This window comes from Lactuca virosa, chromosome 4, assembly GCF_052849685.1.
Source record: "Lactuca virosa cultivar CGN04683 chromosome 4, Lactuca_virosa_CGN04683_v6, whole genome shotgun sequence".
NCBI classification, from domain to species: domain Eukaryota; kingdom Viridiplantae; phylum Streptophyta; class Magnoliopsida; order Asterales; family Asteraceae; genus Lactuca; species Lactuca virosa.
Window position 1 is genome coordinate 118,138,447 of NC_136429.1, and position 72,089 is coordinate 118,210,535.

General features: G+C 35.2%; 2 protein-coding genes and 1 non-coding gene across 3 annotated transcripts; 1 reads left to right on the forward strand and 2 right to left on the reverse strand.

Annotated features, from left to right (window-relative positions):
• Positions 1 to 25,568: 25,568 nt before the first annotated feature.
• LOC145110383 (small nucleolar RNA R71) lies at positions 25,569 to 25,675 on the reverse strand. Its single transcript, XR_013709762.1, has one exon. It is a non-coding gene; the product is annotated as a small nucleolar RNA R71 (small nucleolar RNA).
• A 14,394-nt stretch (positions 25,676 to 40,069) lies between these two features.
• Positions 40,070 to 42,469, forward strand: LOC145107267 (tobamovirus multiplication protein 1-like). The gene is made up of 10 exons (XM_079044119.1): positions 40,070 to 40,507; positions 40,736 to 40,826; positions 40,923 to 40,975; positions 41,059 to 41,151; positions 41,251 to 41,395; positions 41,490 to 41,535; positions 41,632 to 41,695; positions 41,858 to 41,911; positions 42,043 to 42,120; positions 42,209 to 42,469. Exons 1-10 carry the CDS (start codon positions 40,337 to 40,339, stop codon positions 42,299 to 42,301), a joined length of 888 nt encoding a protein of 295 aa, XP_078900245.1. The 5' UTR covers positions 40,070 to 40,336; the 3' UTR covers positions 42,302 to 42,469.
• Positions 42,470 to 61,134: 18,665 nt separating this feature from the next.
• LOC145107268 (derlin-2.2-like) lies at positions 61,135 to 62,790 on the reverse strand. Its single transcript, XM_079044120.1, has 6 exons — positions 62,520 to 62,790; positions 62,173 to 62,272; positions 61,867 to 62,081; positions 61,697 to 61,780; positions 61,556 to 61,609; positions 61,135 to 61,479 (listed from the first exon to the last, which is right to left on the reverse strand). The coding sequence occupies exons 1-6, from the start codon at positions 62,616 to 62,618 to the stop codon at positions 61,312 to 61,314; spliced, it is 720 nt and encodes a 239-aa protein (XP_078900246.1). The 5' UTR covers positions 62,619 to 62,790; the 3' UTR covers positions 61,135 to 61,311.
• Between the last annotated feature and the right edge of the window lie 9,299 nt (positions 62,791 to 72,089).

Consider the following 72,089-nt stretch of genomic DNA (forward strand, 5'->3'; position numbering starts at 1 on the left):
GAATACTAGCATACAAGACTTTCCTATGAATAAACTAATTCATAAGATAAGAAAACTAACCTTTAGATTGTTATTGTAAACAATCTTGTATCCTTCTTCTTCAAAACTTTGGTAGCTAGTACCACAAACGTCGTGCCTGTGATGGTTCACACCCAAGGCTAGAAACTAAGGATTATGAAGAGGAAGGAGTAGAATTTCGGCCATAAGTCTCTTAAGGTTAGGAGTGCCGAAATTGTGAAGGCCAAGGCTCCTTATATATGTGAGGTAGCTTAGAGCCAAAACTAAGGTTTAAGGGTGGAAACCCTAATCCCTTTGCTTGGTGACCAAGCAGCCCACATGCCTCCATCTAGGAGCCTTTGGATGAAAATTCTAGGCATTTCCTAGAGGATTTCGTCCAACCTTTTTCAAGGAGGTTCTAGAGCCTTTTCCTCAACTATTAATAAATTGCCAAACAGCCCCTACACTATAGATTAATCCAACTAATTCCAATTAATTTTTGATTAATTGTTAATCAAATATCATAATTTCTAATTGATATATTATTCTCATAATATATTAACAAATTATATATTTTAATTTATTAATCAAATAATAAATCATTTTCTCTCTCTCTCTCTCTCTCTCTCTCTCTCTCCAAAATAATCATGTCCAATTGCTAGCTTTGAGGACAACCCAAAAGGACTGTGCTACTATCAATTCAAGTTTATACCAATTATAGTTATGGGTTTAGACACGTAATCCAACACTTTTATCCCGCTCATGGTTGCATTTATTGACTTACATTGCTAAGTAATCCCCAAAGCAGTATAGTCTACTCGTTGCTTAATGTGATCCATCAGGTTAGATCTCAAGGGATCCTTGTTATAGGATCATCGTGTGAGAATCGACGAGCTGGGTAACTAAGGGTAACATGTATAGTGTCTTATAGATATCTATGTTGTGTGATATATCTATATTGTTTGGTAACAGTTGTTTTGTAAGGTTATTATTTATGAGTTATTATCATAATAATATTGTGGGATTGAAAACCCTATGTGTCTCACCAGATTCCTAAACCCGACCCACTCAAATTATATGCATCACAGGTAGCGGTGCTAAAAATGCTGGAACTTGATTAGGATGTCGAGTGAATAAGAGACAACTTGCACTAGTATTCAAGAATGATATATCTTTACGTTATAACTTATGTTGTGTATTGATTATGACATCCTTAGAGTTTTGCTATTTTGATATACTCAAAATGTTTTAATTAACTAGGATTTTCCACAAACAAAAATAACATGGTTTTGAAGACATAAAGAAAAGTGTTTTTTTCGGTTATGGAAAATAGGGGATGTCACATAATGTCCCGAACCAAGTATAGTTTACAAGTTGTAGTAAGCAGCACGTCGTATACACTATCATGCTAAAAAAATAAAAATTAGCATCATATACCATACAAGAACTTTGTGTTTCGAACAAGTTCTTCATATTCTGAATATGATGTTCACGTTCCAGATATGATCTTCTTATTCCAGACATGATTTTCTTGCTCTGGATTAGTTCTAATTGTTCATATTACAAATCTAACTGGAAAAAATACCTAAATAGTAACAACTACTTCAAGGAAATATTTTCATAAAAAAATATATAATACTTAGAACCTCTTCTATATGTTCCGGGATAAGATCTTTTTATTCCACACTAAACTTTAATGATAATATGCTCAAAATACTCTTTGTAAAGAAAATTTACCCACAATATTGCAAGTTCTTCATCACAAGAAGCCATATTATTCAAAAACTCAAAAGTCTCAAATGTCCAAAATCACCAAAATGCAACTATTTTAAGTTTGAAATGCCAATCTTTCAAAAAATAAATTCTCCAAAGTTATATATATATATATATATATATATATATATATATATATATATATATATATATATATATATATATATATATATATAGGCTTAGGTTATTATGTTCTAACTAATTATCGCATGAAGATAGGAATGATTGTGAGCCAATCATTTTAGTTATATTAAGAAAGTGATTAATAAATATTATTGAATCAAAAGTAATTGAAAAATATCATCTAATTTGATTGTTAATTTAGTCAATTAACATAAATTAAAAAAAGAAAAATTACGAATTTCAGGAAATAATTAATTCTCTCAACTTCAAAAATCTAATTTTTTTTATAAAAATTATATTAATTCGAACATTCTAAAAGAATGTGTTCATTATTATCTTGAAAAAAAAATTATATTCTGACAGAATCTATAAACATATATTATCAAGATTAATAATTTTTAATGAATACAAATTTTTATAGTTTAGAATAAGTAATTACATTCATTTTTAAAGAATACAACTATGAACATAAATTACATTAGTTCTAAAAGAATATGACTAAATTGGTACATTCTAAAAGAATATGTTGTTTATACATTCTAAAAGAATAAGACGATGAAAATTGTTTTCTTCTTGGAAGATCGGTAATCATTGTTCATCTTCATCTCACACATCATAATGCAGACATAAGGACATTGATTATCATGTTCCACTTTACACACCATTTATCTTTATTACCTCTATGCCCTTGATCATAACATTCTTCGAGAATAACTATAACTGCTGTGAGAATAACAAGATCTAGGCAAGAAAATGAAAAAAAGGGTTGACATAGTATAAAATATCTAAGTTCTATAAGTGGGAGTGCGTACAGAATGTCACTCATGACAACCGAAGATGATGGCATTCATACTAGGAAAAAATAGATGATTTTTCTGTTGTTATGCCAATTGTAATTAACTCTATGTATATGTCATATGTAATTGGTGAAACAAGCCAATTATAACTTATAGTTGTGAATCCATCCTATGTTTTTAAACTTTAGATTAGGATTAAGGAACACAAATGCTATGTTTCATAAAATTTCAGCCTTTGTAAGGGCTTAAATATTAATCTATTTTCTAGAAGATCCATTGGAAAACTAACGCATAAACAAATACAAATAAACCGACATCCAAAACAAATTAAAAGAAAAGGTAGGATAAATAATATGATTGTTACCAGTGGATGGGCACCAAAGTTTGAAAAATAAGTACCTTTTCCTCCATTCATTTGACCCACACCGCTCCTCCTCCATACAAAAATTGAAACTTCATATTCCACACAAACTATGATTGTTATTTTTTTGTTGTTTTGTTTAGATAGGCACCAAAGTTTGACCAAATTTATTATCTGCTTTGTTCCTGATCAAGTTGCGAGAAAAGAATGCCTAAATTGTATTTAACATAATGATACCTTTTGAGATTAGAATTAAAGCATAGTGATCTTGGTTTTTGCGCCCCTAAAACAAAGTTTCGTCAAATATTTTCTATCCAAGATTATTAAACTCTACAACCAACCATTAATTTATAGTAAATCTCCAATGACAATTTCTTCAACTTGATTCAAAGTCATAGAAATTTAATAATAAAAATGTATGTTATCGTATTGACAAAGATACACACATTACACAACTAAAGTACCTGCATCATGGCATTGTAATCATTTGCATTTTAAATTGCGCCGACATCTAATTAGTGAAATATGTTAGCATTCAAACCCCAATAAAACAACTGAATCGAAAGATGGAGCCGGCATCAGTTGGAGGATTTCGTGGACGAGAGCAAATACTATATCATGAGCAGCTACAATCTCAATAATCTTTACCTCTTCTTAATAAATGGCCAAACTGTAGGACAGGGGTCGATTTGTTGAGCCCTAAAATTTCATGATGGGTTGTTATGGACAGAGTCTTCATTGAAATTCTTCATCAATTATTTTAATTGAGGAAGGAGAAAGGGAATAATGATATAGAAGATGATGAGGTTGGGATGTTGAAGAAGGTGGCGGAACGGCCGGTGGAGGGCCGACATTTGAGGAATCTGCAGGAGGCATGAACGATGTCTCTGATTGAGTTTGTAGGGCTTCCTATGATTAAAAGATCATATATATATATATATATATATATATATATATATATATATAGGGAAGGTTCTTTGAAAACAAAAAAACCCTAAAAATCATAAAAATGCATAAAAAAATACCTAGACATTACAAGACTTTTTTTTGAATTTTTTTATCAAAAAATCACAGCCTTTTTGACAATTTCGCTGAAAAAAAAAATCAAATTTTTTTTTTTGTAAAATTTTTTTTTTTTTTCAAAAAAAATTTCAACGATTTTATGTTAAAAGCTGCGATTTTTTGATAAAAAAAATTCAAAAAAAAGTTTTGTGATCTCTAAGTATTTTTTTATGCATTTTTATGATTTTTAGGGTTTTTTTTGTTTTCCATAGAACCTCTATATATATATATATATATATATATATATATATATATATATATATATATATATATATATATATATATATATATATATATATATATATAACGAGTAAAAGTTGGATTTTTTTCATTTGAAATTAATATTGTTTTCATAAAAACTGAGATTATAATTAAGGATATTATTCTTGTACTAAATATACAAGATTAGTATTCTACCATTATCTATTAAATAAATTTAAAATTAACTAAATTTGAAATGGTTGGTCACAATGATACCTACAACCACACAATAATTAGTTAAATACTTGAACCTCTCTCTCTCTCTCTCTATATATATATATATATATATATATATATAGGGGTGAGATCGGTTGAGAACTCATAGTTTCCCGAGAACCCGAAAACTAAAAGTGGAGCGTTGGATCAAAAGTAATTCATTAAGGACATGATCGTCATCTTACCAATCTCATTTAATGTTTAACTTTTTTGTGTTATTTAATATATTAATATAAATGTCTAAAAATTGACATCATAAATCAAATTTTCAGATTTTTTTAAAATATAGTATTTTTCGTTTTTTTTAAAAGAAATTGCTGATTTTTTAATTTTTTATAGAAAACATGAATTTTTGAAAAAAAAAATTGAAAAAAATACTTTTTTAAAAAAACTGCAATTTTTTCTAGAAACTTCAAATTTTTTCAAAAAAACTGCAATTTTTTTTAAAGAAAACTACATTTTTTTAGAAAAAAACTGCAATTTTTTTAAAAAAAAACTACAATTTTTTCAAAAACACTGCAAGTTTTTTTAAAGAAAGTTACGTTTTTTTAAAAAAAAAACTGCATTAAAAAAAACGGCATTTAAAAAAACTGCAATTTTATTTACTAATCTATAAACACAATACAATAAGTATTTTATTCGATACAATACAAAATATAAAAAACAAAAAAAAAATCAAAACGTTTTCATGTCTTCGTGTCAATATTTCCATATTTTCTTCAATTTATAATTTTTCACATATTCAATATTCACCACAATTTCTTCCAAAATCTACAAGAAAATTAAAACGAAATTAATTGATGCAAAAACACTCACAAAAATACATATGTGATTTACATGTGAATCACATATAATTCATATGTGATTTACATGTGAATCACATGTAATTCGTATGTGATTTACATGTGAATCACATGTAATTCATATGTTAATTACATGGAATTTATATGTGATTTACATGTGAATCACATGTAATTCATATGTGAATCACATGTAATTCATATGTGAATTACATGTGAATCACATGTAATTCATATGTGAATTACACGTGAATAACATGTAATTCATATATGAATTACATGTGATTTATATGTAAATCACATGTGATTCATATGTGAATTACATGTGAATCACATGTAATTCATATGTTAATTACATGTGATTTACATGTGAATCACATGTAATTCATATGTGATTCACTTGTGAATTACATGTGATTTACATGTGAATCACATGTGTTTCACTTGAGATTTACATGTGAATATGTCATATTTTATTCATATATGTATATATCATGTTATATTCACATATGAATCTATCATGAAATATTCATATGTGAATATACCACATAACATTCACATATAAATATCTAACCATATAGAATTCCAGGGAATTGAGTAGTGAGGGAAATATTTTTTTATATGTGTGTAAACAATTGCATTTCACATGTGATTATATCATGTAAAATTCACATATGGTTATATCATCTGATATTTACATGTGGTTATACAGGAAAATTACAAATTTGGTCCTCATATTATACTTTTTTTCCAGTTTTTGTCCAAGGTCAAAATGGTCATTTTAAAAAAAATAACAGTTATGCTATTCTCTTAGATGAGAAGGGAGAAAAAACATTATGAGTTATGAACCAGTGAAACATGTCAAAAATATTCAAAAAAAAAAAGGAAAGAAAGTGAGTTCCTTTATAGCCTAGGTACACTTTTACCAAAATGTGTATTTCAAAGAATGTAACTTTTAACCTTGTGCAAAAAAAAAAAAAAAAAAAGAACTACTTACAGCCAATCAAGCATGCTACAGAGCCACTTCTCAGGAAGGCTGTTGGGATTTACACCAGGTGGAAGAAGTCTCCATTTCTCACATTTGTCACAACAAACCCAATCTTGATTCACTACAGGAGCTACCATAGGGACAACTGCATCAGAAACTAGCCCATTGCCCATTGCGGTCACATGTGAAGATGGTTTTTCACTTTTCTTTCCAATTAATCTCTCTCCAGATAAACTATCATTTTCCTAACACCATAAAAACTTATAATAGTAAATTAACCTGTGTGAATTCAAGTATACATAACTATTTACATACAATAAAGAGAATTCATTTACCCAATGATTAATAAATATTAACTACTGATACTTATAAGTTTTAATAATCAAAATACATGTTGATGATTCAATAACCAACTACTCATAGTTGCAATTTGATGATTCAATCACTAAGTACTAGTACCTATAAAATTTAAGAATCAGAATGCATATTGACCAAATGCACTTAGCAGAAATCAATGTGCATTTTTTTACGTAATTGACTTTGCTAATATAAATAAGAAACTAAGATAATTAGATTCACAAATTTATTTTCACTTTCACATTAACTTAACACATAAAACACACACGATATACTAGATCAGTATTCACAACAATTAAGTTAAAGTTTAGGTCATTGAAAAACAAACATACAAATTGAACTTAGAAATTGATACCTTAGGGCGGGGAGGCGAGATCGTCTTCGATAGATGAAAAATCTATAATTTCAAAATCTGAAGTCGTCAACAATTTAACAGAGCTCTGAATTCGTACTACACTGATTGTGTAGGTTTACAGGGAGTCGGTGGTGATGTGTACTATTAAGGGAAATCTGGTGAAAAAACAAGAATATTAAATTAATCACCAGGCTAATCCATGGAAACCAAGCTATTGTGATACATTCCGGTGATCAATTCCATATTTGGAATCGACAAATATGTGATAGATATATGTGAGAGAGACTCAGTGAAGAAGAGAATACGTTCACTACGACATTCGGCAATACAACCTTCGTGTTTAAGCGATCGTTCTTCAACAAGCTCTTAGTCCTCGATAACAGCTTCCTCCAGAAATTAGTTTTTGGATTTGGTGTGTTGTTGATAATCACAACCAAGAACAAAGTCTCGCCGATCTGGTTCACTATGTTAAATTGAAGATCAATTGATTCTTAGATTCGTATAAGATCCTCCCCAGATCGAAGTGATCCTTGGTCTGTGCGTCGATTCGAGCCTCAATGTGACGATATTTTTGGCGGAAATCGGAGGTGGAAATCGGAGGTGGAGAGATTCATCTGAAGGAGGCAGGTGATGGAGTGGGAATGCCGAAGAACTTGAGAAATGAGAGAGAAAGGGAGAAAAAAGACGTGTTTTTGTGTGTGTGTTGGTGTGTGTGAGTGTGGGTTTTTTTTAATTTGTAAAATTGATTATTATGAATGATTTATTTAATTCCTAATAAGCCCTTGTGATTATTTATAAAATGTCTAAGATACCATTGAAACAAGTGATAATTACAATTACGCCACGATTAATCCAAGCCATTAAAAATTTTGATCTAACGTTCTACTTTTAGTTCTCGGGTTCTCGGGAAACTATAGGTTCTCAAATGATCCTTCCTATATATAGGGTTGAGATCGGTTGATAACTCATAGTTTCCCGAGAACCCGAGAACTAAAAGTGGAGCGTTTGATCAAAAGTAATTCAATAAGGACATGATCGTCATCTTACCAATCTCATTTAATGTTTAATTTTTTTGTGTTATTTAACATATTAATATAAATGTCTAAAAATTTACATCATAAATCAAATTTTCATATTTTTTTAAAAATAGTATTTTTCGTTTTTCTTTTTTAAATGCAGTTTTTTTAATTTTTTATAGAAAACATGAATTTTTGAAAAAAAAATTGAAATTTTTTTTTTTAAAAAAAACTGCAATTTTTTTTAAAAAAAAACAGCATTTTTAAATATAAAAAACTATAAGTTTTTTTTAAAGAAAATTACATTTTTTTCAGAAAAAACTGTATTAAAAAAAACTGCATTTTTTTTTAAAAAAAAAGTAAATTTTTAGGTGCATATGTGCATATTTTTTCAAATGCACATATGCACATTTCTTATACTATAATATTCGTAAGTAAATCACAACAAATCTCATATTTATTAATTAATCTATAAACATAATAGTACAAGTATTTTATTCGATACAAAATAAAATATAAAAAAATAAAAAATGTTACAAATTTCAAAGCGTTTTCATGTCTTCGTGTCAATATTTCATTATTTTCTTTAATTTATCATTTTCACCTCTTCAATATTCACCAAAATTTCTTCCAAATCCACAAGAAAATTAAAAAAAAATTATTGATGCGAAAGCACTCACAAAAATACATATGTGATTTTCATGTGATTAACATATGAATCACATGCAATTCACATATAAATCACATTTACATATGACATCATATGTAAATCACATGTGATTTATTTGTGAATTACATGTGAATCAAATGTGATTCACATGTGAATCACATGTGATTTACATGTGAATCGCATGTAATTTATATGTGAATTACATGTGAATCACATGTAATTCATATGTGATTTACATGTGAATCGCATGTAATTCATATGTGATTTACATGTGAATCACATATAATTCATATGTGAATTATATATGATTTACATGTGAATCGAATGTAATTTATATGTGAATTACATATGAATCACATGTAATTCATATGTGATTTACATATGAATCACATTTAATTCATATGTGAATTATATGTGATTTACATGTGAATCGAATGTAATTCATATGTGAATTACATGTGAATCACATGTAATTCATATGTGATTTACATGTGAATCACATGTAATTACAACGTTGAACTTTATATAAATTTAGCTAAGTAAAAAAGAAACAACCATAGTTGTCCAGATTTAAGTGTTGAACTCATTAAGCCCATTAAGTAAAAAAAGAAAACTGTCCATGAGTTGTATTAAGAAAGAAAATAGAGACCAAAGATTCAAATCTACTTTCAAAGTTATAAACGAATTTTAAATAAGATAATAGAATCCAAGAGAATACAACATGACTCGCCATAAGTTGACTTTTAGTAGAAAGTCGTCCACTGCTACTCTCATCTAACAAAAGTAACCTGTATAGTGCTTTAGGATCCTGCATAATTTTCAACCAAACCAACAAGTGACTAACAAATTGGATTAAATATATAAATAACAAGAAACATGATAAAATTTATATTGAAACTATATAATGATTTAGCAAGTTAAAGTTTTGGAAATTAACGTGGCAGACTATGTAAAACAATTATGATGATTTAGAAAACTCTAAGGTTGAAGTTTACACATGAATTTTCTATTTGATAATTAATTTAAGTCTCTTACAACTTGATATAAAACGATAAATTTATAAAATAGTTTAATAAAAAATGTTGGATACAAAATAATTACTTGCTATAAAAAATACAGATGATATAAATATATAAGTACCAATATATGTGAAAAACTGTAAAGTTATAAAAGTAAAACATAGTGGTAAATAAATGTTATAAAAGTAAAACATAGTGGTGAAATAGTTATTACCAAAAATCCACGAAAAGCAGTTTAGATGCGAGTAGCAACCCTTTTTTCTCTCACACGTTGTTCCATTTCAGATGAATTTTGCACTTCAAGTGGAGACTCAGTATTATCTTGGATTGCACTGCTATAAGCTGCTTAATATCCCATCATTTTTCTTTATACTTATACAACAACTATAAGATTCTTAGGAGTAATGTAACAATACTAACACCATTTCAGTTTATTAACAAGCAAAATTTAATAAATTCAAACGCTGAAGTTGAATTAATGTCAAATATGCTTTATTTAGGAGGTTAATTTGATCACCAAACTATGCTTAAATCAGAAAACACATCATGAGCCCTAGAAAATGATATTCACAGAAAAAACAATGTCCCGATCCGATTCTCAGATTCAAAATAATGGTAAGCAGTCAATCCAACGTACGCATAAAACAGAGAGACATAGCAACACAAAGTGCTTAATGTATTAATTATTATCAAGATCTGATATGGAATTGTAAATTGTAAATTGCTCGATTAGAAAATCAAACAAAAGAGACAAATAATAATTGAAAACACAGTGCTTAATCCATATCTATTATTCTATATTGTACAGACGTAACTTCAATGTATAATTCCTAACAGTAATCAACGGAAAAACGAATTAACTTCATATAGTAAGGAATTTTTATGAAACTCGAAAGCAACCTAACCTATAATCAAAGGCAACACAAAATCTGGCCCGCTGCTAGAGCTTCGGATGCATCGGCATGAGGTTGATCGTCATCAAGGGTACTACCATAGTCACTCGTGATGTTTTAACAGTCAAACTTGCTTCGGAGGCGTAACACCTCAACTTCCACAACCATCGGAAGAGAACAGCGATTATAGAGCCGAAAACTCAGATCTGACTTAGGAAAGGCGAGTAGTTCCAACTTCAACTTCTCAGGGGGCAACTGAGGAGGCGGATCCGGTGATCGATTAATCAACGATGACAGTGAAGGATAGATTCCGGTGGTGTAGACTGAAGAATGAAAATGTATGTGTGTGTGTGTGAGAGAGAGAAAGAGAGAGAGAGAGAGAGAGAGAGAGAGAGAGAGAGAGAGAGAGAGAAATAAGGATGATGAGACGATTGATTCAGTGGAAATTGATTTGGTGGAAATATTGATTTCATTACCATAAATGCCCTTCGATTAATTTAATTACCATACCCCCGTGTTTATTTTTTCCAGTTATTTACAAAAATGCCACAAATCATCTTGACCTTCTATTATTTTGATCTAACGGCTTTTATTTGGTTCCCGGGTTCTCGGAAAACTATAGGTTCTCAAATGATCCTTATATATATATATATATATATATATATATATATATATATATATATATATATATATATATATATATATATATATATATATATATATATATATATTATACCTTAATATACATATTTGGTCAAAGGCTGAAAATTAAGAGGTACAAGCCTTTATTGCTTCATGTACAATTAATTTATGCATTAAAGAATAGTAAATCTTATTGGTCAACAGGTTATTGAATTAAGCACGTTTAGATAGGTCTCCGTTCTTATCTTCAAATTGACTGGTCAAATATGAACGAGTATTCCTCATGTTCTTCGGTCAAAGTGAGAATTCTCTATAAAGCCGCCTTCAAGGCTTCAACCTCCGGTCTTCAAGAAACCCTAAACTCAACCTCCACTACCACCATTCACCATTACGACGTCACTGTCACAAACTTCCGCAACCACCCCATGATTTACACCCCATTAATCACTATGTCTACCGTAATCACCACGCTAAAGTCGATGTCCTGAAATCCATCACCTTCTTCACCATGCTCCATAGATACCCTTTTATGTTGTAGGATTTTGACCCAGTCGACCTCTATCTCTTCCCCTTATATCGGCCATTTGATTGCTACATTCAATTTTGAATTCCAGCTTCCCAATCTCAACCGAAATGAAACTACATGTTAAATCAAAACAATCGGTCAGACTAATTCATATCGCCGCCTGTCTCCCCAATTTTTTGCGAAGACTCATTCAAATTCCTTTTTAAAAGCATAAAGAATCGGTCAATCATTCTCATATGCTGCAGCTAGCTTTTGATCTCATCTCTTCCCCATATATCGGCCCTTCTCCTATTTCTTATCAAAAATCGACTCCAGTGACCCTAACCTATCGCCTCTCTCTGAAATGTTAACTTAAGCTACGATTTTGCACAACCACAACCATAGACGACGTCGGCCTCTTTCTGCCTTAAACTAATAACAACTTGGGCTATTCCTCCTTCTCAACTGCCTACCTCTGCTTCTTCTTCTTCTTCATCATGGGTATCGTCTTCATATCCGATTATACCAATTTTCAATTTTGTGGAAAGTTGATGTTTTGTTTCACATATGCGTTAGATGTTTTGGAAAGATCGGGTTTTCTTTTCCATATATGATTCTAACAACTCAAGCCCACCATCTCTGAAGTCACTCACTCTCGCCCTTCTCCTTTTATGAAGAAAAATGTATGCTTTCTTCATCATCCTCTCTATCCCTAGGCTTTATTCATCTGATTTCTCAATTTTATGTCTAATGTACACATGATCTTAATTGCAAATCTTGATGTTAATTATTCAGGTGAAGACTATGAATCTGAAGAAGTACAAAGTTCCTGAGCACCATATTATTGTGTTTGTTTTGTCTCTATCAGCATATGAATTTATTGGTCTATATTTCCCCTAATTTATTTTTTCTTTATATATGTTAGTTTTTGGCACAACAAAGAGAAATCGGCATGCAATAATCATTGAAGTCAATTGAATATGACCCTGAATACTATTTGTCTTCAACAGATGCAAGTTAGCCCCATTTTTACTTTCCTTTTTGTTTCTGTTAAATTCAAATATGAAATGCAATTCTAGCTTTGTAGTAATTGAAATGCTGATTAATATTTCAGTTGGATGATGAAATTGCGTCTTAACTTTTTAATATGTTTATGAAGTTTCTGATTGATAGATGTTGTTGAACTAGGGCATTTTCAAATTATTGTGTTAAAAATCTTAGATGGGCATATCTGGTCTGGTGATATAAAGCATCCTCGCAACAAACCCAACATCTCAACAAAATCCACAACATGGAAAATATCACAAGTCAAAATCTCCTCCATATTATGAAAAGGTGGGTTTAACCATCTAATGAAAGTACTTTAATGCTATTTTTTGCATTTCAGGTGAAGTAAGCTATCAGCAATGATAACACAAGTAGTTTTCCTTTCTCTCATCTATTTGGTAAATGCTTTGGTATGATGCTCGCAGTTATGCCCTAGCAGCCCCATATGTATGTGTATCTGGAGTAAAGCTTTCTGTTTAAGTAGTACCGAGGGCATTTTTGTCCTTTTGACATTTCTTAAGTTTCTGGGGTAGCCTCAATAAGTTCCTTCTATCCGCTTCAGAACATCTATTTAAGGTTTTATTTTCTCATTCAAAATTTTCATGGAGGAATATTGTTAAATGACACATATAACCCTGACTTTGTGGCATAAGTACTTGATGTTAATAGGAAGCTATGCAAGGATTCACCCAAAAAATAGTTGGGATGATGAAGGCTGAAAACCTCTTTGAATCACAGAGAAATTATAGACCCGTGTTTTTTTTTACTTTTGTTTGTATAAGACCTAAAGTATGCTGTTGTTTTTTGGAACTTCCTAAAGCATGTTGCTGTTTTTGGAGCTGTTGGGACTGGACCCATTTATTTTGTTATTAAAAGCGAATGTTGTGACAATCTATTATTTTGGTATGTCTTAGCAATTTTTTTTATTAAATAAGGGATATATGGATGTTACTCATTGTAACAAATCTTAGCAAAAAATTAGAGACTGCAATGAGAAGGTTTAGAATATAATATTAACAACATTAGTTAAGTTATATCATTTCATTAACAAGTGATGATAACAAAACAGTACGTTTTGTTGGTTTAAAAGTAATGGGAATTTAATTTTAATGTTTGTAATAGATTATTTATATTTGTTTGATTTTCTTCCATGTAATTGTTTGCAAAAACTTAAGGTTTTGTAGTTCTTTGATTTCTTCCAATTTTTTTGTTAAGTTGTTCATATGTTGAGGAATTTTTGTGTTTTATATTACGTCCATTAGTATGTAAAATGCATGTTAATTTTAAACTAATTTACAAAATCTAGATTCAAATTAGGATTATAATTACGTCATGAGTTTAACTTTATGAATATGATTAATGATTCGGGAAATGTGGTGCATCACTATGGACACTTAATTATAGTAGACAACATACAATGTGAGTTTTTACAACTTAAAAATGGTTTATCAATAATATCATTTATAATGTTGATAATTCCTTCTTTTAATGATACCTATTACATAAAATCTATTATAAATATTATTATATATGGAAAAACGCAAACAAATAATGAAACAATCTAATAAAATATATTGATTTCACGAAACAAAAATAATAATAAAACAAATTAATAAATGATGTGTTCATGTAGATTTGTAAATAATTCCAACCTTTTATTTTTAATTCTTATTGATTTATTTTCTACTACCATAACTCTTAATAATAATTCTTTAGATGTAGTAACTATTGTCACAAAAACTAATTGTCTTTAGAAACTAATTTCTAAAAGAAACTATTCGCACCCATCGCTTGGCGCGGGTAAACGGCTAGTGTGTATATATATATATATATATATATATATATATATATATATATATATATATATAGGGTTAGGTTCATGTGAGACGGCCTAATTTTGTGAGACCGTGAGACGCATTTTTTTTATTTTTTTTATTTTTTTTATTTCTTTTTTAGTTAATTCAAGTTCCGAAAATAATATTTAAAAAAAGAATTTTTGGATTTTTCCATTTATTTTGCATTTTAAAATTATTTTTTAGAATATGTACAGTGTAATATTCTATTAGAATATTTCACGTATTTTTCAAAAAAAATGGGATTTTTTTTTAATTTTTTTAATTTTTTTTAGTTAATTCAAGTTCCGAAAATAATATTTAAAAAAAGAATTTTTAGATTTTTCAATTTATTTTGCATTTTAAAATTATTTTTTAGAATATGTCAGTGTAATATTCTATTAGAATATTTTACGTATTTTAAAAAAAAAACGGGATTTTATTTTATTTTATTTTATTTTATTTTTATTTTATTTTTATTTTTTTTAGTTAATTCAAGTTCCGAAAATAATATTTAAAATTTTTTTTTTTGGATTTTTCCATTTATTTTGCATTTTAAAATTATTTTTAGATTTGGTTTCACGGTCTCACAAAATTAAAATGGTCTCAAATAAACCTGAACCTATATATATATATATATATATATATATATATATATATATATATATATATATATATATATATATATATATATATATATATATATATATATATATCAGGATCACAGTACGGATCGGGTTAACCGACCAAACTCTAGTAAAAAATACTTGACTTTTTTTTTCAATTATTTACTAATATTGTATTTTTTGTTAGTTTAATCGATATCCTATTTAAACTTATTTATTATATTTATTTATGAATATAATAAAATTTCTATGGTTAAGAAATTTATGTATGGATTAAAATAAAATAAATAAATAACACTCACATTGTTATTATCTAAGAAAAAGGTGAGAATGTACATTAGTCCGGTAAAAAGGTGTATTTTTCGTACATTCCAAAATTTGGCCGGTTTATAAATTATTGCACACCCACTAATCCTCGTCATATTTTGTACCAAAGTTTTTCTTGTTTTTCATCAATTTCTCTCAAGATAATTATCTATGCATTATGTAAGAGGTATAAGTTATGTTTAAGCAACTTTAATTAAATCTTTTATACATTGTTTATTGGACATTAAAGTTAAGTCAAGTTAAAAAATATTTGTATTTATTAACGGTTTCTTAGATTAAATTAAAAGAATTTTTTTTCTTTTTTTAATATTGAAGTTTTTTTGCCATACATATCAATATGATTTAAAAAGTTATTGATTTAAAAAATTATACAATATATAAAGAAACATATATATATATATATATATATATATATATATATATATATATATATAGAGAGAGAGAGAGAGAGAGAGAGAGTCAAGATCAAATAAGAAGGAAATTTTTGGTAGGAAGGTAAGAAGTTTTTTTTCTACATATTTTTTCGCGAACAAACAAAATGAATCATTAGATGATTCATTTGTAAGATGATTCACAAGAAAAAATTCTCAAAAAAACATCTCGATGAATTATTTATACAATGATTTTGTTGTTATTCATTAAAATTGTCATAAAAGTGAATTTTTTCTTAATTTACTTAAAAATGAATCATAAAGATGTTTTTTTGGAAATTTTTTCTTGTGAATTATCTTACAAATGAATCATCTAGTGATTCATTTATTTTGTTCGTTAAAAAAATATGTAGAAAAAAAACTTTTTACCTTCCTACCAAATTTTTTTTTCTTACCGGATCTATATATATATATATATATATATATATATAGACTTAAAGAATATGTGGTTGCTATGTACCTAAACTTATATATATATATATATATATATATATATATATATATATCAAACTAATCATGATATCTCATTTACTATTCTTCCTTAATCACATGACTTGCTACATTTCCAATCAAAATTATGTTTTTTTTCTTCAATGTGTCTAAGAACTTAAAAGCATTAAAAATCATGACCATTTAATCAACCCTACTAAATCTTAAATGAAAACTAATAGAATAAAAGATAAAAGAAGAACATGCAATAACTCAATCAAGGTTTTTACAAATCATTGAATATTGTTCTTCAATTGAAGGACAATGTTTCAGTTATATTCATTAAAAAAATATTGGTTTTTTACTTTACCTAGAAACTTCAATGAATTTTTGCAATATATATATATATATATATATATATATATATATATATATATATATATATATATATATGATCTTTTTCATTCTATAATTTAACTCAATTATATAGTATTATATTAAAAAAAATTTTAGAGAAAATGAATATGGATTTGTTTTGTTTAAAACTAAGTCGTTTAAAAGGTTTTATACCTAAACTTAGGTACATAACAGCCACATATTCACTTTTCCATATATATATATATATATATATATATATATATATATATATATATATATATATATATCGTCACTAGCATCACTATCGTCAGTAGCATCAACATCAATATTATCAAAACCTTGAGACTTGTTATCCAGGGACTTGTTCAGAAATACCGTAATGAAAGGAAGATGGGAGGTTTTTGCTAGGTATTTTACCAAATAAGATCGTTCGGTTCCTATAGAACCTATTACTAAAGTACCCCTAGAGAGGGATAAGGCTAAGCGGAGCGAAAAGGGTTTTCAATGAGATGGGAAATGCAAACTATTAGCCCTACATGAATTTGTGAATAAGTGATGTTCTGATAATGAGAAATGAATATTCGTCTTTCTGTTAAAGAGGATGTATTGAACTCATAATTCATTAGATACTTTTTATGAATGTCAACTAAGTATCGTAAGTAAATTGCTCCCGGTTGTTTAATCATTTGATAACCAAAGTCATTTTTTGAGAAATGATCACTATGAGTCAGACTCAATAAAATTTGATCAATCATTTTCTGTCGTTAAAGTGGAGAACTGAACCAATAATTCTATTTTTTTCATCATTAATCAAATCGCTGTTTGCAACCCAGCATTCTATTTTATCATCAATCCAGTCCCCGTTCACGTTTTTTCTTTTTCTTATCAATGAATAGATCTTTTTACTTGTATGACTTAGACGTCTCATATTTCTCGAAAAAGTGATTCGATTGATGGGATTTGGTATGATACTTATGAGATCGATGATATCGTCAATTTTGAAAGAACGTATTGTCAACCTCTTTCAGATATGAATCTATCTAATTTTGTAACATCCCAAAAATACGGTCCAAAAATTTCATTTTTAAAACATTACTAATTCATAGCGTTAAGTCATTCATGCATACAAAAAGGGTTTATATGACAAATCATAGTTTCATTTCCAAAACACTCGTTTAATTATCAGAGTAAAACATCCCAGGCTGTCTAATCAATGGTGTGTGCCATACGATCACCCCGAGCTCTTCCATCCGCTACCAGAAGTACCTGAAACCAAAACTGAAAACCGTAAGCACGAAGCTTAGTGAGTTCCCCCAACCTACCACATACCCTGCATAATCACATACTGCAAATACTGGGCCACGCCCGATACTTTGGGCCTCGCCCACTACCTCGGGCCTCGTCCATTCCAACGGTCCCGCCGCTCCAGGCCCCGCCTGGCTTCGAGCCCTGCTCGGATACAGATCTGTTTCTCTTAGGCCCCGCCTGCCTCTGGGCCCCGCCCGCTAACATATACTAACATATAAACATACCACAACACGTAACTGACATATACTACTGAATCCTGTTCTAAGGCCTCGCCCTTGTCCTACTACTGATGAGTCGTGGAACCCCGTCCACACTCCTTCTGATAGTGAGATACGGGCCTAGCCCACGCTCACTCTTCCCTAACTTGGGCCTCGCCCCTGTACTACTGCTAATGAGATGTGAAACACCGTCCACACTCTGCTATTGGTGAGATACGGGACCTCGCCCACACTCACCTCCCTACCAGGCAGATACAAGTATCACACAGACAACAAGTATACTCTATCATGCAAACCATTCCTTGGGCACCCGCCCGCTATCAATGGACCTTGGTCCTGAATACCATACTAGCAAACCGTGCCTAGGGCTAACCCCCAGGTCTTCCTACTCATAACTACATGGGCCGGCATTGTGGCCGTAGACCCATCCACACAAAGGGAAACTCACCTCAAACTGCTGAAGCTGTTGATAACCCTCTGGCTGCTGTCTGACAACTTTCTCTGAACTGCTGCTCCACTAGCTCCCCGACCTACCAATATCAATATAATACTTAGTCTAACTGTCCTCCGAAAGTCAACTAAGTCCACTCTGGTCAAAGTCAAAGTCCTGGTCAAAGTCAACCTTCCAGGTCAACCCTACTCGCCGAGTCTGCCTACTGACTCGCCGAGTTCATACGCTCAGAATCCTTTCATTCGCGACTCGACTCGCCGAGTCAGCCCCTGACTCGCCGAGTCTACCGATTTCCGAGTCCTGTCCTGTCCAACTCACTGAGTCCCTACTCAACTCACTGATCCGAGTCTTAACTCGAAGGGTTTGGGGTTTCGCGACTTGACTCGCCGAGTCCAAGAACAAACTCGTCGAGTCCAAGGCAATCTTCAACGGACTCGCCGAGTTGTTCATCCAACTCGTTGAGTTCATCTCCATCTTCATACTACTCGCCGAGTCCACTCGAAGGACTCGCCGAGTCTATTCAGTCCTTCATATATTCATAGGCTTTTGAGTCATGCATGGACTCCAAACTGTAGATCCACTCTTCTAAAGCCTATTCCTCACGTAAAGTGGCAAACTTTACGTGTTGCTAAGGAGATCTAGGCTCAAAACACTATAAATTAGGTTTTAAGACAAATAGGCTTTACAATCAACCCATAGACTGATGCTTTATGATTCTCTAGGCCAAGATACACTTAGATCTGAAGTAGCAACCTCAGATCTGGGCTTCTAACTCGAAATGATTTTTAAACTTGCCCTAAAAGCCCCAAATCTCATGTTAAAGGTTGATCTATATGCAAAAGAGTGAAGGTAGCGACTCATTACCTTCAAATGCTCTGGAAGATCCCACAAACTCTGGATCTACTGCCAATCCTTGAATCCCCAATGGTTCCCTTCTTCCTTCTTCCTTCAAATCACCCAAAATGGCAAGAAAGCTTGAATGTGCAACAATGGAGGCTTAGGGTTTCGTATTCTGGATAAGAGGGGCGATAAGGAACCCTAAGGGAGAGAATGAGATGCTTAAATATTGCACAAAGTCCCGGATTTAGGGTTTCCCTCTTCAGACCGAACTCGCCGAGTCCTCTTTGCCGACTCGCCGAGTCGGTTACTTAATCGATCGCCCGGATCCCGCTCCGACTCGTCGAGTTCCTCCCTGGACTCGACGAGTTGACCCTTTGACTTAGGGTTTCCTTTCCTTTCTTGGCCTTTCTGATTCTGGGTGTTACAACTCTCCCCCACTTAAACTAAACTTCGTCCTCGAAGTTCACTACGGCCAACTGTCCTGCAATCTGCTTATTACACTCCTGACTGATGAATATAACTTCGGCCTACCCTTTCCACTGACCTTCCGCCCGGTCATTCTGGCTAACATTAATCCTTGCAAATCACAATTTCCAAGTGCACTCTGGTCCCGCCAATCCTGAGCACACAACTCTCTCAACTGACAATCCTTCCGGTACTCCCCGAGTACTTATGCTGAAATCCTAGGGGTTCACCCCCTTTGTCCTTGCGCATTTTTCTGGCCTTCCCAAGGCAACGTTCACCACGAACCACCTCTCCTACCAATGTGAATGACATACCCTTCATGGTATCCATTACTCCAGACACTCCCAGTGCTGGTCACTGCTGCCGGTACACACTGAATACTTCTCACTGTTATAGCTTAGTTCTGAGCACCCATCCTAGCGAATGGATTAGATAATCCTTCGAGTAAAAGATTCATCCCTGCAACGGTTAGACTCAAACGAGAGCTGCGCAACAGGGTCAAGCCCTTCCCACTGAGATTATCCAACCCTGCTGCGAGAGGCGTAACACTCCTTGGTCATCTTGTTGTGTCGTGCTATACTTCCCTGTCGTCACTTCCCTGCCTTGAAGCCCTGCCATTTCCCATTCGCCTTCCGAATGGACCGAGACCGCCCTGGTCCCTTTACTGAATTTGCCGATAACTGGGTTGCCGAATACTCACCGGTCACTACCACTAGCACAATCTCTTAGTCGCTCCCAGCGACTTCCGAAGAAACTTCGGCAATGTACACTGCTCCATCTACTCTGCCACTCTAGCACTACAAGTCCTGGGATCCTCGATCCCCTAACTTGACCCTTAGGTCCCTACCAGGTCCCACCTGTGCTACTATAATCTCACGGGCCTCGCCCACGGGTCTCACCCAAAACCATATTACTGAGCAACCCTGCTCTCACGTCTCACCTATACTGTTACTCACATACGGGCCTCACCCACGGGTCTCACCCGACTGTATCCTGGAGCGGCCTCTCCCAAGGTATCACCTCTCTAGGGCTACGGAGGCTAAATCCATACTAATCACAACAAACTACCCTTTCCTGATCCCTACCTTGCTAACTAGGTGATACGGGCCCCCGCCTACACTCCGCGAACTAGGAGCTTCGGGCCCCCGCCCACACTCCGCTATCTAAACTGCTAATGAACGCTACGGCTTACCCGCAGTCTTACATCACTTCCTTCAACTTGGTTTCCCAAACCCATCCTCTACTGATCGCTATTACACGCACCCAACACTGGGGAGTTTCCCCACTCCCAACTCACGCATTTCTCAATCCGATCAGTCACTCGGACTACTATCCTGCTCAACAAAGTTGCGAACTCATCCCAGCTTTGCACTTTCTTCCGTTCCTGACTATACGAGGGTTCCTCCCCACTTCGATTCAACTAGCTCCTCACAGTTCACTGTCTGGAAAGGATTCCCAATCCTCCTTACCACCCCATGGTCGATCTGCTAAAAACTGATGCTTACCGCTGCTGGTGCTCCAAAACTACCCAATACCATAACGCCACCGTCCTTGAAAGCTGGTGAAATATTTCTAGAATCCCAATCCCACGCTTGCTACAGCGAATGCATCCTGCGTGACGTGCTCTAAAGAGGGATACAACTACGGACTACTACCCTAAACCCATGGTATGCAGATGGCATATAACTCAATCATAAGCAGGAAACAGAATCCAAAGTATAATTGCTAATATCGATGCCGTACCATAGCAATTATATCACAGATGAAACTGTCAAACAGATAAAGGATACGCACCTGGCACATCTGGGGCTGCTCGCATGTCATCTGAAACCAACTGGTACGCGCTGCTCCGTGCCGTAGGCGCCCCTGCCCGACCCTGCCGACTGTCGGTGATCCTCAAAGTCGCGGGAGCAGGTGCTATCACCTGTCCTGTAGAAAGCAAACTCGGACATTGGGCCTTCTTGTGGCCCCTCTGACTGCAATGAAAACATATCAGGTCTGAGCCCTGAGTAATGGTAGCTGTACAATCTTTGCTGAAATGGCCAGTCCGACCGCACTTGAAGCAGCCTGAATCACCACCACTACCGCTCCTGAACGCACCCTCATGCGTCCTGCCACACTTGCCACATCGGCTGCGGCTCTGGAAATCCCTCGATCTCGAGTCAGACCCCTTGGGTCTCTTGACTGGACCCATGGCTACCTGTATCTCATCCGATTTCCTCTTCCTCTCTAACTCCAAAGCAATCTCTCTCTCTGGCACGAGCAATCATGTCCTCCAGTGTCTTGCAGCTGGACCTGCTCACAAACTGCCTGATGTCACTCCTCAGCATCTCGTGATATCGAGCTTTCTTCATCTCCTCGTCCGCCACATACTGTGGGACCAGAAGAGCCCTCTCCCTGAACTTGGTGGTGATCTCCGCCACCGCCCCAGTCGTTTGCTGCAAATCCTGAAACTCTCGTGCTAGCTGTTGCACCTCGATCACTGGTGCAAACTCGGCCCTGAACCTAGCCGAGAAATCAGTCCATGTCATCGCGTCCAACAAGACATCATCTCCAATGGCATGTCCAACTTCCTCCCACCAGTCCCGTGCTCTGTCCTTCAGAAGACAGGAGGCAAGTCGGACCTTGTCCCCCTCGGGACATCGGCTCTGATAAGTCTATTTTGTAAATATACTAAATTGTCATAAATCTGTTGAATTGATGTATAATTGTCTAAGAATGGGCCTACTTTGATTATGTTTTGGATGAAGTTTGCACGAATGAAATCTAGAAGAAATTAATAGAAAATGCATGGAAAATGAAGCAAGATACTACGTGGGAAGGTGCAGACGAAGGAATCGAACTTGGAAGTTTGCGGAAGGAAGAATGACAAAATAATCTTTCGTCAACGTCCCACATAAGCGTCCTGGGACTCTGACCCATGCATAGGACGCCCTTTTTTAACAGGGAATTTTGGTAGAATGGGAGTTCAACGTCCATCTTAGCGTCCCGCATCAGCGTCGTATGGCACGCTTAGCGTCCCAGGACGTCGAGACGTTTTTATGTGTCAATCTTATCCTATTTAAAGAAAAAAAACCTAATCGGATGCCATCCTAGCCCCGACGATTTTCCTGCAATTTGGAGGGTTCCAACCTCCGATTTTGAGACATTTTTTCTGCGTTTTTGAGGCTTCTAAACCCTTGGAAACATTTGGAAACACAAATCCATTCCATTTCAATCCGGATTCAAGGCAAGATTCGATTCAATTCATCATCAAGCAACATTTGAAGATCATTCAACCGGTGATTCTCATCAATTTTAGTAACTTTCAGAAATGATTACAGGTTTATTTGTTTCATATTTTGATAATCATTAGGTTACAATTGTTGGATGATTTTAAGTTTGTTTATGAATTCTATTATGCATTTCAATCATTTCATCAAAGTTATTGTTTTTATGAATTTAATGGAAGGTTAAATCATTAGGGTTACTTCCGGGGATGTTTAAGACTTTTGGATGAACACACTTGATTATTACTTGATTCTAATTAATTTCAATTGTTATTTTATGCTTCATATGATGATATTTGGTAATGATAAGTGAAATTGGGTTGTATGAATTGTTTGATGTCATAATTAAGATAGTCTATTGTCAATTCATCATTTGTTCCAAGTTCAATTAGTTTAGGAATAAAGACAAGTGATTGAATCAACATATATTATTCCAATTTATGATATTGAATCTTAATATGGTAATAGGTAGTCGTAAAACATTTTATTGTTAGTTCACTAATTGTTCCCAATTCATTTAGACATAAAGGAGTAAGACAACTAGTTGAATGAACATATTGTGTATCCAAACTATGTATTACAAGTTAATAAACCCCAATTGCATCTAAGTAATTGAATTAGGATTCTAGGGAAGAAAGTCTGTGAATCTAAACTGTCTATAACTGAACCGGGAGTACTCTAGTTTTCTCATTTTATTTAATAAATCTCCAAGTTTTTGTTTGGTTCTTACTTTAATCTTTTCCGTGACAATTGCTAGTAATACTTTTCTCTTTATTTATTACTTTGACACAATGTTTAACCACGAACTCCTTGTGGATTCAACCCGACTTACCCTATCTACTTAGGTTAGTTGGTTTATTTTTTATTGATATAACGACCTCGATCAAAATTTGGCGCCGTTGTCGTGGAGATTGTGCGCTTGAGCTATTGTGTTTAAGTAGTTATAGTCTTTTACTTTCATTTTCAATTCTCGTTTGCAGTTCACGTTTTGTTTTATTTGTGTGGTGCAGGCACACCGGTGCATGCATACAAGACATAGCGGACGCTCTTCACCGCTTGCATTTGATCTGGAAATTGAACGAACAGCTCGCTCAAATCGGGTCGCCAGAAGGAACATCAACACTATGAGTGTAGATAACGTTGTCGTGGAAGATGTGGTCGAGGGGCATGGGGATGCAGCCAACAATCCTCCACCACTAGTTCCACCACCAGCTCCTCAATTCCCAAACAACAACAATGGAAACAATGAGAATAACAACAATGCCGGTGCACCAATCATCCAACCAGTACAACCACAACCGAATAGAAACAACCGTGGCCAAAATGGTGGAAACGGAGGAAATTGGGCACAAAATATGGGAGGCAATGTAGGACCACAACGGTGGTAATGTTAGAAATCAAAACCAAAATCCTAGAAATGTTGGTCCTCAATTCGGTAATGGTGGTAATGGTGGTAACGAGGATGACTGGGATTTTGATGATGGAGGTGACAACGGACTTGGTTGGAATCAGAACCATAACGGTGGTAATAGAAGGAATCAAGGCAATCGGGGTGGAAACGGGAACTACAACAATAACTGGAACAACCAGAATTTCCCCAATGGTGGCAACAATGACTACAACGATGGGTTCGGAAATCAAGGCTTTGGGAATCAATATCGAAGGAATCCAAATGGTGGATTCAACAATGCAAATGGAGGATACTACAACGAAGGTAACCAATTCCCTCATCTTTACTTTCCGCAGCCTAATAGACAATCTGTGGCATCTCATTTTCAGCCGGGAGAATATGATGATGCTTCACCTATACTCTTCGCGGAAGGAAATGAGCATCATGTGGAAGTAAGACCACAACTAATTAGTGTCTTACCCGTCTTTAGAGGCCATAAAACTGATGATCCATACAATCACCTCTATGAGTTCCTTGCAATTGCTAACGCGAATACTCCGCGAGGAACTAATAGAGATTCATTTAGACTTCACTTATTTCCGTTCACTTTAAAAGAAAAAGCTAAGTATTGGTTCACTTCTCTTGCCCCCCATAGTATTACTACTTGGGAGCAATTAAAAACTAAATTTTTGCAAGAGTTTTATCCTGCTAGTAAAACAACGGAAATAAGAAAAGCTATACAAGATTTTGCACAAAAACCCAATGAAGAATTTCATGATGCATTTGAACGCCTCAAGGAATTGTTGCGTTTATGTCCCCATCATGAATTTCCCCGTTGGCAACTTGTACGTTTCTTTTATGATGGAGTCGACACTGCCAATCAAACCATGATTAATGCCTCATCTGGCGGCACTATTATGATGCAAGATAGTGAAGACGCTTGGCGATTCTTGGAGCAGTTGAGTCATGGTTCAAAAACCAATTACTCAGCTAAGAAACGGGACAACCCAGTTTCATCTGCTGCTTCAGTTGGACTAGACAAAAACTGGAAAAATGAAGTCAAATCTGATATTAATTCTTTAAATAAAAAATTTGACTTACTACTCTCTAGTCTAGGCAAAGAGAAAGGTGTGTTTTTTTCACAGGGACAAAAGATATGTGTAAGCTGTGGAGATTCAGGACACATTGCAGATGAGTGCATGAGAAGTCAAGAGGAAATCAGTCAAGTGCACGGCTATGGTCAATTCCAAAATAATCCACGATCATTCAATCGGAACTACAATCAAGGCGGGAACTACAACAACAATGGGAATTTCAACAACAACCGTCAAGGGAATTACCAAAACCAGAATCAGCCAAAACAGTTCCAGCAGTCCAACTTTAACCAAGGTGGAACATCAAAGAAGGAGGAAACTGATGGCAACAAGTTGGACAAAATCATGGAGTTCATAACACAAACATATCAGAAAGCCGACACTAACTCCAAGTCCATAGCTGCTATTGAGAAGCAAATTGCTCAACTGGCGGAGCAAATTGGGAAAAGAGAAGATGACAAGTTTCCAAGCACCACAACAGTCAACCCATCTCACACCCAAAGACCCGGAAAAGAGCATCAAGTGAACGAGGTAATCACCTTGCGTAGTGGGAAAAAGGTTGACAACAAGGTAAGTGCTCCTACTTTAGATAACGACAGTGACACTGAGGTCGTTTTTGATGAAAAAGAAGAGTTTGAGAAAGGTTTCAAATCTGAAAAACAAAAAGTAGTTAAGGGTAAAGATGACTCTAAAGTTGGGGAGCATGGTGTGGAGGTTAATACCGCACCATACCCTTCGGCTTTAGAGAAACCGGCATCCTTCCCTTTTGGGAAGCGAGGGCCGAAAATGGAAGACATGTGGGATCTATTTAGTCAAGTTAAAATAAATATCCTGTTAGTCAAACTTATTAAGGAGGTACCTTCTTATGCTAAATTTTTGAAGGATTTGTGTGTTCAAAAACGCAAACTCCAAGCACACCTCCCTAAAAAGATTGACTTAACCGAGCATGCAAGTTCCATAATATCAAATAAACTTCCACCCAAGCTTAAGGATCCCAGAGCACCTTTAATTTATGTTACCCTAGGTAATATTAATATCAAAAAGGCGCTCCTTGATCTTGGAGCTAGTGTTAATATAATCCCGGGAAATCTTTTTAATCAACATGACTTAGGCACTCTGGAACAAACTGATATTATTTTACGATTGGCCGATAAGTCAACAAAAATTCCCCGGGGTATATTATCAGATGTCATCATTAAGGTGGAAGATTTTTATTACCCAGTTGATTTTCTTGTTCTTGACACTGAAAGCACCTATAAAGAAAGTCAACCTTCTATTATTTTGGGTCGCCCATTTTTGGCAACAATAAATGCACAAATTAATTGTAGAACGGGTGCCATGGATATCTCTTTTGGAAATAGGAAACTTAGAATTAATATTTTTTATACGTTTCCTAACTCACCATCAGATTATGAATGTTATCGTGTGGATGTGGTTGATGACTTAGTGCATCAATTCACTCCTAAAATCTTACACCCCGATCCGTTGGAGTTTTTTCTTTCTAATGACAGGGACGAAGTTTTAGAGTTGGATGACATCAAGATGGTTGAGGAGGCGTTTGAAAATGCTATTGAGCAAGAGAGGCCACCATAGAGTTATCAAGTTGAAAAATTGCCAACAAGTTTTTCGGACCCACTTAAGCCATCTTTGGAGGAGCCACCCACTCTTGAACTTAAAACTCTTCCTTCACATCTTAAATACTCTTTTTTAGGATCTAATGAGAACTTACCAATTATCATATCTTCTGATTTGACAGGTCTACAGGAGGAAGCATTACTGAAGGTGCTTTCCAAGTACAAGGGAGCAATTGGATGGACCATAGCAGACTTAAAGGGAATTAGTCCAGCCACATGTATGCATCGAATCATCACTGAAGCTGGAGCAAAGCCATCCCGAGATGTACAACGAAGGCTCAACCCAAATCTGCGAGAAGTTGTTAAAAAGGAGGTGCTGAAATGGCTTGATGCGGGTATTATCTACCCAATATCTGATAGTGATTGGGTGAGCCCGACACAGACAGTGCCAAAGAAGTCGGGCATTACAGTGGTGGATACAGAAGATGGAGAGAAGATCTCAACAAGACCGGTCACCGGATGGAGAGTTTGCATCGATTATCGCAAGCTCAATGCTGCAACATCAAAGGACCATTTCCCTCTCCCTTTTATTGATCAGATTATTGAAAAATTGTCCGGGAAAAAGTTTTATTGCTTTTTGGATGGATACTCGGGGTATAATCAAATTGCCATCCACCCCGAGGATCAATCCAAAACCACATTCACATGTCCCTATGACACCTTTGCTTTCCGAAGGATGCCATTTGGCTTGTGTAATGCCCCCGCCACATTCCAAAGATGTATGATGGCTATTTTTTCAGACATGGTGGGGGACTCATTAGAAATTTTCATGGATGATTTTTCAATTTTTGGATCTTCTTTTGAGACATGCTTAAACCAATTAGAAAAAGTTTTAAAACGTTGTATCGAGTCTAATTTGGTTTTAAGTTGGGAGAAGAGTCATTTCATGGTAAAGGAGGGAATTGTACTTGGTCATGTTGTCTCCGAGCGTGGTTTTGAAGTCGACCGGGCCAAAGTACAAATTATTTCTACTCTTCCCCACCCACTTCGGTAAAAGGTGTCCGTTCTTTTCTTGGGCATGCCGGCTTTTATCGAAGATTTATCAAGGATTTTAGTGCAATCTCAAAACCTCTTTGTAATTTACTTTTAAAAGACACACCATTTTCCTTTGATAAAGCATGTCTTGAATCTTTTACCACATTAAAGAACAAACTTGTTGAAGCCCCTATCTTGCAATCACCCGATTGGACTTTACCTTTCGAAATTATGTGTGATGCGAGTGATTACGCGGTAGGGGTAGTTTTGGGACAACGGGTGAATAAAAAACCCGTTGCAATTTGTTATGCGAGCAAAACTTTTTCGGATGCACAATTGAATTACACTACTACCGAAAAAGAGTTGCTTGCGGTCGTGTTTGCACTTGACAAATTTAGATCTTACATATGGGGATCTAAAGTTGTAATTTTTACCGACCATAGTGCCATTCGCCACCTCTTGGAAAAGAAGGATGCCAAACCACGTCTCATAAGATGGATCCTTCTTCTTCAAGAGTTTGATCTTGAAATTCGGGACAAAAAGGGTTCCGAAAATGTTGTGGCGGATCATTTATCTAGAATAATTAATAATGATAACTCAACGGAAGTTATTCAAGAAAACTTTCCGGATGAGCATATTCTTGCTGTCAAAATTATACCATGGTTTGCTAATTTAGTGAATTACTTTGTGACAGGGGAAACTCCATCATATTGGACGGCTCAACAAAGGAGGTTCTTCCACTCTCAAACAAAATACTACATATGGGAGGACCCGGATCTTTTCAAAATTGGAGCAGATCAAGTGATTAGGAGATGTGTACCACTTACGGAGCAAGAAGACATTCTTCGACACTGCCATTCATATGCATGTGGAGGGCATTTTAGTGCCAAAAAGACAGGGCACCGGGTTCTACAAAGCGGTTTTTTCTGGCCCTCTATTTTTAAAGATGCACATACATTCGTTAAAGCTTGTATTCGTTGCCAACAAGTTGGGGGGATCTCACGACGGGACATGATGCCAATGACCCCAATTTTAGTAGTTGAAAATTTTGATGTATGGGCATTGATTTCATGGGCCCGTTCCCCGTTTCTTTTGGCAATCTATACATTCTTGTAGCCGTTGATTATGTATCAAAATGGGTCGAAGTCGAGGCTACACGCACGAATGACCATAGTGTTGTTTGTAAATTTGTCAAAAAGAACATCTTTTCTAGACATGGAATCCCTCGAACTATTATTAGTGACGGGGGTTCCCATTTTAAAAATTGGCATTTTGCAAAGTTACTAAAACACTATGGTGTCACACATAGGATAGCCACTCCATATCACCCACAAACAAGTGGACAAGTAGAAGTGTCAAATAGGGAAATAAAACGAATCTTGGAAAAGACTGTTCGTCCCGACCGAAAAGATTGGTCATTAAGATTAGATGATGCATTATGGGCATATCGAACAGCCTATAAGACGCCCATTGGCATGTCCCCGTATCGGCTTGTTTATGGAAAGCCATGCCATCTCCCGGTGGAGTTGGAACACCGTGCCATGTGGGCCATAAAAAATGCTAACTTTGAATTGAGTGATGCAGGTACGGAAAGGAAACTCCAACTTGTTGAATTGGAAGAGATTCGAAAAGAAGCTTACGAAAGCTCAAGGATCTATAAAGAAAAGACGAAGGCATTTCATGATCGACATATTGTCCGAAAACAATTCGTTGAAGGACAATTGGTGTGGCTATTCAACTCTCGTCTTAAACTTTTCCCCAGGAAGCTTCGGAGTAAATGGAGTGGACCTTTTGTGGTGACAAATGTGGCGGATCATGGAGCCATTGAAATCAAGGACACGAAAGGCGGTGAACCATTCAAGGTAAATGGACAAAGACTCAAACCTTACATTCGAATGGTAGATGGCGAAACGATACTTGTTGAGAAAACAACACTCGAGGTACCTCAATATTCATAAACAACTTAGTCGAGGTAAACCGTCCGGCTGAAGACGTAAAACTTAGCGCTTTACGGGAGGCAACCCGTGATTTAATGTGTTTTATTTATTTCTATTTTTATTTATTTATTTTTATTTTTAATTTTATTATTATTATCTTATGTTATTATTATTATTATTAATTTTTTTTTCTAAAACTATTTTTATATCGAGGACGATCCAACGTTCTAAGTTGGGGAGGGGAATAGAAAGATATGATAATTTGTTATATATAAAAAAAAAAATTTAGACGATGGGTGATTAGAAGCGAAACAAAGCAAATGGGAAATAAATTTTTCATTTTAATTGTTGTCACCTTTTAAAAAAAAAGGAAAGAAATATATATATATATATATATATATATATATATATATTTTTTTTTTTCTCTTATGTTATTTAATCATACATGAGGAAATGACACGGTGGTGGTGGGTTGAATAATTTGTCATCACATGTCAAAGCTGGAATTACTATCCACTTTACTTATTGTCACAAAACCCATTCCTCATGCAGCATAAATACAAACCCTCTTCAACTTTTCAGAAAAGTTAAAGCTGCCAACCATTTTGACTGTAAGAATTCTCCTTTGTTTTATTAGTTTAAATCTATCATAAATTCATCTACTTTCTTAAAATACCAGGAGCATTTACGTATAAATCTTTTAGAAATTCATTTTTCTTCTACCTAAAACTCTCCCTGAAAATTATTGAGGGTTAAAAAAGTACTCATAAATCAAATAGAAAAACGTTTGGGCGTTTTAGTTTTGTTTACAGGAAACAATGAGTTTGGAAGGGCTTATAGTTGAGAAGAAGGTGAACAGGGAAGTCTTTGAAGGATATGGAGTGACAAAATGCTTCGATCAACTTGGATGGAGCGGAGTATTGGACTTTTCAGGACACGAGATTTATGCAGATGCAGTTAGACAGTGGATGGCAAGTGTGAGAAGGGTGAATAAAAGAAGAAAAGCAGATGTTCAACTAATTGGAAGCGTGAATGGACGGGAGTATGTGCTCATAGTAGATTTGTTGCGAGATCTATTCAACATTGACACAGGAACAGAGGAGAAAAACTCTAGAGATGAGAGGACCTTCTATGATTGTCTTGAAGACGCGAGCATAGCGGGTGATGGGATATTGAATTCAGATATATGGCATCACCGCCTAGCTACCATCTTCAACCTCACTGAGACTCAAGCAGGTTCGTATCACAAATATAAAAGGATTGAACTCAAGCCTTTAGCCAAGGTCCTTTACAGAATTGTGGTGACAAATGTAAACCCCCGTATGAGCGATCAAAGTAAGGTTCGGCACCGCGATGTCACGGTCATTTACGACCTTATGACAGGAGAACTTGAGCTCTCATATGCATACATTGTCATGAACAACATATGGAGTGCATTTACCAATCAGGAAAGGACATCTATCCCCCATGCATATCTCCTATCTGTTGCCCTCCATCACTTGGGAGCAATTTCTGAAAGCATTTCTCCAGTATTGATAGATAGACGAGCTCAAGGGATAACACTTGGTAGCTTCTCGAAATTAAAATTCAAAAAGACTCGGGATGGAGGAGTGATAAAGGATAATGATACAGGCTTGAAATATATCCACCTATTGGATTCTGATGAAGAAACACCGCCATTAGAGAAAGATCGTATGCATCGTTATGATATTCGATATAAGTGGAAGAAAAATGCAAAACACAATCAACAACCGGGAGAAGGAACATCTTCTTCCGTGACCTTGGATTGTGAAGACATGGCTAGAGCATTACAAGCGATTCGAGGGGATATTCATGACTTTCGAGAAGAGACGAGAGAAGAACTTAGGGAGATACGTATCGGTCAGCGGGCTCAGACATACTTAGGTGAATGTTACCGAAACGAAGAACTTCAAAGATGGGTTAACCTAGACCTCATGCAGACAGATAGGCCACAATACCCACCACCGGTAACACCTGCATATTACCCCCATGATTACTCGTCACAACAAGTTGGCCCTCGTATGCAGGTACCTCTACCCCCAAAGAATGAAGATCAAGGACCGTTTCAATCTTTCTTTTACGGAATCTTCGGGCAACAACCCCACCGTAACCATGATACCCTCCACAGCTGCCCCCGCAATGAACCTTGGTGAGATCCTCTTTTGATTTTTATTTTTATGGTTTGTTAAAGACTTTTCCTTTTTCTTTTTCTTTTTTCTTTTTCTTTTGATTTTTATGTCTTTTATTTGGGATGAATGTACTGCTATCTTGAACTTATTATTATTCTCTCTTGGGTTGGTTCCATGAAATATGTGATGAGTTAGTAGCATCTCTATATCTTGAATGTAACTCATCAAAATGGAAAATGATAGGAGTTTCGTACATTCAGTCATAATATCTATTTAATATTGATTTTGTGGGTTGCTCAGCTGGTTTGGAAATATTTATATTTATTTAAAAATTGTTATGTGAAATACCCAAAGTGTTTGAAAAATGAAGGTTTTTGGCTCGATCCTACGATCTTTCAATTGAGGACCCAACCGAACAATATGTGTCATCACGCTCTGAGTACTTGGTCTTACTTACTCCTGCGCCTTTGGGGTTGGGAGGGGTCTATTATTGTTTTCACACAACCAAAAAGCATCATGAGAAATTGAAGAACTTCAAAGTATATATATTCAAGCTAAAGTCAAATACAAAGATGATCAAATCCGATGAAGCATCAAGGAACTTGAAGAATGCACAATCAAGACAAATATGAAGAAAAGTTCAAGTTGAAGATATTGTGTGAAACAATATGTGACCCCTCGATAGCGGGAGTGTATGGGTTGGTCCATTAAGTGTTACCGACCGCGCTAACTATGTTAGTGAACCTTGAAAACGGGACTTTGGCAATGAGTTCAACTGATTACTCATGAGGTTGATTATTGGAAAGGGTTCAAAAAGTGGAGGGTTTCAAACAACAAAGTAAAATAAGCATAACATGTGTTTTGAGTTTAAAAGTCTGGATAAGAAAATAATAATCCCCAAAATCAATATATTGTGCTATTGAAAATATTATGATAATATGTACGGAATTCGTGATTCCATTGAGTTTTTCTTAGGATAAGAGAGTAAGACTATGCTGATTATTTCAGGCCAATCTCGGGACGAGTTTGGAATAAAGTTGGGGAGGTTTGATAAGTCTATTTTGTGAATATACTAAATTGTCATAAATCTGTTGAATTGATGTATAATTGTCTAAGAATGGGCCTACTTTGATTATGTTTTGGATGAAGTTTGCACAAATGAAATCTAGAAGAAATTAATAGAAAATGCATGGAAAATGAAGCAAGATACTACGTGGGAAGGTGCAGACGAAGGAATCGAACTTGGAAGTTTGCGGAAGGAAGAATGACAAAATAATCTTTCGTCAATGTCCCACATAAGCGTCCTGGGACTCTGACCCATGCATAGGACGCCCTTTTTTAACAGGGAATTTTGGTAGAATGGGAGTTCAGCGTCCATCTTAGCGTCCCGCATCAGCGTCGTATGGCACGCTTAGCGTCCCAGGACGTCGAGACGTTTTTATGTGTCAATCTTATCCTATTTAAAGAAAAAAAACCTAATCGGATGCCATCCTAGCCCCGATGATTTTCCTGCAATTTGGAGGGTTCCAACCTCCGATTTTGAGACATTTTTCCTGCGTTTTTGAGGCTTCTAAACCCTTGGAAACATTTGGAAACACAAATCCATTCCATTTCAATCCGGATTCAAGGCAAGATTCGATTCAATTCATCATCAAGCAACATTTGAAGATCATTCAACCGGTGATTCTCATCAATTTTAGTAACTTTCAGAAACGATTACAGGTTTATTTGTTTCATATTTTGATAATCATTAGGTTACAATTGTTGGATGATTTTAAGTTTGTTTATGAATTCTATTATGCATTTCAATCATTTCATCAAAGTTATTGTTTTTATGAATTTAATGGAAGGTTAAATCATTAGGGTTACTTCCGGGGATGTTTAAGACTTTTGGATGAACACACTTGATTATTACTTGATTCTAATTAATTTCAATTGTTATTTTATGCTTCATATGATGATATTTGGTAATGATAAGTGAAATTGGGTTGTATGAATTGTTTGATGTCATAATTAAGATAGTCTATTGTCAATTCATCATTTGTTCCAAGTTCAATTAGTTTAGGAATAAAGACAAGTGATTGAATCAACATATATTATTCCAATTTATGATATTGAATCTTAATATGGTAATAGGTAGTCGTAAAACATTTTATTGTTAGTTCACTAATTGTTCCCAATTCATTTAGACATAAAGGAGTAAGACAACTAGTTGAATGAACATATTGTGTATCCAAACTATGTATTACAAGTTAATAAACCCCAATTGCATCTAAGTAATTGAATTAGGATTCTAGGGAAGAAAGTATGTGAATCTAAACTGTCTATAACTGAACCGGGAGTACTCTAGTTTTCTCATTTTATTTAATAAATCTCCAAGTTTTTGTTTGGTTTTTACTTTAATCTTTTCCGTGACAATTGCTAGTAATACTTTTCTCTTTATTTATTACTTTGACACAATGTTTAACCACGAACTCCTTGTGGATTCGACCCGACTTACCCTATCTACTTAGGTTAGTTGGTTTATTTTTGATTGATATAACGACCTCGATCAGGCTCGTACGAAAGGCGTTGGCAACATCGGCCAACCACCTGCTGCTAGCGATGGGGTCCCTAGCCCCATGGTAATCTGGTGCGCCACAAGCTCTAAACTCTCGGAATGTCAAAGTACGCGCTCCCATCAAAGCCATCATCTCCGTACGGAAGGCTCCCAGCCTCTCATCCAAGATCTCCAGGATACCCTCCTTGACCGTGCCAAAGATCACAGGAGTCTGATTTAGTATGCTGCGCATAACCTCCGCTGATACAAACTCTCTCATCCGCTCCTCGAGCTGCTCGGTCCCTGAACCCGAGCCTGATCCCTCTCCGGCACCTGATCCGCCAACTGGTCTACCCCGTAGTGTCACCATTCTGCAACATATCATAACTGTCATCAGCATACACATCTCTTCTGAGAGATCACACTCACACTACAAGTTTCCCGGTCTCATCTCGACCTTTCCCGAATCGAGTACGGATCCTCTGCTTTCAGTAGTACGGGCCCATACTACCTTCCACATCTATCCGTACTTTCCTCAAGAACTGCTTCGACTCCACCAGGTCACTTCTACTACTATTGATCTCTGCTACTCTCATCCTAGGCTTGCCCTAGGGAAATCTCTGACTCTACCTAAACCAGTCCTCAGCTGTTGAAGGCCTCCTTGTAATGCCAATTAGCCATCACCTAAATACCATCACATGTGACGAGGCTCAGATAATCCTTCGAGTAAAAGACTCGTCCCTACAACGGTTAGAATCAGACGAGAGCTGCGCAATAGGGCCAAATCCAGCACTCTGAGATTATTCAACCCTGATCACATGTGACGTGACGTATTCACCTAATGGCTAACTCCCATCACTCAGAGTTCCACAATGCACAAAGCAAGCAGCATTCAGACAAGGGAAAATCTAACCACAACATACTCAAGCAATCATAATCTCATATCAAGAATCTGTACTAGCATGCAACATAATCTCATATACTCAGGCATAACCTAAACAGGCTACCCTACTACTGTCTAACCAGCACTATCATGCAACTCAAGCACATATAACAGGCACATAAGGCATCCTCCCTAGATCCTTAGTCCTAATCTAGCATGCTGTTCTACTAACTGTTAATCATAACATAAACTTGTATGGGTATTTTGGGGTACTTACTTGAGCTCGGCTGATTGCATGCACCAAACCCTTTTCTCTTATCAAAATTCTTTTCTTTCTGAATTCTTTTTGCTTTACTAAAACTGTTTTCTTTCTCAAAACCCTTATTACAAAGATGTCTTTTCCTTTTGAAAACCTTTATACCAATCCCTTAGTTTGAGTTCAGACACGCCCGAGGGTATGTCCGAATCCCTCAAACCAAGGCTCTGATACCAACTTGTAACATCCCAAAAATACGGTCCAAAAATTTCATTTTTAAAACATTACTAATTCATAGCGGTAAGTCATTCAAGCATACAAAAAGGGTTTATATGACAAATCATAGTTTCATTTCCAGAACACTTGTTTAATTATCAGAGTAAAACATCCCAGGCTGTCTAATCAATGGTGTGTGCCATGCGATCACCCCGAGCTCTTCCCTCCGCTACCGGAAGTACCTGAAACCAAAACTGAAAACCATAAGCACGAAGCTTAGTGAGTTCCCCCAACCTACCACATACCTTGCATAATCACATACTGCAAATACTGGGCCACGCCCGCTACTTTGGGCCTCGCCCACTACCTCGGGCCTCGCCCGTTGCAACGGCCCCGCCGCTCCATGCCCCGCTCGGATACATATCTGTTTCTCTTAGGCCACGCCTGCCTCTGGGCCCCGCCCGCTAACATATACTAACATATAAACATACCACAACACGTAACTGACATATACTACTGAATCATGTTCTAAGGCCTCGCCTATCTTGGGTCTCGCCCTTGTCCTACTACTGATGAGTCGTGGAACCCCATCCACACTCCTTCTGATAGTGAGATACGGGCCCAGCCCACGCTCACTCTTCCCTAACTTGGGCCTCGCCCCTGTACTACTGTTAATGAGATGTGAAACACCGTCCACACTCTGCTATTGGTGAGATACGGGACCTCGCCCACACTCACCTCCCTACCAGGCAGATACAAGTATCACACAGACAACAAGTATACTCTATCATGCAAACCATTCCTTGGGTACCCGCCCGCTATCAATTGACCTTGGTCCTGAATACCATACTAGCAAACAGTGCCTAGGGCTAACCCCCGGGTCTTCCTACTCATAACTACATGGGCCGGCATTGTGGCCGTAGACCCATCCACACAAAGGGAAACTCACCTCAAACTGCTGAAGCTGCTGATAACCCTCTGGCTGCTGTCTGACAACTCTCTCTGAACTGCTGTTCCACTAGCTCCCCGAGCTACCAATATCAATATAATACTTAGTCTAACTGTCCTCCGAAAGTCAACTAAGTCCACTCTGGTCAAAGTCAAAGTCCTGGTCAAAGTCAACCTTCCAGGTCAACCCTACTCGCCGAGTCTGCCTACTGACTCGCCGAGTTCATACGCTCAGAATCCTTTCATTCGCGACTCGACTCGCCGAGTCAGCCCCTGACTCGCCGAGTCTACCGATTTCCGAGTCCTGTCATGTCCAACTCACTGAGTCCCCACTCAACTCACTGATCCGAGTCTTAACTCGAAGGGTTTGGGGTTTCGCGACTTGACTCGCCGAGTCCAAGGCAATCTTCAACGGACTCGCCGAGTTGTTCATCCAACTCGTCGAGTTCATCTCCATCTTCATACTACTCGCCGAGTCCACTCGAAGGACTCGCCGAGTCTATTCAGTCCTTCATATATTCATAGGCTTTTGAGTCATGCATGGACTCCAAACTGTAGATCCACTATTCTAAAGCCTATTCCTCACGTAAAGTGGCAAACTTTACGTGTTGCTAAGGAGATCTAGGCTCAAAACACTATAAACTAGGTTTTAAGACAAAGAGGCTTTACAATCAACCCATAGACTGATGCTTTATGATTCTCTAGGCCAAGATACACTTAGATCTGAAGTAGCAACCTCAGATCTGGGCTTCTAACTCGAAATGGTTTTTAAACTTGCCCTAAAAGCCCCAAATCTCATGTTAAAGGTTGATCTATATGCAAAAGAGTGAAGGTAGCGACTCATTACCTTCAAATGCTCTGGAAGATCCCACAAACTCTGGATCTACTGCCAATCCTTGAATCCCTAATGGTTCCCTTCTTCCTTCTTCCTTCAAATCACCCAAAATGGCAAGAAAGCTCGAATGTGCAACAATGGAGGCTTAGGGTTTCGTATTCTGGATAAGAGGGGCGATAAGGAACCCTAAGGGAGAGAATGAGATGCTTAAATAGTGCACAAAGTCCCGGATTTAGGGTTTCCCTTTTCAGACCGGACTCGCCGAGTCCTCTTTGCCGACTCGCCGAGTCGGTTACTTAATCGATCCCCCGGATCCCGCTCCGACTCGTCGAGTTCCTCCCTGGACTCGACGAGTTGACCCTTTGACTTAGGGTTTCCTTTCCTTTCTTGGCCTTTCTGATTTTGGGTGTTACAGATTTAGAAGGGAAAAACTTGTATCAGTATATATCTCAATTTCAATTCAAACATGAGTTTGATTCACACTCCATGTTATGAGAAATATTTACCATCCGAAAAGAGCAAAAAACAGAGTCTTTGTCTAAAGAAATGCGTTGAGAAAGGGCAGATATATAGAACTTTTCAACGAGATATTGCTTATTCAACTCTCTCAAAATGGAATCTATTCCAAACATATATGCCATGGTTCCTTACTTCGACAGGGTAAAGATATCTAAAGTTTTTATTTTTAGATACTTTTTTAGACCTATTGCCGATACTAAGTAGCAGCAAAAAATTTGTATCCATTTTTCATGATATTATGCATGGATAAAATATATCATGGCAAATTCTTCAGAAAAAATTTTGTCTTCCACAAAAGAATCTGATAAGTGAGATTTCGAGTAAGTGTTTGCATAATTTTCTTGTGTCCGAAGAAACGATTCATCGAAATAATGAGTCGCCATTGATATCGACACATCTGACAAATGTTTGACAAATGTTTAAGAGTTCCTTTATGCAATCCTTTTCCTTCTTTTTGTTTCATTTGAGACCATTATATTTTATGAGACATAGGGATGCAATCCTAGCCACTATTTTGGAGATAACAAAAATATTTTTAAAATGCAAAACAATTAAAAAATTTTGAATTTTTTTAAAATATAATTTTCAAAAATAATAAAATAAATACCCTTTTTTTGAAATATTTGTGAAATCTTATAATAGAATATTCTAATATAAAAATTACATTAAAATTGTTAGAATATTCATATATTTCTATTAGTATATTTGACTACAAATATTCAAATAATTTTAATCGAATATTAGAATATTCTACAAATTCTAACAGTTTTAATAGAATATTAGAATATTTTAACATATCTAACAATTATGGTAGAATACTAAAATATTCTAACATTCTAAAAATTTCATTTGATTATTTACAGTTAAATATTTTATTAAAATATTTCACGTATATTAAAAAAACAGTAATTTTTGTGTCATTAAAAAAAACATGTCTTTAAACTTATAATCAATATATTCATTATTAAAATATATCCATTGTTACAAACTTGCTTTCATTATCATCATATCTAACGTTTTTAAGCAAACCAATTTTTATGTCATTAAAAAAAACAATTTCTTATGTTGTGGTGTCAATTAATTACATACGTGTAGTTCTTTGTTTAATTTTAAAAATTTCTTATTTTATAATACTTAATATTTCAAATAATACATATAAAATTCGTGGATTTAATTTGGATTGTCTTTTTCCCTTTTTATTTAGTTTTAAAATTTCCTGGTGTGGGAAGGGCAGCTAATCATATCCCAAGAATGGAGTCTTTGCAAGAGACTTGCAACGGATGACTTTGTTCCTTATCTCTTTGAATCTCTCTACTGATTACTGAAGAAGAAGCAAGGATTCGTTTCGATTTTCAACCTAAAGTTTGTGTTCTTGCATTCATTTCGATTTTTAATCCCTAAGTGTGTGTGTGAGAGAGGGATCGAGAAGCAGTGTGTTTTTGGTGGGATCAATCAAGTAAGTGAAGAAAGGGTTGTGTGATTTGTGAGGCGGATTTGGTGTGAAATGACGAGAATGCTACTGAGCATCCCGTCGCCGTCGTCGATGAAGATGTTTGATCTGTGGCTGTCATCAAACTGGTGGGACTGGGAAGAGATTAATGAATCAAGGAGCTGGCAAGATGGAATATTCTTCACTCTCTGTGGTTTTTATGCCCTCGTATCCGCCATAGCTCTTGTACGTTATCAGTTATCTCTTCCTCCTATACTTTCCAAGTCTTACAGACTTTAGGTTTTTGAAATTATCGAACGAATGTGCTAATATTGATCAAAAATAGGAGTTCGATCTCAATTTTTGGAGAATCTGAAGTAAAACTGAAACTGAAATCGATTCTAGAACTGACAAATTAGTAATCCCTAATCTTATCGTAGTTGTTTGTTTTGAGTTTGTGTTTTGCCATTACAGATTCAACTAATCAGGATTGAAATCAGAGTCCCCGAGTATGGTTGGACAACACAGAAAGTTTTCCACCTCATGAATTTCATCGTAAATGGAGGTAACAACTAACAATTCAAAAACCGATCCAATTAAAAATCACTTTCTTGAAGAATCACCACCCATTAACGCATATATATCCCTCTTCTTCTTTCAGTTCGTGCTGTTGGTTTTGGATTTCATATGCAAGTGTTCAATTTGCACCCCAAGGTAATCATCGTCTTCCACAACGATTCATCATTTTCATATTGTGGGTCCCAAATCCCAATTCGATCATCAATTATTCTTATTAGGTTTGCATCTGGATGCTGCTGGAAATTCCAGGACTACTTTTCTTTTCCACTTATACTCTTCTTGTTCTGTTTTGGGCTGAAATATATCATCAGGCAAGTAAAAAATCTATCTTCCAATCTTTAATCTTAATTTCATAAACTATTAAATTTATAATCTCTTGATATCTTTCTATTTTGTTACAATCAATATAGGCTAGAAGTTTGCCTACAGATAAACTGAGAACAACTTATGTATGTGTTAATGTTGGAGTTTATATCATTCAAGCTTTCATCTGGATATATCTATGGGTAGATGACAATAGCCTTGTTCAGTTTATTGGAAAAATATTTATTGCAGGTTAGTATTTAATTACTTATTGTGTGTGTGTGTGTGTTTTTTTTTTTTTTTAGATTATTAGTAAAATATAATTGTTCAATTAATTATTCTGCAGTTGTATCATTTATAGCTGCTCTTGGGTTCTTGATTTATGGAGGAAGGTGAATCTTTAAATCATCTAAATTAGTAAATTATAATTTCATTTTTCTTTTTTCTTATTCATGGATTTTTTTTTTTTTTATATTCATTGTTTTTAGATTATTCTTCATGCTTCGAAGGTTTCCTATTGAATCAAAAGGAAGAAGGAAGAAACTTCATGAGGTTGGGTTTTGTTTATACGATTTTACTCTTTATATAAATAATTGTTGAGATTTGAGAAGGCATAATAATATAATGTCAGGTTTAAATTAATTATTATAATTTTTGTTTGCTGATATAATATTTTCTTTTTTAATTAATTAATTTTATAATATATATTGTTAGGTTGGATCTGTGACAGCAATATGCTTTACCTGCTTTGTTGTAAGATGCATTGTGGTAAGTTTCCATCAATTTATTTATTTCTATAATTCTATTACAATATTGTCGCTTTAATTTTTAAAATCTATTTATCATATCAAAATATATATAAAAAAAAATAATAATAATTTTGATTTTGGAAATTGTAGGATGTTGTATCGGCTTTTGATTCGGAGGTGTCATTGGATGTTCTTGATCATCCGGTCCTAAACTTGATCTTTTACATGGTATGAATATTAATTAATTAATTAATTAATTTAATTTTCGAATTTTGTAATTGATTAATTAAATTAATTAATTAATTAATTTAAACAGCTAGTTGAGATCTTGCCTTCGGCTCTTGTGTTGTATATTTTAAGGAAGCTGCCTCCCAAGAGAGTTTCTGCACAATATCATCCTATTCGTTAATCCTTTTTCTTTGTTTTGTTTTATTTGTTTTGTTGTATAAATATTATTATTATATTTGGATTGGTTTTGTTGTGGCTTCAAAATGTTTAAACCTAAAAAGCCTTAGACCTTTCTATTATGTATCATATTAGAAATACGTAAAATAAAACTATTTTTGTTGTTCATAAACCTAGAATTTATATTCTATAAATGATTCTTACTTAAGTTGTTTATTCGTTCTAACCATTTTTAAATTTAATCAATTTTTACTTTTGTGGATGATTATATATATATATATATATATATATATATATATATATATATATATATATATATATATATATATATATATTGGATGAAAGTCAATTTGAATAGAAAGTATATTGTTATTGAAATCATTTTGAAGGCATTTGCATAATAAAATTATTATAGATAGGGTCCGGCGAAATAAAACGGAAAGGATAATGATGCATTGTATTGAAAATGACAGAGGATTCATGCTAAAATAAGATGTGTAAAATAATCGTCAGTTGGATATCAAACAATAAAAGAAAAATGAATAATTAGTCAGTTGGATAACAAAGAATAAAAGAAAAATGAACAATTAAATAAATTAAATACATGGAGGTCAATGGTTAAATCTTAAAGGAAAAAAAATTAAGAATAGATAGTGAAACTGGAAAAATAGCTTGCTACATATAGCATACACACAATAATATACACAAATAGTAACAACAAGGCATGAATCACACTTTAGATAGCTGATATCATACACACAATAATGTAAACAAACAGTAACAAGACATGAATCACACATTAGCCACACACGAGGAGCAAATATACAATAATTACATGGAAATCAAGGATAGACTCATATGATTAAATGCAACAAAAATCATTCTGAAAGGACTACAATATCCAATAAAGCATGTAAAAACTAAATAGAACATGGAACATACCTTGGCACAACATTTTGAGGGGAATATTTAGGGATATAAACAAACAATAACTAGGGACAACAGTCAAGGCAACAAATAGAAACACCGGTTATACATATAGACCTAGGGATGAGCTTTAGAATCGGACCGGTTCGGAACCGGAACCGGTTTTCTTATATTATAAGAATTGGGAATCGGACCTCTGGTTCTAGCACCGGTTCTAGTTCCGGTCCCGGTTTTTCGGTTATTTTTCAAACTAGAACCGGTTGGAATGTTGTAGATGATATGTTATCTTCTGAAGTCTGTAAATGATTCAATATTTAATTAAATTATGACTTTTCACATTCTAAATTGAAGTACAAACACTAAATTACATGATGAAAAAAGAATCAAGTAATTACGACTTCATATGAGTGGGGTATGCACATTTTAAAAGCAGGACAAATTCCAAAAAATAAAAACAAAATGGTGAAACATAAAATACGCAACATTGATATGATGTCTTCCGAGGTCTATAGCTGATTCAATATCTAACCAAAATATGTGTTTGTATAGTCTAAAATGAAGTACAAACACCAAATTAAATGCTGGAAAAAAAAATTAAGTAATTCCGACGTCATATGGATGAGTTATGCACATTTAAAGAAATATGACAGATTCAAAAAAACAAAAAAAGTGTTGAAATAGAAAAAACACAACATCAATATTCTTAGAGTAAATTACTGAAATAGTCCCTATGGTTTGGTCAAAATTGCGTGTTTGGTCCCTAACGTTTTTTTTGCACTCGGACGGTCCTTATATTATGAATTTGTTACGTTTGTGGTCCTTAACATACATAAAAAGACTATATTGCCCTTACTATTTCATTTTTTCAGTTTTTCTATTAATTACTAATTAAAAAATCAATTAATATAATTTTAATAAATTTTGGTCCCATCCTAACCCCCTTTTCTTCTTTCTTCTCACGTGTTCAACCTTTAGAAACCAAAGATCTTTCACTTTTCCATCACCATGCTTTTACTGAAATCCCAAGCACCACCATAGAACTCCGACGAGCATAGAACTCCGACGATTTGCAGCTCAAGCTCCCTCCCCCCGCCTCTCTCATCTAGAGTCAACCCTAAAACCACCGATCTACACCTACAGTCCCATTCGGAGCTGCTGCCACCATCATCTTGCATCCGAACACCACCACCGAAAACCTGAAACCCTAAAGCCACCGGAGACCTGCAACTCTATATTCACCGAAAACCTGCAACTCTAAAGCCACCGGAAATCTCTAGTTTCGCTATCCAACACCACCAAAAACCCATCGGAGACTAACATTGAAGCACTCTGAAAACCCCCACAAAAAAACGCACGGTGAAACTGACAAAAAAAACCCACCTGCAGATCCCTCACCTCTGACCCAGATCCATTCCCAACTTCTTAGGGATAAGCGATATGGAGATTACTGAGAAAAAGAAAGAGTGAACGAAGGGTTCTAGTGGTTCCAATGGAAGTCCGGTGGTTCCTCTAACAGTCTAGTGGCGGTGGAGCAAAACTCAATGTGTATGATCATCAAAAACAGCCAAGGCGCCGGTGCGGTTGTGGCGGGTGGCGGCTGATGAGGTCTTATTGATTTAATGGTTTAGGGATAAAAAGATTGGAAGGAAGGATGACCACATTCTTTTTCCTGGTTCATCAGTTTTTCAGGTTTATGGTCGCTTTTGTAGCCATATGATTTGGTGCCGGTGGTGGTTACTGAGGTTACTGATCGTGGTTTCTAGAGGTGCTGATCGGCAGATGGACGCCTATTTTGTGGAAGTGTTTTATGGAAGGAAGAAGATGAGTGGGGTCAGTGTTAGGATAGGGTGGTGGGACCCAATGATTTTTTATTATAAATAAATATTTACTAATTATTTAAAATATGAGGAAAAAATATAGCAAGGGTAAAGTTGTCTTTTCATGTTTGTCAGGGACCATAATCGAAACAAAAACAAACTAGAGGGATGGTCCGAGTTCAAAAAAAATGTTAGGGACCAAACCCGCAATTTTAACCAAACCACAGGGACGATTTCAGTAATTTACTCAATATTCTTACTTTCGGGGCATGTGTCTGATTCAGTATCTAACCAAAATATATGTTTGTATAGTAAAAAATGAATTACAAACTCCAAATTACACGTTGGAAAAAAATCAACTAATTTCGACTTCATATAAGTGAGTTATACAGATTTTAAAAAACGGGAAAAATGTCAAACCGGTTCCGATTTTTAGAACCGGGACCAGTTTTCATAAAAATGGAGAATCGGTAACCGGACCTTATTACCAATTCCGGTTCGGTTCCGGTCTTGTTCCGGTTCTAACAGTTCTAATGCTCATCCCTATATAGACCCACTCATATACTACTCCATTACCCCGATCCTATCACTCCAAAGCCTCCTATCTAAGGTCATGTCCTAAGAAAGACTCAACTCCTTGAAGTCTAACTTCACATTATCAATCCACTTCCTTCGCGGGTGCCCCTCCTCTCACCGTTTACAATAATCATTTCCGCCATGTTAAGTGCAACATTTTATTATCTCCAGCGCACATTCCCAAACCACCGCAATCTTCTTCCCTTTAATTTCTCGTTGATTGCCACCACTCCTAGAAAGCTTGTAATCGATGAGATCGAAATGTCGTTCAACTGGGTTCTACCAAAAACCCACCGTAACATCCTCATTTCTACGACTTCCATTTTCCTCTCATGCTCCTTGTTAGTTGAATAACATTCAAATATGTACAACATAGTTGGCATTATAGTCTCCATATAGAATTTTTCCTTTAAGTTTTAAAGGGACCTTTTTGTCACACAAAACCCTAGTGCTAACTCTCTATTTTATCCATCACACATTTATAAGTTGGGTAACATCATCGTCTACACCCTTATCCTTATAAATCATCAATCCTAGGTACTTGAAGCTCTCCTTTAGTTGTAGAATTTGCTGAATGATACACACTTCTATGCCTTCTCTATTTTCATCCCCACTAAAATTACACCATAGATAATTTGTCATAGTTGTGTTGACCCTAAGCCTTTTATCATCTAACGGATATTCCATATATCTAACCTAACATTCATCTCAGTCCTAGACTCTGCAACCAAAACAATATCATCCGCAAAAAGCATACTCCATGAACCTTGAGAGATATCACATCCATAATCAGCACAAAGATGTAAGGGCTAAGTGTCGATCCCCGATGAAGGCCAATTCCAACAAGGAAAGACTTAGTGTTGCCAACTGTAGTTCTAACACAAGTCGTAGAGTGATAATACATGTCATGAATAACCCTAAGATAACACCATGAAACCCTTCTAGCTTCTAAAGTCTTCCATATCGTCTCCCTTAGAACATTATCATATGCCTTTTTCCAAGTTGATAAACACCAAGTGGAGGTTCTTGTTTCTTTCTCTATACTTCTCCATAAGACGTCTAAGTAGGTGGATTGCCTAAACAACTAACCTCCCATGCATGGAGCCAAATTGGTTTTCAAATACAAATGTATCCTATCTTATCCTAGCCTCTAACACTCTCTCCCAAAGTTTCATTGTATGACTAAGTAGTTTAATACCTATATAGTTGTTGTAACTTAAGGCATATCCTTTATTCTTGTAAATTGGTATAATAGTACTAGATCTCCACTCCTAAGGCATTGTTGCTATCTTTAAGATAATGTTAAATAGGTTTGTCAACCAGTACACTCCTTCCTCCAGAAGCATAACCACAAATAGATAGGGTTTTGGTTTGGGTTGACAACTTTTTCCCTCCCCATCTTTTGTAACGTCCTCTTCATCATTATGCTTGGACACTTATTGTCCATATGTTTGGTTCCCTTCAAAGTCCTCTAGATTCCTATCTCTCATAAACTTGAAAGACTAACAATACTTAAAAAAAATTGCCATTAGCTTTTTCACTAACATTTGTTTAACAAAAAATATTGTCACAAAATATCTCAACGGTTAACTGTTTCAAAAGTTTTTTTTTAACTAACAAATTTATCCTTATCTTTTCATGATATAAAGTATCCACATATAATTTAGCAAATTTAAGTATACGTTATATGTAACGATCGAGTTTCAGCTACTCTTCAATATTTGGATTTAGTTTTAAAAAAATGTGCATTTTGGTCCCTGTTATGTTGGGCGTAACATGGAGTACGTTGGGCGTACTCCCTTAAGTTGAACGCGGGGGTTGGTGGCGTACGTTGGGCGTACCCATACGTACATCGGGCGTACGTAAGCAGACCACAAACCCTAATTATAGGGTTTGGCCCCTATTTAAGTGTCCTTATGGACCTTGAGGCTGCCCCCTCATCAACCTCCTTCCCTCTAAAGACTCCCCACGAAACCTTAGCCTTTCCTTGTGTGTTTTTGAGCTTTGGTAGTAAACGTTTGGTGTTTTTGTGCATTGTGAAGAAGTAGGAGCTTGGTGATCAAGCATTGGTTGGAGTGGAGCTTGAAAATCCAGAATCTTCATCATCTTGGCAAGTCTCAGAAGGTATAAAATTTCAACCTTGTTGATTCATCTCTTAGATCTAGCTAGTTTGGAGTTCTTGGCATATTTTGGTCCCTTGAGTTGTTTCTTGTGAGTATAAGCTACTCTAGAAGCTTAGGATGGTAGATCTCAGTGTTTCTGAGGTCCTTTGTGCATAAAAATGGTAGCTTTATGGGTTTAACTCAACCATGCAAGGGTTGATATTCATTTCATGAGGTTAGAGTGTTTAAATTAGGTTTTGGGGCTTATTAACCCATGCATAAGCTTAAAGCTTTCGACTTTATGGATTAAGACATTGTTTTAGAGTATATCTGAAGTTTGGACGAAAGGGTCTTAAGGGATTAATCCATCCATATGAGGATTAGTTCACAGACCAGTACGCCGTGCGTACTTCTATAGTTATATGTACGCTGCACGTACTTGGTTCGAACCCCGTAATCTGGTCAGTGTGAGTACGTGGGGTGTACGAGTTGGGTACACTCAACATATTCCCAACTGTGAGTTTAGAAGTGTAACGACCCAAAAACTCCCTGTTAACGATGTTAGTCTTCCGTTATAAAGGATTAAGTCGGATGTGTGTTTTCGCATGGTATTATATATAATAATAATAATAATAATAATAATATGAACAAGGAGATTAATTTAAATAGTAATTAAATGATTAAAAAGTATTTAGTTAGTATTGAGATTTAATTAATAATTGAAAACGATTAAATAGGGGCTATTTTCTATTTAAACCAAATTAAATGATTGTGAAGAAAAAAAAAAGAAAAAAAATCGTATTTAATATGGTTTGGAGTTATTATTGTAAAAAGTATTAAAACTCAGGACTTAAAATGACAATTACGAAAGTGTAGATTGTAGTGATTTTGGATTTTAAGGATCTAATTGGAATTTTATTATTTATAGGATTTAATTAATATTTAAATTAACTTATGATAGTAAAATTGACAAAGGCATAAACTAGTGGAGGAAGAATGAAAGTTGAGTAGTTGTGATTAGTTAAAGAAAGACCAAGGACCAATAATGTAATTGTCTTATTAAATAAGCAAAACGTGTGTAACTCTTTACGTAACCTTCATCTGTTTCTTTCCTCCTCTTCCATCCGTCACGTTTCGTTTGGGCTGTCGTGGGTTAGACTTCAGGGATACACGATTGCTTTGTGGAGTTGCTGCATCACATCGGTAATTAGGAGAGAGATCAGAGAGGGAAACCAAGGGCCGGTGCGTGTTCCGGCAAGGGTTACGTTTACCGGCGGCCTACTCTTGCAAACCAATCACCATCTCGTGTTCTGTTACATCTCCGACGAAAAGGAAAAACGAGAGGGAGCGGGAATAGAGTTACGTAAAAAGAGAAGATAGAGAAAGAGTTCAGAAGAGAGTTAGTTGCGGCTACTATTCTTAAAATTTTACTATCGTTTGGCTTTTGATTGTAACAAAAAAAAAACCCCGAGAGAACGCCAACTGGTAATTTTTATCCTATCGCCTTTCCTTGTGAATTCGACTACATGTGATCATCCCATTTTTCTTTCTTTCCCTGTTTATAAACCTTGCTGTCGATTTTCTTTTGATCTAATCAAATGTACTCTAAACCCTATTGCATGCATACAAACAACGTACATGTAATAATCAAAGTGTTTCCATGATTTTATCTCCCATTAGCCTTAAGACATCACGAAATCTTGAGGCTACGAATTTAGTGCACCCAGTTCCCCTTACTTTGCTGCCTGCAAGTCTGTAATTTTTATTATCCTTTTCTGTTGATTAACTTTGTTGCCCCACTCCATCTTGTTGTTGGTCACAAGAAAATGGTATGTAATTAACTTAGGTGAGTTGTGGCTTCATACGGACCTTACCCATTAATAATATATTTATAGGCTACGGGTACATTGGTGCATATGCATGCTCTGCAATTATGATAAGAATTGAAATGGTTTATACTTGTGATTGATAAGAACTAAACGAATCTGTAAGTCATGGTTATCATGGATTCTTAGTCAACAAGTGAGTTGGAGCCATTCAATTAAAGACCATTTAGACGATATTATACTTATTTCTTTTACTTGTTTCCATCGTGCATTAGGGATTAAAACACCAAACAAGACAAGATTATTAAAAGGATGTTGAACATTCATTATTTAAATATCATAAGTGCTTAACAATTAGGAAATTCTACTTTATGATCTCATAAATGTAGTAAAATTATGAAAAAATGGTTATTAAGGTGTAAACGTTATTAATTTGCTATTGCTTTTTATTATAAGTATTTGGTTAATTAATATTAGTTATGTAAATTAATAAAATGGAAATATGAGTATATTTACATATACTATATATGTTTAGGTTCTTGACGACATAACAAGATTACGAGGTGACGGTTAGGACAACCATATATATCGAAAAAGATAAGGTGAATCGATAGACTTTTCATAAACCTTGTACATAGTCGAAAACTACTTTCCGGAAACGGTTCGATTAGTCAAATTAGAATATTATTAATTGTTGATTTTGCCAATATGTGCAATATGAGATATGTTACTGTTTTGCCTCTTTGTGACAATTGTACGCTTATTTGGTTGATATGCATATCTTGGTACTTGATACGATTATTTGCAAATATGATATGTTATATGAAATGCTTGATATGTGACTGTGATCTTGTTGAGTATCTTCTTGGTATAAATGTTATGAATCTTGATTATGATAATACAAATATTGCATGCTTATACTTGATTTACGATCGATTATGCGGGGTTATGCGTAGAGGGCAAGGGTAGAACCTAACGCTTAGCATGAAACCCTATCCGGATACCTTCAAGCCTGGTTGGTTGAAAAAATACCTCCTAGGAAAAGAGCTTAAGCCATTTACGAGTTGCTCGGTCTTTCTAGATGCCCGTGTGACACATGGTACGTGTACACTTCGGTGTTTGCGGACTGGAGTGATGTTGGCCATTCGAACGAGGGCGGATCAAACATCACGTGGGAATCGGGAGGTGTATCGATAGAATTGACACCGTTTGTACCGATCCCGAACGACACCGCAATGTACTTGTACATTGCATAGTCGGAGTAGTGAAAGTGGAGTCTTGGGGTCGGTGTGACGGGTGGGAGTCGCAAACCACCTAAAGCATTTGGTTGGCCAGGCACACCAGTAGCGAACGAGTTTTTCCCTTGGGGTTAGGTATCACTATGAGACTACCTACGCCTATACGATTATGATAGATTCCTTTGATATGATGATGTACGATTACGATATGATTATGCATGAAATACGATTGTTGTTACACAAATGAACGATATGTGAATGGATGATATAAAATTGAATGATTGAATTTTATGTGTAGTTTGTCTATATGTTTTTAATTTGAATGATTGACCCGTTAGGGGATGATATGTTTTCCCTTTGATTGTGTACAAACTCCTATTGGCTCACGAAGCATTTGCTGATACTTGTTTCTTTGTTTTGTGCCTTTACGATTGGTACAGGTAGCTTAGGAGTTTGGCTTGGTGAGATGGGGTCACTTTTGGGTAGTTTATCCTTAGAATAAAGATGCCACTTGGACACGTTATTTAGTTTTGATACTTATGCTTCCGCTATAATTAAATACTTTTGATATTTTGGTTTTGAATTGAACGTAACGTTGTGGTTTGAAATGTTTTTGAAATAAACGATGTTTACAGTCTTCCGCTGCATCTGCCGCTAAAAGATTTTAAAATAAATAAAAAAAATTGAGTAAAAATCATGACGTTACAAGAAGGTTGGGCCATTTTGGGCTTTGGGTGCTTGTGGGTTGGGTCACGGTTTTGGGCCGATAAAGGGAAGAAGTAAAATGGCCTTTTACCTGGGGTCGAGTTTAATGAATTAGGTTCCCAATTATGGTTTATGACCTAATTATTAATGAGGGTATTATTTGATTGATTAGTGTGGGGATTCTCCAGTTCAGCAGCCCAATCATCTATTTGTTTATCAACGGATCGATGTGAGTTTGCTCACTATACTGTAGGATACTAGGGTTGTATGTGCTTGTTGTCTTTGTGGCTCTTGTTGTATACCTGTTTGCTATAGGTATGTGGGGTGAAATAGACCCGTACGATTGAAAAATACCAATTGAGTTAAAATAGACTCGGGGGTGAAATAGACCCGGTACAGCCTTGAGCTGTAATGTGAGTTGAAATAGACTCGGGGGTGAAATAGACCCGGTGGTGAAACAGACCCGGTACAGCCTTGAACTGACATTTATGTATGGTATGTAGTATTTTAGGGAACTCACTAAGCTTTATGTTTACGGTTTTTAGTTTATGTTTTAGGTACTTTCAGTTCGAAGGGGAAGAGCTCGGGATGATAGCATCATACACACCATGATTTTCCGCTTTATTATTTGATCCTGATGTACTTTTGGATGATTATTGACATATTCTGATTATCCTTATGATTTTTATAAACATGTTTGGTTAATGATGTTATTAACACAAGAATGAAATTTTTGGTCTTAAATTTTTGTGACGTTAAATTATATTTTTTAAAATAACATTGGTCGATATTAGTATTTAAATACATAAAATTGATAAAAGATTTTGTAAGCACAATTTTTTTATAATCTTTGATATATGTGACGTATTTTAAATTTCTACAAATACTATTTAATGATATAATTTTTTATAAAATATGTTCATTTTTTATTTTGTATATTTAATTAAATATATTAACAAACCAAAAATAAATAGAGATTTCATCACACTCAAATAGTAATAAGCTTTGTAAAAAGCTACGCATTTGACGAGTTCTTTTAAAGGTTTTAATAGATTTTAAGAGCTTTTAATAAAGAAACTTAGAAAAACCTTGTTTGTGAGCATATACTTAAAACTTTTATTTTAGAACAACAAAATTATAATCTAAAAGCTATTTTAAGTAGTTTTTAGCTTTTTAACTTTTTAATGTGTTTGACAGGAAACTTTTAGTTTTTTAAGGAAAAAAGCTCGAGTTAAAAAAAATCGTTTGATAGTATGACTTTAAAGCATTTATACTAAAACAAAAAATTTATAATCCAAAAATTAATTCAAGTATCTTTTAGTTTTTAGAAGCCTTTAACTTTTAGTTTTATGTAAGTTGACAATTTCAAAAGTTTGCAACAATTTTTGACAAACACTTCTACATAAATAATATGTACAACTTCTAACTTCTAACTTTTAGTTTCAAACTACAAATTATTTTTGACAAACATACCTTTTATATGTAACATCCCAAATTCCCGACTGATGTTTTTTTCATTTTTAAATAATATAAACTTTCATTTTTAATAAAGTTATATTCAGATCAAACCATTATTTATAAATCAAAGTTATAAAGAAGACAATGCATAATTTGGAATCATAAAACTGTTGATGTGTGTGTACAGTCCCGTCTTTGTAATCCGATAAGTACCCACAAAATATTTAATCTACAACTGTAAGCATAAAACTTAGTGAGTTCCCCAAAATATCGCATACATCACATCATAATAATCAGCTATGTGTTATCAATAGCCCTGGAGACTATCAGTGGTCTCAGTGGGCTAACATCACACCCTATGGATTAACATCACACCTCATGGATTATCAACAACCCTAGGGACTATCAGCTGTCCCATAGACTCACAACAGTCTAAGAGTTATCAACAACTCAGTTCACATATAACATAAATTAACAAATAAGACCTAACTGGTCAACATGCATATACTACCACATATGCAAGTATAGTAAGAAGATTCACCTCGCGAATAATAACTAACACACAACAGCTCACACACAGGGTAGACTGGTATAGTGAGACACCTAACAACAATAAAGAAGTATCCTCTCAGTTACGCCCTAAAGCCCTAATTTGACCAAAAGTCAACCGAGGTCAAAAGTCAATGGTTAAAGACATCCCCAGCTGATTGTCATGTCGTGGCCACCCATAGGTCACGTCGTGACGGAGTTAGGACAAAACAACCGTAGAACGCTCATCATCACGACGTGACACATAACCTGTCACGTCATGAGACTCGATCTGGACAACTTAAGGCATTAAGCTCTTAGTCCTTCAAGTCAAACCTTCAAACCTTCTAGAAGGCTTTCTCCAACCCAAAGGACCATAAAAATCATATATTTTTAGACATGCATGTCCAATGCGTATCTTGAACACCAACTAGGTCAAAATAAAGGGAAAATGAGACCAAAACTCGTGCATGGAGTCCAATACACCATAAAACTTCAGATTTAAGACTTATTCTTATCAAAGCACCTCAAAGATCCATAAAGTTGCTAACTTTATGGATTCCATGCATTTAACTCAGCCCATACATGAAGAAAATTGGTTAAAACCTAGATCTAGAATGCTTAATTGATAAAGGCAAGAACTTGAGGACGTATAAGGGTCCAGAAACAACACAAGATTGTGAGGAGGATGCTTTATTGCTAAAAAAATGCACCAAATGAACCTTCTTCTTCAACAAGTAGCTAAAAACCACCAAAAGAGCTCTCAAGATCAATAATGGAGGCTAGGTTTGTTTAGGGCAAAGATGGAGGTGATGGAGGTTGAGGGTGTTCAAACCCTAACCCTCACTTCCCTTAAATAGGGCACAAAACTCGGGATTAGCGTTAACACTCAGACAACCGTCACGACGTGACAACATACTCGTCACGTCATGACGCTCAAAATGAATGTGCGCCTTATGAATCGATGACCACGTCGTGATGCATCCACCATCATGTCGTGACCATCTAAAAATCCTTATTTTTAACATTTTAATCGCCCAATACACAAACGAAACATTTACCTGCAAGAAGTGCTACAAAAACTCTATTCCCTTGAAATCCAAAACCTTTACTTGATCCATTTACGGCCCGCTATTTCGATAATAGAAACATCAGAAAACTAGATGTTACATTATGTAATTATATACCTTTGAAAAACCTATAACATTTTTACTATATACTTCTACACAAATAAAAGCTACAACTCCAACTATTTTCCCAAACATACATTATATGCAATTATATATTTCAAAAGCTATAATTCTTAACAAAATAATTGTTTTTTGGATTTTGTGTCATAATAAAAGTTACATATTTCTTATATTAGATTTAAAAAATACATATTTTTAATGTTTTAATAAAACTAATGCATATAATATTTAATATTGGTAGCATCTTCAATGTATTAACAAGATTTTGTTATGAGCTAATTTGTTAAAAAAAACTAGGGTTTGGATCCCCATGCATTGCAACGAAAACCTTGTATTCATTTGAAAAATACAGTCCAACATACATGAAAACAAATATATAAAAATAACAATTTTGTAATACAAGACTAATCTGTAAAATAGAAAAATCTTTAAAAAAACAAGCATACAACAACTATGTAAAAACAATAAAATCTTAAAAAGCTCATACATAAAAACAAAGATTTAAAAAACTTGAAAAAAAATGGTAAAAAAATAAATTTGGTAAAAAATAATTTCATAAAATCGAATTCGTCAAAAACAAATTTGTAAAAAAATATATATAAAGTGCCAATGTGGGACTAACCCATTTGGTAGAGGCTTTGTCTCTTAGATTGGAGGTCTCGAGTTTTAACCCTGACATGAATAATTTCGTGATACTAACTTCTAGCAATTAACCCTGTTGTTAAAAAAAAGATATAAAAAAAGTTGTAAAAAAAGTTCTTAAAATACATAAAGAAAACAAAATTGTAAAAAAAAAAAACTGGAGAAAATTTATAAGAAAGTTTGAACCAAATTTATAAAAAACAAAAAAGAAGTTGGGCCAAATTTGTAAATAAATAAAAGCTATATGGGTGGACATAATCCAGGTTCACCCTAAATCGGTTTGGTCATTGGCTCATTGCAAAAATATGTAAACAATGGGTATTGAAATAACCTTAAATCGGTTTGGTAATTGCAAAAATATGTAAACAATGGGTATTGAAATAGGACCTACCCTACAACAAGAGGACTCGCAAGCCGCTAAGGGGTTTTTTGACATGAACTGAAAACATGTTTGTTTGATCCCAGAATTTCAATATGTTGGAGGCACAAAATATATCAAATAAAATTTTCGGGTCGCATCAAAATGATTGTAAACAAGCAGCACTAATGACTTCAAACCATAAGATAGCATTAATAGGCACTATGTCACCTAAACTCCAAAATAGAACCTAACGTTAATAAACACAACACCTAAGGCCTCCAAAAAAATAGCACTAAAAGAATTAAGAAAAATAAAAAACCTCAATCATATAAATTACTTAGTGATGCATAGCAATTGGCAGGAATTGACAACAGGTATTTAAGATCAAAAGGGTTAATTTTTAAGTTTTATCAATCTTTCCTTCTCTCACCTAGTAATCTTCAATCATTCAACCATTCCCCAACATTAATACATCATGAATTCACGAAGAAAACGTCAATCGTATAATTTGAATTACATTAAACATTTTTATGAAACCTCAAACTTATGATTAACTTGATTTGTCCAAGCTCGATTTCTAGTGTGTTGGTCGAATCCTCAACTTCAATTTCAAGTTTCTTCTTTTTGGTTTTCAAGATTTGATGGTTTTCTTGAACCATTGAAAGGAAAGGGATTACTGATTACATTTATATGCTTTAAGTTTTGACAAAACTAAAAAGAAAGACGAGTAAAGAAAAGAAGTCAATGAGATTAGTTGATCATTAACCAATTAAAGCCAATAATGGGCTTAATTTGTTTTTCAACTTAAGCCTAATGCTGAGGCTTGTTATATTAAGAAGAGAAAATGACAGGATTTTAAGCCTATTCGAATGTAACAAATTTCAAACCATTAGACTGGAGGGAGTGGGAGGGAAACTTTCCTCATTTTTTGTGGGTCACATCACCTTTTCCCTCACTTAAACCTAAGGAATGGGTGAGAAACTTCCCTTACTATTTTTTTTTATTTTTTGAAATAAAATTAATTCTTTTTTATGATTTATTATTTTTAAATTAATAATAAACATAAAATTTAATTAAAAATAAAAATCATTTCATTAATTAAAATAAAAATTACATTAAACCGAATATTTAAATAAGTAGAAAATTAAAAAAAAACGCAAACAAAAAATCAAACAAATCATAACATAGAAAACATAATTAATATCCTAATTTGAAAAAAACCAAATACGTCACTCGGAATCATCGTCCTCGTCATCGACCTCACCGTCTTCACCATTCTCCCGATCGTCACTCTCGTTATCGGAATCTACGCTCTCGACGAACATATCAGAATCCTCGCCTGATTCGTCAAACAAATCATCGTGAGAAAACTTTATCGGCGGCTGAATATGAGTCCTTTAAACGTGCTCCACCAAATCAGCACGAAGGGCGTGATGGATGTCGCGATTGTGTAATTGTCTTCTATTTTCCCTATAATCTTGTGTACCAACGACTACTCCTTCGACATTTGGCAAAACTTCATTTTCGTTGTACCGACATATTGCTCTTCCTTCGTCTTCAAGAATCATATTATGCAATATGATACATGCATACATTACGTGCTGTAACCTTTTCACTTCATATGACCTTGCCTCGGCTGCTAGTACTTGCCAACGTCTCTTAAGTACACCAAATGTTCGCTCCACATCCTTCCTAGCTGACTCTTGCGCCTCTTTAAACTTTTTCCTTTTCGGGTCGTTAGGACATGAAAACGATTTCACAAAAACAGACAAAGGGAGGATATATACCGTCAGTAAGATAGTATCCACGCTTATATGCTACCCCATTTGCTTGAAAATGTACATCGTGCGACTTTCCAAGGTAGATATCGTTGAATACCGGCTACTGGTCTAGCACATTGATGTCATTGTTTGCACCAGCTGGATCAAAGAATGCATGTCATATCCAAAGATCATGTGATGCAATAGCCTCTAGAACGATCGTCGGCTCTTTGTGGCCGCCTCTCATGTACTGACCACGCCATGCGTTGGGGCATAATGACCAACTCCAATGCATGCAATCGATACTACCAAGCATTCCAGGGAATCTATGCTTGCCTTCATGCACCGTGTACAATTGGTGGATATCATTCATAGTTGGTTTGCGCAAATATCGTTGCCCATAAACCAAACATATCGCTTTGCAGAACTTGTACACACACTCTTGCACGGTACGCTCTGACATTCTAAAATACTCGTCCCATCTGTCTGCGCCCATGCCGTATGCTAACTGACGAATTGGAGTCGTGCATTTTTGAATTGGAGAGAAACCTTTTATCCGTCTCGCATCCATTTTCCATTGGAAATATGGAAAACGGCCTTCCAAATCGCCAACATTACGTAAAATAGTTCCTTCCTCATCCGGAACTGACGTTGAAACTTTACAGCGTAGATGGTGTCGTCTGCGAAGTAGTCCTTTATAAGACGATCGTGTCCGGCTTCGCGATTTCTACGCAACCGCGACTTTCTTGGTTTAGATTGTGCACACGATGTTTCGCCTAGTCGGTTTTGAAAGTATGAAAACCGTTTTCGCCATGACGGAATCGATAAACTTAGCCTCCTCTAGAGCCGTCGAATTGAATGATGAAGATGATGACATTTTGATTAATCAATTTTTTGGAAAGAATAAGAAGGTATGGGTTAAAAAAATGGTTGGATGTTGTTGTATTTATAGTGTGATAAAAGAAAATATATATATATATATATATATATATATATATATATATATATATATATATATATATATATATAACCTTTATGTAGTCGTTAGAATATAAAAAAAAATTACACAGCCAATAGGATGAGGAGTGAGAACGCGGCATCCCCACTCCCACCCTCCTCCCCGCGCCACCTTCCCCGAACCGACGATGCGGTTTTCCGCCGTGCGGGACTCTTCCCGCGCCTTCCCTGCATACGATACCGTCCGGCCTTAGGGACACTTCCCCTCCTTCTCTTGGTACTGCATCCGCCTCTAGTGTGGTCAAACATCTGAATGTCTGAGTTGAATGATAAAAATGATCATTTTATTTTTTTTGAACTATTTTCTTCAAGAACATCAAATTTAAGCAAAAAAATAAAATTAAAAAAAATGTTTCAACAAAAAAACATCGGATTTCAGCAAATTTTGGCAAAAAAAACATCCGATTTCTACAATTTCATAAACAAAATACAAGATTTCAGAAAAAAATAAAAAATAAAAAAAATACAAATTTCAACAAAAACCTTCTGATTTTAGAAGTATTCCAACAAAATCATACTCCTCCTTCTGTCACATATTTATTGTCCATTATTGACATTTGAAGTATATATTTTTCAATTTTAATCTTAAATGTTTTTAGTTGTGTTATATATTACTTGATGAAACTTATAACAATGAAAAAATATTTAAAATACAATCCATTTATATATTTTAAATCAAGTATTATATATCAAAAAACAAAAATATTTAATGTCAAAGTTTAATAAAAACACTTCAAAATTCAAAAATAAACAATAAATATAGAAATGAGAAAGTATTTTATAACCAATTTCAACAAAGTATTTAAACAAACATTAAAAGGCTACCAAACAACCAATCAATTTGTATTCAAATACCTTTTTTTTTAAATATACAATAGCCTCATAGTTACACTTCATTCGTGACATGTTGTAAACTTAAAGGGTTATAGAAATTGACTTATTAATGTAATTATCTTTTCATTTTGTTCACATTTGGGTAATTTTTTTTACTCATCTAGGTAACAAACTTTTTGGAAGTGTTCACATATGATCATTTTGATCAGCTGTAACAGGTTACATCCGATCATAATGGTATATGTGAACACTTTCATGAATGATAAAAATAAATATTTTACCATCCTTAACTATTTTCATGAAAAACATCAAATAATACAATAACGGACTAATATTATAAATGCCCTAAATTTTTAACGCGTAGTTGGAAAAAGCCCTGATATTTTTTTTATTATTACTTTGTCCATAACTTTCTCGCAGAATTATCACTCTAGCCCACTTAACAAGTTTCATGGTTAACTTGGTTAACTTTTTTGCAAAATCAGTCCTAAAATGTTCAAATTTGGTCCCTGATGTTTGCAAAAAATTACACCATATGATTTTCTAACTTTATTTTTCGTTTTTGTATACTTTATTTATTTTCGGGTTTTTTTATAAATATATACATTTATTATTTTTTTTATATATACTTTATTTATTTTCATTTTTTTTTAACTTTTTAACAATTTGATTATTTTTACCTTTTGTTTTCTATTTTTTAGTGTATATATAGAGTATATTAGAGTTTTTTTTTTTTTTTCATTTTTTCTTTTCGTATTATATTTTTAATTTTTTTCATCTTTTTATTTATTTTTTTTCTTATTTGTTTTCAAATTATTTGTTTTTTTTTGTATTTTTAACTTTTTTATTGACTTTTTTCGAAAAATGTAAAATGTATTAATATATTAGATTATATTACAATTTTGATAATTTATAGTTTTTGTAATTTTTTATTTATTTTTTTTCAAGTAAATAAAATAGTTATGCTTATATTTGTAATTTCGGTCCAACTTATTTTCTTTTTATTCTTTTTTCTTTAGTGTTATTATATTTATATTACGAAAAAATGAAAATAAAAAATAATTAGCTTGTTTATTGAGAATTAGTTTTTCAATGTGTTGTATAACTTGCAAATTAAATCATATTTCTATATATGATATCAATAGTTTAAATTCAAGATAATATTTTTCAATTTGATAATAGACTAAAAGAAAGAACAAAAAATATAATAATAGTCGGTCTATATAAAAAAAAACTTGTTATAGTAATTTAAATTAAATTCAAGTTCGTTTACTTGAATCAAAATAAATAAAAACATTAGAAAAACCATAAATAACTAAAATAGAAAACAAAAGGTAAAAAAAAAACAAATAAACAAATTGTTGAAAAATAAAGTTAAAAAATGAAAATAAATAAAGTATATAAAAAAGAAATAAAAAATGTATATATATTTATAAAAAAAACCGAAAATAAATAAAGTTTACAAAAAACGAAAAATAAACTTAAAAAACCATGTGATGTAATTTTTGCAAACACCAGGGACCAAATTTGAACTTTTTAGGACTGATTTTGTTAAAAAATTAACCAAGTTAACCATGAAACTTGTTAAGTGAGCTAGAGCGATAATTCTACGAGAAAGTTGTGGCCAGAGCAATAATAAAAAAATATTAGAGTTTTTTCCAATTACGCGTTAAAAATTTAGGGTTTTTATAATATTAAAAATTTAGGGCTTTTATAATATTAGTCATACAATAATCTAAATCTGTTGCAAATTTAGGGCTTTTATAATATTTGTCATACAATAGTTCCACTTCATTCATGAAGTGTTGCAAATTGTAAGGGTTATATAACACCACCAAAATATCTCGTATGAAAGGTGAAGAAGAAAACAACCTTATACCAATTCTCAACAATCCTTTACATACAATGAATGTCCTAAACACCACATCATGATATGTCATATGTACATACTTCTTCAAACTTTTAACCCTCACTAAACAGTAAACATAAAATTACTCCTCCCTCCATTGTCATTTGTCACTTAGATTTTTATTTTAATCTACTTGTGGGCCCGCAAATCTCACATCCCCAGCACGTGCCACAACAACATTTTCATTACCAAAAAGTGATTTAATAAATGATGGAGTTTTCAATGGCCGCCTCCCACTCATTCTTGGATACACATCTTCAAGAAAATAGTACGCATGCCCCGCCACCATCCCCTGCCACGTCACCACTTATTAATCATTTATTTTTCGCAAGGGTATTTTAGTCTTTTCAATTAAAAGAACCACTTACAAGTAAATCTGCCCACGCACTTGCGCCAACAAGCACAGAGAACCCCAACAAAACCTATAGTCAATATAATAAATAAACAAATAAATGAAAGTACACTAAATATAAATTATCAAAAAAAAAAAAAAAAAAAAATACACTAACCCATGGGAGATAAGCTGCAGTGAAAGTAAAAAGACCCAAGAAACTCATATGAATAAATGGATTTCTCTTGCTCCATACATAAACCTATAAATAAAAATAGGATGATATAAATATAAATATAAATTTTTTTTTTAATGAAAGTAAGTTGCTATTTCTTGTAAACAACATACCATCATAAATGTCAATGAATTGCTAAGGAAAATGATTTTGGCAAAAGATTCAGAGACGTAAGGAATCATTCCTCCAACAAGTACAATACTCGTTAAGACTGTAGCACCAAATAAGAGCATATAAAAGAAATCCGCAGTTCTTCCTCTGAATGAATTTTCTTCTAGAAGCTTGCAGTATCGAGCGAGAAAGAACATGTGAAAAAGAAAGTCCAGATCTGTAACACGAAGATGTTATGTTATTACCATGTTAGGGATACAATCATACAAATATACAATGCGATTATCATGTATGTGTAAGGTGTTTACCCATCTTTCGAAAGTAGAGAAAATTAGTGATAAGTCGCCAGATTTGGAATTGATTAACGACAAGCCTCGGGTTCAAATACAGGTTGTATGGTGAAATGATCTGCAAAAACGTTTCAAAAAAAAAAATTGGGGATCAAATGATCAATCGCCTTTCAAGCGTTTTGTGGAATCAATTCGTTTAATTTAATGTATATGCGCGCTAACATCGACGCGATTCATTCTTTTGTGAAATCGAACAAGCTAATTGGAGAATAAAGATACCTAACGCTCAAATTGATAACCCGAATAGAACACCAAACAGTTAAATGATCGAAACCCTTCGATTAAAGATAACATTAGGGGAATACCTCAAGGGAGCAACCAACTGTGGTAAGAACAGCAGCTGTGAGATAAGAACGAGTTATGACAGGCATCTGTTTGTACCATTCTTCCACAACTTGTGCCATTTCTCTTTAATCGAACAACCCTAACCCTAATTTTTCAAGAATCAACGCTCCAAATAGCTTGATCAGCTTCAAGGTTTTATAATCAGCAATACCTAAACAGGGGGAAGTCGAAGAATTTAGAGAGAAATGGATTTGGGAGTGTTACAAGCAGATATGCACTAAAGGAAGTGTCTGTTCTAATCTTCAAAGGAGCCTATTGTAATTTTGTGTATGGAAAGTGGAAACACGATGTTTAAGAGCGCGTGTACGACACATTCCGGAGTTAATAATGTTTTTTTTTTTTTTTAATCCTCGGACTTTTCTTTCGTCTCATATGCCACAACTATGGTTGTTGGGTTGCTTCCTAGTTCCTACATTGTATGCTTCGTTGGTTTTCATAAAATTGTTTCGATTTTTTTTTTTAACAATAATTAACAATTAATAACATATAAGCTAATATTTATGTATCACATAACCAATATTGGATATACTTGAAAAATACAAAAAAAATTTGAGAAGGTACATAAGAGAATTGCATTTTATAGAAGATTATAAAATACACCAAAATATGTATGAAGTGAAGGAATTTATGTGGGGGAAGACGTAGTAAAAAGGTAACAAGTTTTAACTTATGTTTTCAAAATATCATTATCACTCCTATTAATCCATTCTCCCCTATATATTAAAAGAGGTAATTTGTTACATCACCTTCAACAATGACACATATTGATTGACTTTCTTTAATAGTTTCTCACCCTTTGATCAATTTGTTGATGTCATCCTCAAAAAAAATAAATAAATAAATAAATAAATCCAACGCCTTTTCTTTTGAAAAATGTGTACGCGATACACGATTCATCTTTAATTTAAAATCCTAATCTCCTCTATACACAATGCAACCACCGTCAAATCACATCTCCTATGTGTCTATTGATTCTTCGATAGCCATTTCTTACGGCCACCCTCTTTATTTCTTCCTAGCTAATTGCAAAGGACTTGATTCCAAGAATCATGAGGTATGTTTTCATGTTTTCAATTCAAGATTATTGAATGTCGAAAGTTAGAATCTTTAACCAATTCAAATATGCCGAAAACCACTTTTTCGATCTGGGCTCATTCAAATCGGAGTAAATTATGCATCGAATTGCTTTCGATTTTGCTATTGAAACACAATTATCAGGTGTTTAACCAACTGATTATCTAAATTTGATAATGTGATGCTACAAGTGCATTGCCAAACTATAACAGACGGATTACGTCAAACAATCACCTTCAACTCAAGAACTCATGCATGGATAGATGAGAGTATCCAAACTCTCATTTTTATAGGGGTGAGCAAACCCAAACCAAGAAACCGACTAAAGCCGATGAAACCGAAACCGAAAAAACCGAAACCGAAGCAAACCCGACGGTTAGGGTTTGAATTTTTTAAAAATCGAAAAATCGGGTTCGGTTTCGATTTTACCCAGAAACCGACCCATACTTGATTGTGTTTTGGTTGTAATAGACTATTTCAGGCGTGGTTGTAGCTTGTAATAGACTATTTGTTGTGAGACTCATGTTTTTTGAAGTATTTAACTTAAATTTGGTGTTTTTTGAAGTATTTAACTTGTTGCTTCATTTATGGAAAAATGGGTTAAAAACCAAAACCCATGGGTTTAAACCCAGAACCCGTGAGTGTATGGGTTGAACCCAAGAAACCGAAAAACCGAAAAACCGCCCAAACCGACCTTAGAACCTGAGAAACCGAACCGACTAGAAACCGATCCTATTGGGTTCTGAAAACCAGAAACCGACCATTTATAGGTTGGGTTGGGTTTGGGTCCAAAACCGACCTATGCACAACCCTACATTTTTATGACTCTTCTAACTCAAAGACATCAGAAATTGACACTCACATGGTTTGGAGTAACCATACTCACAAAAACCAAGATTATGGCACAAAATCTTATAATATCAAGACCAAACCAGATCTAACATGAATAAGCATCAAGATAAAAACTTTATACCTTATGGATATGGATGAGAGGATGCAAATCCCGGATCTACACTGATTTGAGCTCCTAAGTGGTTCTACAATACTCCTTTTCCTTCAAAGGTGAACACAAAACACCCCAAAAGCTCAAAACTCATAAATGGTGGCTAGGGTTTCAAGGAGGTCGTTTGGGGTGGATGGAGGCTGATCATGGGGAGGATCACAAGAAGTTAGAGCCAGTAAATAGGCCTCACAACCTTAGGTTTAGGGTTTTGATTTGCTACGGCTACGTTAAGCATAGCCTAACCTACACTCAATGTAGGTCATTAAATCCGCGTCCAATATTCTTCACTTACGCTCAGCGTAGGGAAAAATTTCTAATTTCCATTTCAACTTCAAACAATCATAACCTCATCGTTTCAACTCCGATTCACTTTATATCTACGTGAAGGTATTGATTAGCCCCACACTTCTATCTACTTACCTTTGACTTAATGAATATTGAACTTAATCAAGGAGTCCAAATATTGTTTTTCCATTCTACCCTTTGTCTCCAAAACACAAATCAAGGGCTTAGATCACTTAACCAAAATTATCTTTCCACTAATGTATAAACTTTATTCCATTGAAGACCAAGACCCTTACATGATCAAATTACGGTCCTCAATCCTAAAATAAGACAGATCTTGAAAGTGGATGTTACAACTCTCCCCCACTTAAACTAGATTTCGTCCTCAAAATCCGCTCTTACAAATTATTCTTAAACATCCTCCGAACCCCTTGTGGGTTCTTCCAAATCCACTCCCATCCTGCACGAGCCGATGCCACCTCGAATGCCTGAACTTCAACCACATTGATAGGGATTTCCAAAACCAAACGAGTAAGCCAAACTCGAGCGGAAATTCTCAAAGGTCGAATTCACGACCTTCCGCAACACTGAGACAATGCTAAGAACAGACACTTCCCTTCAATCTCAAAAGCGAATTCAATCCTTAGCGAGATCACATGACCCTGCGAAGAGGCAACACTAACACCTCACAACTACACCACATCGAGAAGAACTAACTTACTTATCTACAAATTGAAGACTATGAAACCATGTCTGACTTCCAAATTGACAGAGCTACCCGAACCTCAACCATGTTGACCACAACTCACAAATCCGATCTGACCAAGGCTTCCCGAACCCTGCATCGTCTTACTGATAAGCCTGAAGGATGGAATCCTCAACCATCCGTTATAGCCGACTACTTCACACATGGTGCAAAAACGAATTCTAGGCAAGAGTCAAACAACATAGGCTAAAGTAGCCCATACAACAACACGACCCAAGGCCCTAATGACTCATCAACGAAAAATAGTGAACCCAACAATGACGGGTCTGAATCGACCCAAGTGAATGCTACGGGCCAAATCGTAGTCTTAAAATCACCCCTGCAACTGCCTAAACCAGCCAATGGCCTAAACCATCTCAAGTGAATGTTATGGGCCAAACCGTAGTCTTACAACACTCCTGCAACTGCCTAAACCAATCAATGGTCTAAACCATCTGAAGTGAATTCCACGAGCCACACCATTGTCTAACAACACTCCTACAACTTCCATGGGATCCTCCATGATCTTCCGAATAAAGCTACAAAGATAACAAGCATCGACTGATTCGGCACAGCCCCCTAGTATACTAAAACCCCATCAGGTGTTCGGACTGTGCCTCGAACCTCAAAGCCTTAATCAGACAATAACAGACAGGGAGGTTCTCAGCATAACCCTCGAACTGAACAAATCCCATGTCCTAACATATTTCATCACCGATGCTTCAAACCTTCCAGGTGAGATGAATACTGAAATCCGTGACATCTTCTTCCTTGATCACAAGCTGATTGTTGGATGAATTTCCTTGTATAACCTTCATTATTGATAATAACCAAACCTGTTATGACCAAATAATTCCACATCCAACAATTAGGATTGCACATGTACAAAACTTGTCGAAATATTGACGCCTCAATGAACTCTCAACAGATACAGTTGAGCCCTTCGAACTACCCTAGTTGTCGACGGTGAGTGGAATAACCAACAATAGAGAATGGATTGATAACAAATCCAATGAACCAACATGCTACAGAACAATCTTACGCGAAAATGCACATGCCGAACTCTAAAACCGATTGGAAGATTAACAACTACCCATTCATCCCTTTAGATAACAATCTTTACAGCGAACTAACCACTCCCCCAACAATATGATGTTCAACCTAAGCGAATCAAATGATTCTTGAACAAATCCTTGGCATTCCCAAAAGGGTCTACTAACTACAAAAAGATCCTCACCCAACAACTTCCGATATGAGGACATCACACGCGTCTCTGAAGTCGTGAACCTAGCGGTAACTTACTCTGTGTTCGCCATCTGATAAATCCTTGAATTCTTCATGACCATTAAGGACTCCAACGGATCCTTTGAGAAATGTAATGATGAAACTCCCTAACCACGAGCACTTCAATAGTAGACTACATTCCTTCACTTATGCAACCGTAAGCCTAAACAAAAACGTCTCGTACTTGAACCGTAAATTTCCCGACCGATTGTTCTAAAATCACAAAATTGAACAGCCCATTGATCCTTAGATCAAATACACAATTCTCCCCCACTTAGGATTCGACTCACCTCCGACTATCGTCTGCAACAATGAATCCCTAGCCCTGGCTCCACCAGATACATACCAACCTTGACTCACGGAATGCATAACACAACATAAAATGATCCTTCAGGTAATAACCAACAAATCTCATGGAAACTTTGAATCTCAGATGGAGACCTCGAAAATGTTCCCCAACATTACCGCCTCTAAGCATTAAGAATCCCATACAGATGCACAAGAAATAACTCTGACAGTCCTATCATAGCACCAAATCTCTAGCTAGCAATCATTGGACTAACCTCCATCTAGCTGAAAATTTCTCATCAAACATCTCATCGCAAGAATCAAAACGAAAATAAGAGGTTTCATTCTCATAGTGGGGACACATCATAGACAACAAAAGTTGCCGATCCAGATTCACTTATCTTGATTACCTGAAACAATCGACTAGAACATAATGTAACTGATTTCAAAGAAAGTAGACCCTTGACCTATCTTTTACAATCTCAACAATAATAACTCTCTTGTACACATCTGAAATATCTTGAGGAAACTATACCACAAGAATCTTCTTGTGCATTCCCACACTTGCCGTAGAAACCGCAACTATCTAGTCCCATGTTGGGTCTACATCCCAAGTCTGAAATCATATGCCTGATATTTCTTACCTCCGACACGGAAAACTGGAAGAACATAATCCCCTCCATAGAAAATTATATCCTAAGTCATCAGACGACCTATTCAGCCTCATGCTACAATCCTCGAGCCGACCATGACAATCGATTCCTTCTTGTGGCACTAATTCGAGCAAGGCACTCGGGACCTTAGAACTAACTAACTCACACATGCCTGCACCATTTAGACCCAATCTGCCATGGCCACTAAGGCCTGGACAATTACCGGAGTCATCTTCATTCTAAGCAACCATCTTCGGTAAAGATGGAAACATACTATAATGAATCATGGTTCCCAACCATGCTATCTACTGTTAAGTAGCTCCTCAGAATCCTCGTGATTTTCCTTGATTCGAGTACGGATCTTGTGCTTCCAGTAGCACGGGCCCAATACTACCTTTCACACCTATTCGTACTTTCCTCAAGAATCATCCTGGATCCTCTAAGTCACTGCCCTATGATCATCCTTATAGAACCTTGCGCTAAAGAGCGTACTCATCGCACTAACATACTTCCTAGACTCTCCTATGACTCCTCCTACTCTCTCTGCTATCAGCTGCAAAAGAACTTTCACCAATGTCGACCATCTACCTCTCGAATACAGTTACATGTAACGAAAATTAAACAATTCTTCGACTGAAATACCCAGCACTACAACGGTTGGACTCAGACAAGAGTTACATAATAGAGCCAAATCTTTCATTCTAAAATCGTTCAATCTTCGTGGCATGTAACTTAACGTATCCTCTTAGTAGATAGATAACATCATTAAAGATTCCAATTAGCACAAAGCAAGCAACATTCAAGCATCGAAACTAACAGGCAATAAGGTATCATCAAAATAGGCAATCCTAACTCGCAATTCCTGAGGATCCTTAGCCTACTCACTAACATGCATCATTTCCAGTTCTCTTAACATTCATAAAGGCATCTCTCTTAAGAAGACATTCTAGCATGCAACCCTGAGCAAATCCTTATTCCTAAGATACCCACACATCTAATATATCAATATGTATGGGTATTTCGGGAATCACTTATTGAGATCAACTGATTGCACACATCGCACCCTCTTTTCTTTGTAAAACCTCTTTAGAAAAATCATTTTCTTTTCAAAGATTTTATCACTTCCTCGGTTTGAGTTCAGACACTACCGGGAGTGTGCCTGAATCCCTCAAACCAAGGCTCTGATACCAACTTGTAACGACCCAAAAATACTAGTAAAAATTTCATTTTACATAAATAAAAACCATTCCTTCGTTTGTTCCAAAAGAGAATCAGAGTAAAAGTATTCTCAAAACATCAGAGTAAAATCATAAATAGTCAATGCGGAATAAATCTCTAGGGGATGTAGTGTGATCAAGTCGAGCCCTTCCCTTTGGAACCAAAAGTACCTGAAAACATTTTAAACATAAATCGTAAGCACAAAGCTTAGTGAGTTCCCAAAAATACAACATACCATACATATATTGCCATATGCTACCCCCATGGTCTTGTATACAAGTGCCATGGGCTACCCCTATGGTCTCTCCTTGCACTACCATGGGTTACCCCCATGGTCTTATATACAAGTGCCATGTGTTACCCCCATGGTCTTTCCTTGCACTGCCATGGGATACCCCTATGGTCTTACATACAACTGTCATGGGTTACCCCCAAGGTCTTCCATGCAAGTATCACAAAGACAACTAGCATCCTACATAGGATGGTGAGAAGACTTACCTCAATCTGAAGACAATATAACCCACAGACCCGAGTTGATGATACCGAGTCTCCTTACGCAAATCATACACATAATAAACCCTAATTAGAAATTAAGGTAATAACTAACTCACAAACGCTCAGTGTAGCACACAGCTCTACACTCGGCGTAGAGCTCCAGATGAAAAACTAGAGATTTTCATGCTACGCTCAGCGTAGCTCTGCTGATGTCCAAACATTTCATTAAGCTCTCAATACAAAAGGTCAACCTCCCAAACTCTCATATCTGAAACTAATGGATGTCTTAATGGATAAAGTCTTTGACTTTATCCCTTTGCATTGCCAAGAAGAGCACAAAACTAAACCTTAAGTCCATATTATCACCTTTAACTCAAGAACTCATTCATAGATAGATGAGAGTGCCTAAACTCTCATTTTTATGATTCTTCCAACTCAAAGACATCAGAAATTGACACTCACATGGTTTGGAGTAACCCATACTCACAAAAAGCAAGATTGTGGGGACAAAAGCTTATAATCTCAAGAACAAACTAGATCTAACATGAATAAGTATCAAGATAAAGACTTTATACCTTCTGGAGATGGATGAGAGGATGCAAATTCCGAATCTACACTGCTTTGAGCTCCCAAGTTGTTTTACAATACTCCTCTCCCTTCAAAAGTGATCACAAAACACCTCAAAAGCTCAAAACTCATAATTGGTGGCTAGGGTTTCTAGGAAGTCATTTGGGGAGGATGGAGGTTGACCATGGGGAGGATCCCAAGAAGTTAGAGCCATTAAATAGGGCTCACAACATTAGGTTTACGGTTTTGATCTGCTGCAGCTACACTAAGCGTAGCCTAACCTACGCTCAGCGTAGCTCATTAAATTTGAATCCTTTATTCTTCACCTATACTTAGCGTAGGGGCTATCCTACGCTCAATGTAGGGAAAAATTCCCAATTTTCATTTCAACTTCAACATTCATAACTTCTTCGTTTCAACTCCGATTTCGGTGATATTTATATCCATGCGAATGTATTGATAAGCCCCACACTTCTGTCTTCTTACTTTTGACATAATGAATATCAAACTTAATCAAGGAGTCTAAATATTGCTTTCCCATTCTACCCTTTGGATCCAAAACACAAATCAAGGGCGTAGATCACTTAACCAACATTATCCACATCCACTAAGGTCTAAACTTTATTCCCTTGAAGCCCAAGACCCTTACATGATCAAATTATGGTTCACAATCCCAAAATAAGACAAATCTCAAAACTGGATGTTATATGCATCATGTCATAGATACAAGGGAAATACATGTAGGAAGTTATGAACGGGGCTGAAACTAGGCCACCAGAGGCAGAAGACAATAACAGGATCTTACGTAAGTGGAAGATCAATGTCGGAAAAGCTATGTTCGTTTTGAAAACGACCATTGAAGAAGATGTACTTGAGCATATCAGAGATGCGCTAACTCCAAAAGAAGCATATGATTCCTTATTAGCCTTGTTCTCAAAGAAGAATGATGCAAAGCTGCAAATTCTTAAGAATGAAATCCTATCTGTATCTCGAAGAAGAATGAAAAATCCGTAATATTTTCACAAGGTTAAGGCTACATATAGAGAGATTATGGAACTTGATCCAGAATCTCAGATTGGTGAAACAAGGATGAAAGGAATAATCATCCATGGGATGAAACCAGAATTTAGAAGTTTCGTAGCAGTGATTCAAGGTTGGACTAACCAACCTTCCCTTGTTGAATTCAAGAATCTCTTGGCTGGACAGGAAGATTTAACAAAACAGATGGGAGGAGCAACAATCAAGGAAAATGGAGAAGCTCTGTATGCGGAGAAAAGCAAAGGAAAATACCAATCATCAGGTAACCAACGTCATAGAAAGGACTCTAACAGGAATAGAAGTCAGGGAAAAGAAAAGAAGACTTACAAGCATTAGAAAGGAGAGTCATTACAAGCATGAGAAAGGAGAGTCATCTGAGGAAAGTCCAAAGAATCACCGCCATAACAAACGTTTTCCATATAAGTGCAACAACTATGGTAAAAAATTCCATATGACGTGTAATTGTCGTTTTGAGAAGGTGGAAGAAGGGAATGTTGCAACATCATAAGAGGAAGAAGTGTCTGACGCAAAGGCAATGTATGCCCAAGTCGAAGATGTTAATGATTCCTTAGCACTCACAACAACCACCGAAAACAATCGAAACTGTCTTGATGAATGGATTGTTGACTCGGGCTATTATAAGCATATGACATGGGAACATGAGAAGCTCCAAGACTCAGTTAACTATGGAGGCGGTAGGGTGGTTGTTATTACTGATAATTCCAAACTTCCAATTGCATATGTTGGTGAGGTGGTGTTTTGTCTAGAAGACAGCAACAATGAACTAACACTCGAAAGTGTGTACTGTTGGGTTATGAGCAAAACAACATTCCTATGGTGTTCATGCAAACCCTAATGCTTGGATCTAGTTTTCTATTTG

Coding starts and splice junctions, on each gene's coding strand:
- LOC145107267 (XM_079044119.1), top strand. CDS start 40,337: ATGACGAGAATGCTACTGAGCATCCCGTCGCCGTCGTCGATGAAGATG. Junction 40,827..40,922: donor GAATTTCATCGTAAATGGAG/GTAACAACTAAC, acceptor TTCTTCTTTCAG/TTCGTGCTGTTGGTTTTGGA. Junction 41,396..41,489: donor TGGAAAAATATTTATTGCAG/GTTAGTATTTAA, acceptor ATTATTCTGCAG/TTGTATCATTTATAGCTGCT.
- LOC145107268 (XM_079044120.1), bottom strand. CDS start 62,618: ATGGCACAAGTTGTGGAAGAATGGTACAAACAGATGCCTGTCATAACT. Junction 62,082..62,172: donor TCTCTACTTTCGAAAGATGG/GTAAACACCTTA, acceptor TTCGTGTTACAG/ATCTGGACTTTCTTTTTCAC. Junction 61,480..61,555: donor GTGCGTGGGCAGATTTACTT/GTAAGTGGTTCT, acceptor GTGACGTGGCAG/GGGATGGTGGCGGGGCATGC.